Here is a 72,089-nt window from a genome sequence, read left to right as displayed (position 1 = left end):
TCAACATCCCCTTAAGATGAAGGTCTGGAGTCTCTGAGGGGGGAATAAAGTAAGCAGGCATACAGGCTAAAATTGATTAGATTTGTGAGCTGGGAGACCATGCCTTCGCTATGCCCCTGTGTGACTTCACGCCCTGCATGATGCCTTCGCCACGCCCCTGTGTGACCTTACACCCTACCTGATACCCCCACCATACCCCCAAGTGACATCAGGCCCTACCTGACCATACCTGAGTGCCCACCTGGCCACAAGCCACTCCCCTGTGGAAAATGTATAAAAAGGCAGAGAGGGTTGCAAAAAGCCCTCTCGGTCTCTGTGTTGCTGCCGGTGATAAGCAGTGGTGCTTGCTGGACATGGTTTTGGCCTACTCTCTGAGTGGTATGGACGCTACCCTAGTCCCCAGACTTTCCTCTCTCTCCTACCTGAACTAAAGCTTTCACTTTCCTAGATAACTTTCACACTAAATAAAAGCCTAAAACGTACCATGCTGCCTCGTTTATCTGTGCCGGTATTTAGAATTCTTCTCTAAATATTAGGCAAGAAACCTCTCGGGCTTATTAATATTGGGGATTTATTAATAAGCTCATGGTGAAATCGTATGGCACCCCAAATTCTGGTAGCATGTGTGGCACCCCAGATAGCACTTCTGGGGAACTTTAAAGGGCCACAGTTCAGTGTAGATTTTAGGGGTTGTCTCCGATTTCAGTTTGAGTCCTGGTTGCTCCACGCTTCTGATTTATCTTCAGGGTAATGCCTATCCTAGGAGGAAGTAGATGATGGCCCATGTCCTTGAGTTCCTGCAACCCACATGGGAGACGTAGATGAAATTCCAGGCCCCTGACTTCAGCCTGGCCCATCCCTGGCTGTTAGAGGGACTAGGGAATAAACCTGCAAATGAAAGAACACTGTCTCTCTCTCTAATTCCTCAAGTTAATAAATTAAATATTTAAAAATGATGTAGGTTATTAACAAATATTTTCTAGAGCTACTGACAGACGAAAGCATAGTTTTAGCAGTGCATACTAAATTTCTCCTAACGCACAGAAATGAATATTAAAAGAAGATATCAATAAAAGAAAGAACACTTGATCAGATATTGGGTGATGTAGGTCAGGGGATCTACCTCAGCCAGGATACAAGTTTCCTGTTGCAACAAAGCAATCCAGAGACACAAGAGTTTAGCACAAAGAAAATTGTCTTTGTACATAACACACAATTTATCTGTGGTTTATCTTTATTCCTCTCAAGTAGGCTAACATTTGAGGGGGCTGTTTTTCACAAAAACTAACCCTAGAGCCAGTTTTTATGTTTTCTTGTTTTACTTTCTCCCAGTCTTTGTCCCCTTCTGCATAGTTGCAAAGGGTTCATGCAGCAGCTTGCCCCAAGTTCTTAACCCCTACTCAGAGGCAATAATGAAATTTTCATGCAGAAAATTCAAGTAGTCTTTTTGTTCATGTTCCTGTATTTAGTGAATAATTAAATTGATTAAATAGCTATAGGCTTATTCATATAATTTTTTTTCTGATGGATCTTTAAAAAATTGTACTTTTAATCTAATTATTAAATGTATTTGAAAAATGTTCTTTCTGTCTTATTTTCCTTTCAAAATAGTGGCACCCTGTATTTATATACAATAGAGTGACATCCATTATATCACTCCTGAACTTGGTAATCTTGTCTTCTCTCTTCTCAAACATTAGATACATATTGTAGATATTACAGCACATGTAACATGATATATAATATAACTTTTAATATAAAAGACTCAGAGTAGTGCAGATCCAATATTTCTATCGCATTGTTTGGATTACTTTTGTCATAAATTTCACTTTATGAATGGTTTAAACCTACAATTTTGTAGACTTGTGTTATTTATGTCATTTAATTTATAATGCATTAAAATAAACTTTCTGATATATATTTTATTTTTCTTTGCTTTTATATGTTTGTTTTATCTTCTTTCCTATGCAGACTCATGTTTCCTTTCTTATTTTCTCTTCTTGGAAAATAATTAAAAGTTAAGTCTGCTGGTTATAAGTTAAATCCACGTGAATACACATGTGAATTTGTATACTGGGACATCTATCTGTATGTGTGTGTGTTTTAAGGAACTGATATATGTATTTATATTTTAGAAATAGTTCAGGGCCAGCGCCACAGCTCAATAGGCTAATCCTCTGCCTGCGGCGCCGGCACACCGGGTTCTAGTACCAATCAGAGTGCCAGATTCTGTCCCAGTTGCCCCTCTTCCAGTCCAGCTCTGTGCTGTGGCCCCGGAGTGCAGTGGAGGATGACCCAAGACCTGGGCCCTGCACCTGCATGGGAGACCAGGAGAAGCACTTGGCCCCTGGCTTCAGTTCAGCGCAGTGCGCTGGTCGCAGCACGCTGGCCGAAGCAGCCATTGGGGGGTGAACCAACGGTAAAGGAAGACCTTTCTATCTGTCTCTCTCTCACTGTCCACTCTACCTGTCAAAAAAAAAAAAGAAATAGTTAAATTATGCAGTATGTATTGAATTCTGGATTGACAGTTAACTTTTGCTGCTATAAGTATTAATATTAACATGACCCTTCATTTTTCATATGTATACAATATTTTATTGCATCCTTAACAATTTATGTATTTCTCTTTCTTAAAAGAGATATAATCATTTTTAAATATTTATTTATTCAAAAGAGTTACGGGGAGAAAAAGGGAGAGACAGAGAGAGGGCTCCTATTTGATGGTTCACTCCCCAAATGACTACAATGGTCAGGTCTGGGCCTGGCCAAAGTCAGAATCCTGGAGCTTCTTCCAAGTCACCCACATGGACCCATCTAACCAAGGACTTGGGTCATCTTCCACTACTTTTTTCCAGACACATTAGCAGGGAGCTGGATAGGAAGTGGAGCAACCAGGACATGAACTGGCACTACATTAACCCATTACACCACAACATTGGTCCCTAAAAAGGGATATAATTGAGTAGTAATAGACTGAAGAGAGTGGCATTTAAAAAGGCTAGTTTGTTTATATCCCTCCTATCATCTATGTGTAGCTGTCCAACACTGGGTATAGTGCAGGAAACTCATGGGATTAGAGATGACAATATTGTAATCAGGGAGTGTCAGAAAATTTCCTAAAATTTGAGAAAACATATATTTGTCTTTTGGGGACTGGCTTATTTCACTAAGCATAATGGTCTCCAGTTTTATCCATTTTGTTGTTGCGAAAGACCAGATTTCATTCATTTTTACAGCTGAGTAGTATTCCATCGTGTGTATATATCACAATTTCCTTATCCAGTCATCACTTGATATATGAGTGAAATTGACATTTTGATCACATATAGGCACCAACTATTGAATATCACAAAATTTTACATTTTTCTAAATGACTTTTAATGGAACCTATTTGATATTATGTTATTAGACAAATACATTATACATCTAATATTATATACATGCAAACACATGACCACACACATTTAGTTGATTTGTACATGATTTTCAAAATACACAAGCAGATTTATGGTGTTTACATATTTTCCTTTAAATTTATTTATTTATTTTGAAAGAGAGGGAGAGAGAAAGACAGGGAGAGAGAGCTCTTCCATCCACTGATTCAATCCCATATAGCCACAATGGCCAATGCTGGTGCAGGGTTCATCTGGGTTTCCCATATGGGTATCAGAGGCCCAAACACTGTGCATCATCTTCCACTGCTTTCCTCAGGCCATTACCAGGAAGCTGCTGGGACAGGAACTGGTCCATATGGGATACCAGTATATCAGGTGGCAGCTTCACTTGCTACACCAAAATGCCAGCCCCTACAAAATTTCTGATAGGCTCATTTTTTCCCATTGAATAATAAGGTTTTGAGATTTATTTGTGCATATTCTTATGGATCTCATTATGCATTTACTAAGTGAGAACTTTGATTGTTTCTGAATCTTCTCTAATGCAATAACATTCCCCTATTTGTATAAATATTTTCTCTCATATACAATAATAATGCATTTAAACTATATATTTGTAGCATATGAATTTGAATCCCTACCTCACGCCATATAGTAACATTAACTCAGAGTTGATCAATAGCAAATACAGGAGCAGCAGCAATGCCACTTTTATAATAAAACACATGAGTAAATATTAATGTAATTGGATTATCAGTGTATTCATAAATATGACTCAAGAAAGACAAAAATATAGGTACATTGAGCTTAAACAAAATTTCAAAAAACATGCATTTCTATGATTTGAATATGTCCTTCAAGAAAGTATGTATTGGAAACATAATCAGCCATATGCAGGTGCTACTTCGATGTGGTCCTCTGGGAGACAATTACAGTTAGATGGAGTCAAGAGAATCAGGCTACCATGTTGGGATTAAGACTTTACAGGAAAAGGAAGAAAAGACTGAGTTTAACATTGTCTTGCTCTTTCACCACATGATGCTCCTGCTATGTAATTCTGTAACAAGAAGGCTGTCACCAGATGTGGCTGATTGATCTTGGATTTCTCATAGTCAAGAAATGTTCTTTGTGGATTACCAGTTTCAGATATTCTGTTACACAAGAAATACAAAATAAAATAAAATAAAATAAAATAAAACATGCATCAAGGGACATTGTCACGAAAGCGAAAAGGCAACATATAGAATGATAAAAATACATTATTTTCCTATCTTTCTTATTCTAAGAGAGGGAGGAGATGTACAATTTGGAACATGCTCAATCGGACTTGCCCCAAATGGTGGAGTTAGAAACGTGCCAGGGGATTCCAATACAATCCCTTCAAGGTGGCATGTACCAATGCCATCTCACTAGTCCAAGCGATCAACTTCAGTTCACAATTGATGGCTCTGATAGGTCTAAGAGTCAAAGGGATCACACAAACAAGACTAGTGTCAGCTAATACTAACTGATAGAATCAAAAAGGGAGAGAACGATCCAACATGGCAAGTGGGATACACAGCAGACTCATAGAATGGCAGACGTCCTAAACAGCACTCTGGCCTCAGAATCAACCCTTAAGGCATTCGGATCTGGCTGAAGAGCCCATGAGAGTATTTTAGGCATGGAAAGCCAAGACACTCTGGAAAACAAAAACAAAAACAAAACAAAACAAAAAAAACCCTAAATGAAAGATCTCTGCAAGTGAGATCCCAGTGGAAAGAACGAAGAACGGGGCCATCAAAGAAGGAGGTACCTTTCTCTGAAGGGAGGAGAGTACTTCCACTTTGACTATGACCCTGTCAGAATAAGATCAAAATCGGTGAACTCAAAAGGCTTCCATAGCCTTGGCAACTCACGACTAGAGCCTAGGGAGATTACTGACGCCATAAACAAGAGTGTCAAATTGTTAAGTCAACAACAGAAGTCACTGTGTACTTACGTCTCATGTGGGATCTGTCCTTAATGTGTTGTCTAATGTGAAGTGATGCTATAACTAGTACTGAAACAGTATTTTACACTTTGTGTTTCTGTGTGGGTGCAAACTGAGGAAATCTTTACTTAATATATACTAAATTGATCTTCTGTATACAAAGATAATTGAAAATGAATCTTGATGTGAATGGAATGGGAGAGGGAGCAGGAGATGGGAGGGGTGCGAGTGGGGAGGGAAATTATGGGGGGGGGGAGCCATTGTAATCCATAAGCTGTACATTGGAAATTTATATTTACTAAATAAAAAAACATTATTTGTAAATAATACATTCAATAATGGTTTAATATTCAGAATATCTGAAAAACTTGTACAGCTCAGCAACATAAGGTTAAGTAACTCATTAAAAATGGGCAATTTTTTTAAAATTTATTTGAGAGGTAGAGTTACAGACAAAAAGAGAGAAAAAGAGAAAGGTCTTCCATCTACTGGTTCACTCCCCAATGGCCACAATGGCTGGAGTTGAGCCAATCCGAAGCCAGGAGCCAGGAGCCAGGAGCCAGGAGCCAGGAGCCAGGAGTTTCTTCTGGGTCTCCCACATGGGTGCAGTGGCCCAAGGACTTGGGCCATCTTCTACTGCTTTCACAGGCCATAGCAGAGAGCTGGATCAGATGAAGAGCAGCCTGGGCGAGAACCAGCGCTCATATTGGATGCTGGCACCGCATGTGGAGGAGAAACCTCTTCACATTTACTAACATTTAAAAAAATAGACACAGAAAGAGCATACACTGACAAAAATCTGAAGAATTTTATATCCTTTTGCATTACTGGTGGGATTGTAAAATATAAAATGGATTAGTCAATATGGAAACAATTTGATTCTTCAAAAACTTTAACATATGATTAGTATATGACTCTTTTAATTCCATTACTATACTTATAATTAAATGATATTAAAATAGGCACTGTAGCAAGTACATGTACAGCCAAAAGACAGAATAAATTTGAATATCATCAACAGAAGAATGGATTAATAAATTGTGGTAAATGACTCCATTAGATATTTTCATCAATAGAAGTGGTAAAATGGTGGACATTTGACCTGGAAATAAAGATGTCTATTAGGATGCCTGCATCCTATTGGAGTGTCTGGGTTACAGTCCGGCTGCAGCTCCTGATCCCAGCTTCCTGCTAATGTAGACACTGCAGGCAGCAGGTACTGGCTCATGCACTTGAGTCTTTGCCACTCTGTAGTAGCCACATTTTGTCTAAGCAGCATTTCACTTGTTATTGTTGATTTGTGTGTACAATTCCAATAAATATCAACATCAAATCTGTTTATATTTGGAGACCCAGAGTGGATCCAATCAGTGTTGGTGCTTAGAAAATCACAAGAAAACATCTTAATGATGGAAACAAACATCTGGAATTTGCAGTCCAGTAGAGTAAAAGTCTGCTTTGATCTGGGTGTGTGAGTATCTTAAGTAACTAAAGTAACTCTTGCCTTGTGGAGAGATGACAGAATGAGTAACCAGATTCATAATGTGTGCACAGTTATTGTGTACATGATGTGTACATATCAATCCACAGAATCCCCAGAGCATCATTTTCAACAATAGCAATATTATAAGTCTAACAGCAATACATGTATATCAGGGAATATTTACTACAGACAGCTTCAGCTTATCCTAGCCATATTAAACATAAAATATATTCAAATTCTTAAACTGCTAAAGTGGAGGACTGATTCATTCTTCATATGTAAATATTTAGATTTGTTAATTCATTAATTAAGTTCAAGATATTTTTTATCTACTTTATGACCATACATGTATGAACTGATAACCAATTCAGTTTTCAGTTTTACTCAGTTCTATAAATGGAATTTATTTAGGAACCAATTTCTATCAAACACCCTTTTTACTGCCTCCTTTACATCTTTGTTCCTCAAACTATAGATAATGGGATTCAGCATGGGAATCACAATGGTGTAGAATATTGACACTATCATGTCATGCTCCAAGGCATAGTTGGAACTTGGTCTCACATACATGAAAAGGATTGTCCCGTGATAAATGGACACTCCAGCTAGGTGAGAGCCACATGTAGAGAAGATTTTTCGTCTCCCTTCAGCAGAATGCATCCTCAGAATGGCCAACAGAATTAAACCATAGGAGATCAGGACAATCAGTATAGTGACTACCTCAATAGAACCCACAAAATAAAAGAGTAGAAGCTGGTTTATGTGGGTGTCGGAACAGGAAATTGCAAGGAGTGGAGGGATGTCACAGAAGACATGATGAATTTCATTGGGTCCACAAAAGGACAGACTAAATGTGGCCACTGTGTGGACAATAGCATGTAAAACACCACCAAAATAGGATGTGATGATGAGTGGCACATAGACCCTGGGTGACATGCTCACTGAGTACAGAAGTGGGTTGTAGATGGCTACATAGCGATCATAAGCCATAGCAGCCAAGAGAAAGCATTCTGTGGTTCCAAAAGTAACAAAGAGAAGCATCTGTGTTACACATGCAGTGAAAGAAATGGATTTATTTTCTGCTAGAAAATTGACCAGCATTTTAGGAGTGACAACAGTAGAATAGCAGGCATCCAAGAATGATAAAACACTTAGAAAATAGTACATTGGATTGTGAAGCCGAGAATCCCCTGTGACCAACACAACCAGTCCTAAATTTCCTATCAGAGTAAAAAGATAGATTGCTAGAAATATCAAAAATAAGAGGACTTGTAAATCAAAATCATCTGTGAAGCCCATTAATATAAACATGGTGACTTCAGTCGTGTTCTTCAAGTGAACCCTGAAGGAATGCAAGTCTGATGCCATCTCTGAGATTTCAGTCACCATTTGGATATTCTGAAGGCAATTTCCAGTGACAAGAGTCCATCGTATTATATACTCATGTTTGTGTATCCGAAAAGCATGATGTCCGTGCCAGTGAAGGGATTGGAAATGAATTAGTTGGATCCAAGTGGATGCATTATTTCACTGTAATAAATTGAAAAATTATTTTTTTCATTTGTAGGCCAGACTGACCATGCTATAAAAACTCTGCCAACTTAATGAGTTTAATTTCCATTTTGCATTCTTTTGAAATTTCTTCCCTTTCACACTGCATGTTCTTAAAATTCACAAAGACTGTATAATCATCCTAGATTTCTATAAAGCCGAATGGATGACTTTCCTTATTGTCCCAAGTTACCATGGGAGGAAACACACTTGCATCATAAGTTTGGGTCAACTTCAAATGAGAAAAACAAATTGAAATTTATTTAACATTTAAATATTATCAGATAACTAACTAGAAATGAAGTAACTTACACTTAAATTTCAAATTTTTGGTTGGGGCAACATTTAAGACCAAACCATTTCAATGGTAATTATCAAATTCCATCAGCACATGTCAATGAATGGAGAACAGAATAACACATGTTATTGTGGAAGGAGATATATTTTGTTGCAAACCAAATAAGCTCAGTCTTGTCTACCTTTGTTTGTATGTATTTCTCAACTTCTTTTGTGAAATAAATGAAGATCCATTTTTAGCCTCCACTTTCTTATCAGTTTTTCCAATTTTGACTTATACAAGAGTCAGATGTCTTGTTTTAAGTTTTCATTATGCATGCAAAGCTGTTGAGTGTACTTTTGAGATCTATTTATATAAAATAAATCATAACCATTCTTTTAATTTTTATAGTTGTTATGGATTTCTAAAACTAGGATTAAATAAATATTGTCCTTAGTAACTAATAAGGTTCTTCAGAGGAGATGTTGCTAAAATAAGAAAACCACCAGATAATTTCCACAATGTGCAAAAATAGAAAAAAGTTCAAAAGTCACTTGCATTTGGACAGAATGTCACTGTTATTGAAAGACAGATAGGGGGCAAGACTTGATCATGGTCAATTCTATTTTTCCTTCAAGGAGTCATTTACTAAAACATATGTAAGGGAGTCAAGTAACTGTTGTGCATAGGGTTGAGTTGCTTTTAGGGATGTGAAACACTGATAATTTTACATAAAACACAATTTATTTTTGTCATATTGAAGCTTCCATCCATCAAGAATATAAGGTAAAAGGCATCTTAAAACTCCGCTTAGAAGAAAAACACACTATTCCATTTTCCAAGCAAGGTTCTGGATCTGTGTGGATAGATAGGTTTTAGATCTAATACACTGGCTACAGAGCTGCCTACATGTGGGGTTAAAACAGACAAAATGCTTCTCTATTCTTAGGGAAGTATGAAGTAAATAATAACTAAGCTAAACTTCCATTTCTGTTTAAACAGACAACGTTGCATCACTCATGAACACACACAAATGACTTCTAATAATATCTAGTTTAGTGTCCGTTTTTATAGTATTAAATTTTAAATCTTTCAATTAATAGTGCTTCACAAAGTTTGTAGATTATTACACCACATGTTGATTTATTTTGATGTGAAAATGGTGGACATTTTTAATAATACATAAAAATGTGTATTGTGCAGAAGCTTTGAATGGATATCAAATTTTTTATGAATCTAAATAAACTCATATTTAAAATTTTATTTCCCAGGACTGACGTTGTGGTAAGTAAGTGAAGCCACCACTTACAGTGTGCCATGGCATTTGAGTGCCAGGTTCAGTTCTGGCTACTCCTCTTCCAAATCATCTTCCTGGCAATGTTCCTGGAAAGGCAGTGGATGATGGCACACCTCCTTGGCCCCTGCACACAGTGGGAGATCAAGATGTAGTTCCTGGCTGTTGGCTTTGGTCTGGCGTAGACTGGGTCTACAACCATTTGGGGAATGGGCATCTCTCTCTCTGTCTCTCTCTCTCTGTTTCTCTCTCTCTCTCTCTCTCTCTCGCAATGCTTTTTATAGAGGAAATAAATGAATTAAAAATAATATTTTCCACAGACTTTTAAAGTTCTTCCATATATGTGTATCACAAAAATATTTTAGTATGTATTTATTTGAAAGGCGGAGTTTACATAGAGAGAGAGAAAGGAGAGAGAGATTGAGTGTTGGGTGCGAGAGAGAGAGAAAGATGTTCTATCTGCTTGTTCACTGCTCAGATGGCAAAAACAGCCACAGTTGGGACAGTTCTAAGCCGGGAGCCAGGAGTTTCTTCCAAGTCTCCATTGTAGGTGGCAGGGGCCCAAGGGCTTGGGTCCTCTTTCACTGATTTCCCAGGCACATTAGCAGGGAGCTGTATTAGAAATGGAGCATCTGAGACAGAGACGGGCACCCATATGGGATGCCAATGTAGTAGATTGGGGTTTTACCCAGTATACCACAATGCCTGCACCTAAAATATTTTTTTACTTAAAAAGTTTTCCATTCTCCTCCCTGCCCCCTTTTAAAAATTCATAAATTCATACACAAATGTTTATCAAGTAAACACAGTGAAAATGAAAATATGTAACCACTTTTTAAAGTTACCAATATGTGGCACACTAATGGGTTTGTTAAAAAAAAAATGTGCATTTATACACTAACATGCACAGGAGAAATTCCAGCTACCTTATAGTTCTTCTTCTTCTTCTTCTTATTTTTTTTTTTTTGACAGGCAGAGCGGACAGTGAGAGAGAGAGAGAGAGAGAGAGAGAGAGAGAGGTCTGCCTTTGCCATTGGTTCACCCTCCAATGGCCTCTGCAGCCAGCGCATCGCGCTGATCCGATCAAGCCAGGTGCTTCTCCTGGTCTCCCATGTGGGTGCAGAGCCCAAGCACTTGGGCCATCCTCCAGTGCCTTCCCGGGCCATAGCAGAGAGCTGGACTGGAAGAGGGGCAACCGGGATAGAATCTGGTGCCCCGACCCGGACTAGAACCTGGTGTGCCGGCACCGCAGGTGGAGGATTAGCCTATTGAGCTGCAGCACCGGCCAGAGTTCTAATATATTCTTACTCAAGGAGCCTGATAATATAACACTGTACAAAAAATAAAATTATATTTACACACTCAACCCTGTATTAAAATTTCAGATTTATCACCTAGGGACTGTTATTTCTCTTTACCAATGAAATCTAAGATTGACCAGAATATCTATTGTTTTGTTCAGTTTGCAAACAAAATATCACTGCAGACAGCTTAGTGATGAGAGACACTAAAATATGCCTTATTAACCTTGTATTAAATAAAGATGAAAGGCACATGCATGAAACATGACTTCCATATATAACTAAACTCTAATAAAATAAAGAATAACAAAACCATTTTTCATCATAACATTGAGCAATTACTAGGTTCCAACGTAGGATCTAAATATTTCTTTTAGGTATAAATATGTTTGTTATATTATATTTAATATATGATAAAATGATATTCTATGGAAATTATACCTAGTTCATCTCAATAGCATAGGATATAATGTGATATTACATTCTTCCCATGAGCCAGTCAGTTAAATAACTAGTATGTTTCATTAAACTAAAGAACACATTTATTGATGAGAATTTTCTAATAACCTGCGATGCCTCTGATCTTAATGTAGAGTGTGTGTATTGTATTCCTGTCTCATAAGAGCAATTTTCTAATTCACATTAGAGAATTGGAGACATGGAGGCATTCGAGATAACTTGTGTGGGTTTAGGATCTTTAATGACCCTGCTTTTGAAACAGGCATTTCTATCAACTAATACTTATGAATATTAGAATTGGTTGCATTAACATGTGTCTGACTTCATTTTGATAGAGACTGGAAAGACAAAACATAGAAAAAGGGTTTTTAACAAATCATAATCAATCTTAAACATCAAAATAAATCTGAGTTCCTCAGGCTTCTTACAGTGAGAGAACCTAAATTACCAAACACACACAGAAGCAGCTTCCTCAACAGTGGGCTTAGAAGGGAAGCCACGACACCATTAAGTTGCTACAGAGGATAAGAAGTTCTGCACAAATCACATTACATTTTCCACACAAAACTCTGCAAATGAATGCATCATGTTATAGATGAGAAAGCTGAGGCCAGCTAGACACACTGTTGGAAAAAATTCAGCACAGCTGGTAGCAGAATCGGGATTGGAGCCCAGATTTCTCTGACCTCACACACTAAAATATATCTATTTTTGCATATGTTGATCATTGTGATGTGCCATAATTCTGAATTCATTTCCTCTGAAACAATACAAAATCACATCCTCATATATATGAGTTCTTTCAGGAGACCATCAAGCCTAAGTAGACCATGAAATTGATAAATCCCCAAATTGAATCTAACCAATATTTGACTGGAAGTTAATTTTTCTCAATAGAGAAGTTTTTCTAAATTATCAATGTACCCAGAAATATGTGAGGAATTCTCATAATTTTCAATGCTACATACCATGGAAGGCACGTATGATTCCATTTTTTTTTTTTTTTGACAGATAGTGTTAGACAGTGAGAGAGAGAGAGACAGAAAGGTCCTACCATTGGTTCACTCCCCAAATGGCCGCTACAGCCAGAGATATGCCAATCTGAAGCCAGGAGCCAGGTGCTTCCTATTGGTCTCCCATGCAGGTGCAGGGGCCCAAGCACTTAGGCCATCCTCCACTGCCCTACCAGGACACAGCAGAGAGCTGGACTGGAAGAGGAGCAACCGGGACTAGAACACGGCACCCATATGGGATGCTAGAACTGCAGGTGGAGGATTAACCAAGTGAGCCATGGTGCCAGCACGTGATCCCGTTTGTAATACAGGTTCAGTTACATGACTTCCTCTTCTTGAATATAAATATACAGTCATATATAATCCTTTCACAATCAGTGCTATAGCTTCTAAATATTTTGTAAGTGATAAAAACTCTTTGACTTACTTTTGGAAATAAACTGTTTATTCAATTCAGTACTCTTAAACTGCTCATTCAATTCAGCACTCTGAATATCATGCATTTTAATTGTTACATCATGATCTTAAGCTCATGATGAAGACAAGATGGAAGCCCTAAGGGATAGCATACTATCCTCTGAGACAGAAAGACATGAAGATAATTTTGCTTTATTCCCATGGCAAACAAGTGAATGATTTAGAGAAATGAATCACACAATAAAAATTATTGGCTAAATACATATTGGACTCTGGCATAAAATGATCCTTCAGTGCCAAAAGAAGGCATTGATCTGGAAAATAAATCTAATGATACAGAATATAATTTAAGCTTGAAAGCTAATTATTTATGTGCCAGGGGACAGATATCTTCAGTGTTATGAACTCCAGTTTCCTATTCAAAATAGATGTTGTATAATTCTCTCAAAATCATGGAAATATGTACATAATGAGAAAATATGAAACCATTAAATATGACAGCATACATAATAATATTGCATACAAGAAAGTCTAAAATCAGAAATCTGAGTTTTAAAAGTCAACCTTTGGGGGCCGGCACCGTGGCTCACTTGGTTTAATCCTCCACCTGTGGCACCTGCATCCCATATGGGCGGTGGGTTCTAGTGCCGGTTGCTTCTCTTCCAGTCCAGCTCTCTGCTGTGGCCCAGGAGGGCAGTGGAGGGTGGCCCAGGTGCTTGTGCGTGTGCATCGCATGGGAGACCAGGAAGAAGCACCTGGCTCCTGGTTTCAGATCAGCGCAGCACCAGCCATAGTGGCCATTTGGGGAGTGAACCAACGGAAGGAAGACCTTTGTCTCTGTCTCTCTCTCTCTGTCACTGTCTATAACTCTACCTGTCAAATAATAATAATAATAATAATAATAATAAAAAGTCAACCTTTGTAGTTGTATGATGTTTTCTGTTTTTTTTTTTTTCAGGATCCCATATGCTAATCTTTAGGTGTGTTTTTGCTATGTACATAATAAAATCTACAAAGCATTATGAAAAACACATAGCTAGCCAAAAGAATGTAGCAAATCACAACTGAAAGAAAAATTTTGCAAATGACTCTTATAATAGAAGATTGTTATTCCATATGTACCCAGAAACATTAAATTTCAATAATAAGGAAACAAACCACCCAATTAAAAGATATGTCAGAGACCTTATCAGATAACTCACTAAAGAATAAACACAGAGGCCAGTGCTGTGGCATAGCAGGTAAAGGCGCCTCCAGCAGTGCTGGCATCCCATGTGGACACCGGTTCGAGTCCCGGCTGCTCCACTTCTGATCTAGCTCTCTGCTGTGGCATGGGAAAGCAATAGAAGATAGCCCAAGTGCTTGGTTCCCTGCACCTGTGCGGGAGACCTGCAGGAAGCTCCTGGCTCCTGGCTTCAGATCTGCGCAGCTCCAGCCTTTGCAGCCAATTGGGGGAGTGAACCAGTAGATGGAAGACCTCTCTCCCTCTGTCTCCCCCCACCCCTGTGTAACTGTGACTTTCAAATAAATAAATCAATCTTTTAAAAAAGAATAAATACAGATAGCAAATAAGCATATGAAATGATCTCCACATCCCAAGCCTTCAGAAAAATTAGAATCAAAACAATGAGCAGAAACAAAAGAAATTGAAATTAAAAAACAAAAGGAACTGATAGAGTACCTAAAAAGGAATCTATGGGAGTGAAATTGATGCTTTGAGATACAATGAATTTTAGCAGAATTTGTCTGGACTATTGAGGAATTTTTTTTTTTCTTCATAGTATTTGTTGGACACTTTAGTGTAGGGTTAATCTACTGAGTACAAAGTTAACTGAAAATACATCTTTGTAAAAAATAAGAATGGGAACAGGAAAGAGAGGAGGAAGGGTGGGAGCCTTGATGAGAGGGAAGTTGGGGTGGAAAGCATCACTATGTTCCTGAAGATGCATATAGGAAACACATGAAGTGTGTATACCTTAAATAAATTTTTAAAAAGGCAGTTCAAAAGATCCACAAAACAGGAGCTAGCATTGTGGTGAAGCAGTTTAAGCAGCCACCTGCAATGCTGGTAATCACTTATGGATGCCAGTTCATGTCCCAGCTGCTCCACTTCTGATACAGATAATTAAAAATGTGCCTGGGAAAGCAACAGAAGATGGCCCAAAGTACCTGGGCCCCAGCTACCCCTGATGAAGACCTTCATGAAGCTCCACAGATGGAATTATATCAAACCCAGAATCTTCCATAGTACAAAGGAAACAATCAAAGTGAAGAGCCATCAGACAGAATGGGAGAAAATATTTGCAACCTACTTATATGACAAAGGATTAATATACAGAATGCATCAGCATTTAAAAATATTGACAACAAGAAGTAATCAATCTAGTTAGGAAAAAGCTAAAGGACCTGAATACCAGATTTCAAGACCTACTATAGTGCAGTTATAATCAAAACAGCATGGCCGGCGCCGTGGCTCAACAGGCTAATCCTCCGCCTTGCGGCGCCGGCACACCGGGTTCTAGTTCCAGTTGAGGCGCCGGATTCTATCCCAGTTGCCCCTCTTCCAGGCCAGCTCTCTGCTATGGCCCGGGAAGGCAGTGGAGGATGGCCCAAGTCTTAGGGCCCTGCACCTGCATGGGAGACCAGGAAAAGCACCTGGCTCCTGGCTTCGGATCAGCGCAATATGCTGGCCGCTGCAGCCATTGGAGGATGAACCAACGGCAAAAAGGAAGACCTTTCTTTCTGTCTCTCTCTCTCTCTCTCTCTCTCACTATCCACTCTACCTGTCAAAAAAAAAAAAAAAAAACCCAGTATGGTAAGCATGGTATTGGTTCAGAAATAGATGGATAGACCAATGGAACGGAATAGAAACACAAAGTCAATCTAAACATCTACAGCCAACTTATACTTGATCAAGGATCTAAAACCAATTCCTGGAGCAAGGACAACCTATTCCACAAATGGTGCTGGGAAAACTGGATTTCCACATGTAGAAGCATGAAGCAACACCCCTACATTACACCTTACACAAAAATCCACTCAACATGGATTAAAGATCTAAACTTATGAACTAGCACAATCAAATCATTAGAGAACATCAGAGAAACCCTGCAAGATATAGGCACAGACAAGGACTTCTTGGAAAAGACCCCAGTCAGTCTGGCAGTCAAAGCCAGAATTAACAATTGAGATTACATCAAATTGAGAAGTTTCTGAATAGATAATTTTCAAAAGAAGAGATACAAAAGATTGACAAATACATAAAAAAGTGCTCAATATTGCTAGGGATCAGGAAAATGCAAATCAAAACCACAATGAGATATCAACTTATGCGTGTTAGAATGAATATTATCAAAATACAAAAAACAGCATGGCTGGTGAGGATGTGGAGAAAGAGGAACTCTAATATGCTTTTGGTGAGAATGTAAATTGGCACAGCTACAATGAAAACAATAAGAGGTTTTCTTTAAAAACTAGAACTAGAACTTCCATACAATCCCACTAAAGTATATCCTCAATCCCACTAGACTATATATGTCCAAAAGACATGAAAGAATTGTATCCCAAGTGCACTGCTCTACTGTGTTTATTACAGCCCTCTTCTCAATATACAAGATATAGAATCAACGAAAATGTCCATCAACAGATGAATAAACAAAATTAATTAATATTGGCCGGCACAGTGGCTCAATAGGCCAACCCTCTGCCTGCAGCACCAGCACTCCCGTTCTAGTCCTGGTCGAGGTGCCAGATTCTGTCCCAGTTGCTCTTCTTCCAGTCCATCTCTTTGCTGTGGCCCGGGAAGGCAGTGGAAGATGGCCCAAGTGCTTGGGCCCTGCACCCGCATGGGAGACCACGAAAAGCACCTGGCTCCTGGCTTCAGATCAGCGCGGTGCGCCGGCTGCAGCACGCCAGCCACAGCGGCCATTGTGGGGTGAACCAACAGAAAAGGAAGACCTTTCTCTCTGTGTCTCTCTCTCTCTCTCACTGTCCTCTCTGCCTATCCAAAAAAAATTAATTAATATGACACTCTCTCTCTCTTTCCCCCCCCCCACAGAAACAGATGCATACACATTCAATGGAATACTATTCAGCCATAGAAAGAATGAATTTTTGTTATTTGCAACAACAGGGATAGAACTGAAGGTGATCATAGTAAGAGAAATAAGCCAGACACAGAAAGATAAATGCTACATGTCTCCCTTATGTATGAGAGCTACATTTTCAATTTTTTCTGAGTAAGATTATCTAATTTAAAAAAAATCTTACATAGCTATTTTATTATTTTCTTTTCTCTGTGATTATAGTATTTTTATTGTATTCTCCTTTTTAAAAAGATCTATTTATTTATTTATTTGAAAGAGTTACATACAGAAAGGAGAGGCAGAGAGAGGCCTTCCATCCGCTGGTTCACTCTCTAATTGGCCGCAATGGCCAGAGTTGTGCTGACTTGAAACCAGGAGCCAGGAGCTTCCTCTGGGACTTCCCATGTGGGTGCAGGGGCCTAAGGACTTGGGCCATCTTCCACTGCTTTCCCAGGCCATAGCAGAGAGCTGGATCAGAAGTGGAGCAACAGGAACTTGAAACGGCGCCCACATGGAATGCTGGCACTGCAGGCCGAGGCTTTACCCACTAAGACACAACGCCAGGCCTTATTGTATTTTCATACTACCTTAGTTAATATCTTCCAATAACCTGAGTATTTATATTTTGTATATAAAAATATATATATCTTCTAAATTACAGGATTAGGTATAAACAGGGTGTGAAAAGCTTGTTAAGATGAGAAGTCAGAATAATAAACCAAGAACTGGAAATAAACTAGAAATCATAAATTGAGAAATTTTGAAAAACTATAATTTTAAAATGTAATTGTAAAATACATGACTAAGTAATAAACACATAGTTTAAAAACACAAAGAAGAAAATAGATGCATAGAGAATTAAGAATTGAAACAGAATTAAAAGCACAGAAGAATAATTTTCAAAATATTAAAATCATGACCTACAACTGAAAAAAAACACAAACATTTATTATTTTCACTGGAAAATCACTTTGAATCAACTGTTTACCATCTGAACAGAGTAAATGTGCCATGTACATAGATGATTGTAAATTCTTTTGCTAGATTCCACTAGAATCATGATGATTTTGCCTTACTACATTTTACCATGTTTACCAACATATTGCAACATTGAATGGCTTATATTGACAACATGAGGAAATTCAACCTCAGGTTAAAGTGTAACTGAAGAAAGGTCCAACTCTAAGATTATATCTCACATTTTAAGATACTGTACATGGTATCAAAATGTTAAAAGTATTTAAAATTAATAGTTGCAAATAGAGGCAAAATAATTCTATTCACTTTATAAATGTCAGCCTGTAACTTTTCCTGAGCCATTTACTAGATGGTTGAACAAATCATCACCTTGTTAATTTAAATATAAAATAATTGGATAATGTTCCCCTTGGGCAATCTCCTGTGGGTTTCCTCAGCAGTTCAGTAAGTGCATATAAACAATTTAAATGAAGCATATTCATTATGAAATTAAACCTGCACTTGCTGTTCTACAGGTAAGATAAATTTTAAGATCACTAGAAAATATTTTGGAAGACTTAAACTCAAGGTTAAATATGTTAGCTATAAAACACAAAATATGGAGTCATGTGTGAATAGGATGCATGCATGTCATTCAAACAAATCTCTCCTAGGAATTCAAAACCAACACTTCCTAGAAAAGAAAGTAGAAAACACTTTGTAGGTTTACATAGACCAAGAAGAATCCCAACCATACAGTGTAGATTATGCTTGTGTTTCCCAATGGAAGAAGCTAAAAGCACTGGAATTGTGAGGAATCAAGAACTTCCAAACAGAGGCCCAGAACACATTCAGCTTATGAAAATATACATAGTTCATCTGTTTTTTTTTTAACCATGAGAAAAGAATCTCAAAAATTTTAAAGTTTATTTGCTAACTATGTAATCTACAAATCACTCCAGATATTATTACTTCTGCATCTGCAATCTCAGTAGTTTAAAGTCATCCAACTAGATCAAGAAGTATTTTTTTTTTTTTTGCACTTCACAGGAGATTGTGGGGTGTGACGATGTTACAAAATACTGTGAAGGTGTATCTGATAGGGTGCAGAGTAAAAGCTTGATGAGTTCATGAGGTAGGAAGGAAACAGTATTGAATCTTGCCTATTGCACTTATTAACTGTAAGAGCTTCTACAAAGGTGAAAAATAGCCATGTCTTCAGAATTCTATTCCCATTGCAAATGTTCAATAAATGGCTATTATTCTTAATTTCCACCTTTGTGAATTTAGTGTTGTAACAACACACCCAAGGTATTTAGGGTTTTCTGCCATCTATTATAATTTAATATCTATATGTGGCTTTATAAAACTTTTAAATGTTGATTTTATATTCTAAAATTTTTATGTATCATAGTAATTTTCTCTTGATAAGTTTGAATCCTGATCTTGACAGATACAAATCCAGTAAGTTTTATTTTACCATCCAGGAGAAATGCTATTTCTATAGATATTTAGTGGAAGTGCTTAACACTGTGGTTTTTCACTACTTCAGTTGTTCAAAGAAAATTAAATATACTGCACTTAAGCGAATGAAATTGTGGAAATATGTGTGTGTATTTTGCTGTCAGTTACTATACAATTATACAATTTCTGTAATCTTTAAATAATATTGTCAAAAAAATCATAGCCAATACTCCCCTCAAATCTTCCATAAAACCTAATGCAACTAGAAAATATTAGAAATTATTTCATTTACTCTTACAATATAGAAAGTCGATACTCTATAGAAACAAGTGAACTCAGCATAGCTTACATTTATACCTTCACTATTCCCTGCTGAGCTGTAAAAAAAAAAAATGCCCTCTTTCATTTTTTTTTTTAAAGAAGATTTATTTATTTATTTGAAAGTCAGAGTTACACAGAGAGAGAAGGAGAGGCAGAAAGAGAGAGAGGTCTTCCATCTACTGGTTCACTTCCCAATTGGCTGCAACAGTTGGAGCTGGACCCATCTGAAGCCAGGAACCAGGAGTTTCTTCTGGGTCTCCCACATGAGTGCAGGGCCGAAGCACTTGGGCGGTCTACTACTGCTTTGTCAGGCCATAGCAGAGAGCTGTATGGGAATCGGAGAAGTTGGGACTCTAACTGCTGCCAAATGGGATGCCGGCACTGCAGGTGGCGGCTTTACCCACTACACCACAGTGCTGGCACCCAATAATGCCCTCTTTCTTTAGGACACTAGATTACAGAAAATGATTTCTTGCACTTGCTGAAATAACAATTATGAATTTATATTACTCTGTTTTGTTCATTGATACAATATCACATGTGGTAAGAGGACAGAAACAAATGTTTAGCACATAACTTGGTTTCTTAATATGATTTAATATAAAGGAAGCTAAATAGAATACATTGGTGAATTATCTGACAAGATGATTTGGGAAGTGACATGAGCTCACAATGAGAGAACATCCATTGCATCTTTTTGATCCTGCAGGAAGTGGCATCAACCCTTAAAGGGCCATCTTGTCATTGTCTACTGTTCTACTGCTGGGACATTATGCATTGCCAAGAAATATGTATGAAGGCGTAGCTTGAATTCCATTGAATCAGTTTATTGTGTCTTCATTGCATGGTAATGTGTACTGTTGTATATGAGCGTCATCAGAGTTGCTTTATGAGACATCAACATGAATAATGGAACGGAAGTTACCATGTTTGTACTGAAAGGCTTCACAGACAACTGGGAACTGCAGATTATTTTCTTTTTCCTGTTTCTAGCAATATACCTTTTCACTCTCATGGGAAATTTAGGACTGATTGCATTGGTCATTAGAGATTTTCGGCTCCACAATCCCATGTATTATTTCCTGAGTGTGTTGTCATCTGTGGATGCCTGCTTTTCCTCAGTTATCACACCAAACATGTTAATAGATTTTGTGTCAAAAAGTAAAGCTATTTCATTTCTGGGATGTGCAGTGCAGTCATTTTTTAGTATTACTTTTGGGACCACAGAATGCTTTCTCTTGGCTGTCATGGCTTATGATCGCTATGCAGCCATCTACAATCCACTTCTGTACTCAGTGAGGATGTCACCCAGTGTCTATGTGCCTCTCATCATTGCCTCGTACATTGGAGGCATTTTACATGCTGTTGTACACACAGGGTCCACATTTACCCTGACCTTCTGTTCATCCAATGAAATTAGCCATTTCTTTTGTGATATCCCACCCCTCCTTGCTATTTCCTGTTCTGACACCCACACAAACCAGTTACTACTCTTCTATTTTGTGGGCTCTGTTGAAATAGCTACTATCTTGATTGTCCTGATCTCCTATGGTTTCATTCTGTTGGCTATTCTGAGGATGCATTCTGTTGAAGGCAGGAAAAAAGTCTTTTCTACATGTGGGTCTCACCTCACTGGAGTGTCTGTTTTTCATGGGACACTCCTATTCATGTATGTGAGACCAAGTTCAAACTATGTTCTGGAACATGACATGATAGTGTCAATATTTTACACCATTATAATTCCAATGTTGAATCCCATTATCTACAGTTTGAGAAATAAAGATGTGAAACAGGCATTAAGAAGAGTATTTGGGAAAAATCAGAATATTATAAAGTGCATTTTTAACATTAAACATTAAATTGAAAAAAGATAAGCCTGTTATTTAGTTTTTCAGTATCTATAGCTATGATGAAAATGTTTTCCTTTTGTCAGTTGTTGTTTCTCTCTTCTTAATAGAAAATTTAAAATAAAGATCATAGTTAATATTCTACCTATACAGTTTTAAAATGTGTAAGAAAACTGTATCTTTCTTTTGCTCCCTACTGTATTTTCACACACACACACACACACACACAAGCACACATTCACACACACACATACACACACACAAGGTGTGTATATACAGGACTGACATTGTAGCACTGAAGATTAAGCTTCCACTTGTAATACCAGTATCTCATAGCAGAGTCCTTTTTCTGAATCTCAGTTCCTCTGCTTACAGTCAGTATTCCTTCGAATGTGCCTAGGAAGGCAGCAGTAGAAGGTCCAAGTACTAAGACCACTGACACTCACGTGGGAGACCAAGATGAAGTTCCTTGCTGTTGTCTTCAAACAGGCTAAGTCTTGCCTATAGCTTAGCCCAGCTTAAGCTATTGTAGCCATTTAGGAGTAAACCAGAATATGGAACATATCTCCCTACATCGCAACAAGCTCTCTGCCTTTCAAATAGATTATATAAATCAAATAGATTTAAACGACATGCACATACTTGTATACAAATACGCCATTATTCATTGTATTACTTTGATAGTGTGGCCATTAAAAAATAACACACTTTATGTCTTAGCCACCAAAAACTCATTTTCTCCTAGTTTCTGGAGGCTAGTTGTCCACAATAAAAACGTAGCTGATTTGAATTCTCCCATAGTTCATAGATTCCTCCATAATTCATAGATCCCCATGGATCCCTCTACTCTTCTCTTCTAACAGTGACACAATGCATGTTGAATTAAGGCCAATCCAAAAGTCCTTACTGCAAGCAGTTACCTTTCTGAACATAGTCCTACTTGGAGGTACTGGAGTTAAGGATCAACTTCAACACAAACACATGCTATATGCTATCAGGATGTATTCACTACCTAAAATATTTTTATCTTTTATCTCTATAAATCTAAAATTGCTTAAGTTCCATTAATCCAAATATAGACATATGTATGAATATATATGTATATATATATACACTATGCTTCCAATCTGATTGACTTGATCAAATACCATTTGAAAAGTTACAAAACTATGTATTAAACAAGTCCACATCACTCTACATGAAGTTCCTGGTGACTCATTCCAATTCAAAACAATGGCTCCAGTCCTAGGTCTGTGCATTTGGAGAAGTCTAATGATAAGTTGTGGCTCAGATATCTTAAGGGATGTGTTTATGTTCCCAAGAATCATTACTGTATTGATTTTTAGGTAGGGTAAATTTCTTCCCCCTTCATTTTACCTTACAACACTTTGGTCTAAAAACTGGTGTTGAATTTCTTGTGAAACATAGATAAGGCACTAGCACTTATCAAAATATACCTAAAGTCAAGAACAACAAAGAAATGCACAACGCAGAGAGTAAAGAAAAACATGCTGACAGATTTAGCTCTTCTCAGAATCACTGATCTTTATACAATGCTCTAAAAGCCTTGATCTTATTCATCTTTGGGAACTACATTTTTTGATGAGAAACTATTACATATGCCCACATTGTTCATTTTACAGATTTCAGAGTGAAGGTTCAGAATAAGGTCTCTAACATGTTTCTATTCACACTTCTGAAAAATAACTTTCATTGCCAAGGTGCATCTCTTTAAACAGGAAATCACTGTGTCTTCCAGGTATTCCTGTTTCTCTCTGCCTCCCTATCTGTCCTTTTTCCAGTCTTTGCCTTCCTGCTTTCCTTCCTTTCTCTCTTTATTATTTAGCTTTAATTTGTCCTGCTATTAATTATTTTAAAAAAATAATTCTCTTCTAATGATTGCAGTTATCTCTTAATTCCAACAGGATTTGTGTTTTCTTAGAAAATAAAGTACAATGTTAGGATACTTACCTGAAGGGAATTATGAAGCTTGTGAAAGCATCTCTAGAGCACACATGCAGAGCATCGTATTCACAACATACCACTCTGTGTGTTTGTGCATTTGCTTCCTCTGCAGGGAAAGCTCTCCCTCATTTTTCATGTAGTTCCTCCCATAACAATACCTTCTCAGTGAGGACATCACTGATTTCACTGTGTACTTACAATTTATTTCTTTTGGATAAATTGATGATTCTCCTTTCTAAATGATAAAAATTACACTTATCACAATTTTATAGAACACACTATTTATATTTCATATATTAGGTAAATGATTTCCTGAGTCTAGAACAATGTCTCATACATTTATTTCTCAGCAAATTTTCATTTAATGAATGAATATCTTAGCGTAGTAATTTTCAAAAATAGTATTTCTTTTAATTAAAGGATGCACAAAGAACAGATATTACTTACATATTAGTTATTTTTAGGATTTATTTTCTCTTTACATTTCCCACTTCCCTCCATTATCTTATTCTGCTATTATTTTTAGCTTTCTGAATTGTAAATTTCCTAAAACAGTGTAATAGTTCCATGTAAAATTTAGTTTAGTTTATATATACTTAATCAATATATTTTATTATTTTTGTCTTCAATTTAGGAATATCTCCATAACTTATTTCTAATCGCTTAAATGAAATAGTTTGAAAACATTGTTTTTAATTTTGTTACTAATTCCCAAACATAATGTAGTTCATATTATTTGCTTTATCACATTTTTTTTTAGGATAATAAATAAAATTCTTCATAGATGCTTCACATACTGTTGAAAGAGAATTATGTCTTAATTTGGGTAACAATTTAACATAAACCAATAAAAGCAATAGTTTGAACAGTTTGTCTTCTCTTCCTATTACAATGGTTTGTTGACTGAAAATATATATTAGAAATGCATTAGGTTTCTTCCCTAAATTTAAAATATTTCCACCTATTCTCTTTTTACATCTCCTATATGAGAAATTTCCTGATTTAGAATATTGATTACAGAAATTCTGTGAATAAATAAGCCTCTCTTTAAAATTTTCAAACAATTTAATTTAATTACATTGTTGTCAAAGGTATAAAGCTCCATGTGATAATGAGGTCAGCAAATAAAATTTAAAAAGATGAAAGGGAAAAAAGATGGCAGAACAGGGGAAGTGTGTAGTGCTCCAGGTTAGGGTAAATATTAAAAAGAAAATTATAGTTTTCCAAAATTGCTCAATTTATGAGTTCTAGTTTATTTCCAGTTCTTGTAATTAACACACAATTATTCTTAGGTGTTTAAATTTGACTGAAAAGTGATCTCTGTTAAATATAAGAATGGGAATAAGAGAGGGAGGAGATGTACAATTTGGGACGTGCTCAAACTGACTTGCCCCAAATGGTAGAGTTAGAAACGTGCCAGGGGATTCTAATTCAATCCCATCAAGATGGCAAATACCAAAGCCATCTCACCAGTCCAAGTGATCAATTTCAGTTCACAATTGATCATACTGCTAGGTCTAAGAGTCAAAGAGATCACATAAACAAGACTAGTGTCTGCTAATACTAACTGATAGAATAAAAAAAAAGGAGAGAACGATCCAACATGGGAAGTGGGATACACAGCAGACTCATAGAATGGCAGATGTCCTAAACAGCACTTTGGCCTCAGAATCAGCCCTTAAGGCATTCAGATCTGGCTGAAGAGCCCATGAGAGTATTTTAGGCATGGAAAGCCAAGACACTCTGGAAAAAATAAAAAAAATAAAATAAAAAATAGGAGGACCTAAATGAAAGATCTCTGTGAGTGAGATCCCAGTAGAAAGAATGGGCCATCAAAGAAGTAGGTACCTTTCTCTGAAGGGAGGAGTGAACCTCTACTTTGACTATGACCTTGTATAAATAAGGTAGAAGCTGACAAACTCAAAAGGCTTCCATAGCCTTGGCAACTCAGGACAAGAGCCTAGGGTGATTACTGACGCCATAAACAAGTGTATCAATTTGTTAAGTCAACAACAGGAGTCACTGTGCACTTACTCCTCATGTAGGATCTCTGTCTCTAATGTGTTGTTCAATGTGAATTAATGTTATAACTAGTACTCAAACAGTATTTTTCACTTTGTGTTTCTGTGTGGGTGCAAACTGTTGAAATCTTTACTTAATATATACTAAATTGATCTTCTGTATATAAAGATAATTGAAAATGAATCTTGATGTGAATGGAATGAGAGAGGGAGCAGGAGTTGGGAGGGTTGCAGGCAGGAGGGAAATTATAGGGGGGAAAAAGCCATTGTAATCCATAAGCTGTACTTTGGAAATTTATATTTGCTAAATAAAAGTTAAAAAAAAAGAAGAAAAAAGTAGAGGAAGTGCATTCTCCTGAGGAGAGTAAGAGAAAAAACCACAGTGGTTACTCTGCAGGAGGAAGAGAGACACCTTGGATCTGTGTGGAGGGTGCAGACTCACAGCGCAAGCATGGACACAACACACAACACCAGCAGCCAAGAGCTGGAAAAGTGCCAGCTTTGGAGAGTGAGGTGGGATCAGACTTCAGCAGCTCTTGCCACTGATGATATAACAGAGGGAGAGCATGGCACGATTGCAGCCTGGAGCACGAAGTGGGATATGGTAGCATCTGACAATAAAAAAGTAAAAAAGGAACATGTTTCTCTCACTCTATCCTCTTCCCATTAAGGTGCCTGGCAACCAGATGAGATAGGGTAGGTGCCATTTTGGGCAAAAGCAGCAGCTCTGGGAACAAGACACTATTTTGTTAGCAATAGTGTTGGCAGCAGCCAGAGTGCATGCCCCTGGTAACCAGCAGGAGGAAGGCAACATTGTGACATCAGTAGTGGCTGTGGACACTGGCTCTTATGTATGCTTGTGATTCAGGGGTTCTACCAGAGGGAAAAATCCACATTCCCTACTGACTCTGAGTCTGGTTAGGAAAATTGAGAAGAAAATCACAAGCTGCAGGTCTCAAACCATCTAGGCAGAGCACCCAAAGGCAGCTGAATCTGGGAACATCTCTGCCTCTCTGGATGAGATGGGCTAATGGAGTGGACTGATCCTCTACACCTTTTGATTGTGGGAGCCCAGTGTGCTGAGACTGTGGGAAAATTGATTGCACGAGAGGGCTCAGGTGTGGCTGGGTCTCAGGTCAGTCGATGTGAGTGGCTCCATAAGCTTAGAACTCCCTGATTGCCAGGAGTGGGTCACTGCAATGGGATCTGTGCTCACACTGAGGACTACACAGATCCTTTGTGTGGTCCATAGCGATGTGGATGAGTATTGTACCCACTGTGGACTAACACCAGGGCATTGATCATCTTGGAAGACAACAGGTGAGAGTGTGAATATGCCAACAGAGGTGATCACATCCTACTTCTTGCTATAAAAAGGGTATCTAACATGCCCAACTTGGGTGTCACTCTGGATACTCACCCCCTCATGAAGCATTGTCCAGAGCTCTCTGGCCGCACCAAGCACACACCTTTGTGTATTCACTGAAAGGCCAGACACTCCATTAAGCCAGAAAATCATAGTTCAAATATAAAAGATATCAGAGGAAATAAACCAAGTATTTCCAAAAATGCCTATAAACAAACACACAAGTTCAAGAAACAAGAATAAGGAAGACAGCATGACCCACCAAAGGAAAACAACCACACATGAATATTAGAATGTGAAGACAAAGAGATTGATGAAATGTCTGAAAAGGAATAAAAAAGATTACTCACAGGATTATTCAGAAACAATGAGGCAAATTCACAAATTAGAGAAATCCATACATGACATGAGTAAAAAATAGAATTTTCCCATGAGTTAGAGATTTTGAGGAGAAATCAAAATGAAATATTAAAAATGAAGAATACAGTATATCAAATAAAAATACAGTGGAAAGTCTTAAGAACAGACTTTGAAAGGCAGAAGAAAGAATATTTGAGTTAGAAGACAAATCTGCAAATTTTTCAGTAAGACCAAAAAAAAGAGCAAGAAATTATAAAAATTAAACAATGTTGGAGATTTATAGGATACTACCAAATGACCCAACATACAAGACTTAGGAGTTCCTGAAGGTGTGGAAAGAGAGAATGCATTAGAAGGGATATTCATTGAAATAGTCACATAAAATTTGCCTAATTTGGAGAAATAAATTGATGTCCAAATACACTAGACACATAGTGCTCCTTACAGACACAAATGTGTCTTCTTTACCATGACACATTATAGTTAAATTATCAACAATAAAGCATAAAAAAAGATTCCAAACTGTGCATTAGAGAAACACCAGATTACTTTAAAAGGATCTTTAACTTGACACAAAGCTGTCTGCTCATCATAAAACCTACAGATTAGGAGGAAATGGAGAGACATAGTCCAAACCTTAAGAGAAACCAAAGGGCTGGCCCCATGGCTCACTTGATTAATCCTCTGCCTTCGGCACCAGCATCCCTGAAGGGTGCTGGGTTCTACTCCCCGTTGCTCCTCTTCCAGCCCAGCTCTCTGCTGTGGCCTGGGAGGGCAGTGGAGGATGGCCCAGGCATGCCCAGGAAGCACCTGGCTCCTGGCTTCAGATTGGTGCAGCACCAGCTGTAGTGGCCATTGGGGGAGTGAACCTATGGAAGAAAGAGCTTTCTCTCTGTCTCTCTCTCTCTCTCTCACTGTCTAACTCTACCTGTCAAATAAAAAAGAAAAAGAAAAAGAAAAGTCTCATCTATTTGCAGCCTGTATGAAACACACTTCATGAACAAAGGTATGGGCAGAATGAAAGTGAAAGGATGAAAACAGGTACTCCATGATAAGAGAAAGAAGAAACAAGCAGGTATAGCTATCCTAATATCTGCAATAACTTTTATTTTTTTTAACTTTTATTTAATGAATATAAATTTCCAAAGTACAGCTTATGGGTTACAATGGCTCCCCCCTCATAACGTCCCTCCCACCCGCAACCCTCCCCTTTCCTGCTCCCTCTCCCCTTCCATTCACATCAAGATCCATTTTCAATTCTTTTTATATACAGAAGATCAGTTTAGTATATATTAAGTAAAGATTTCAACAGTTGGCCCTCACATAGCAACACCAAGTGAAACATACTGTTTGAGTACTAGTTATAGCATTAAATAACAATGTACAGCACATTAAGGACAGAGATCCTACATGATACTTTTTTAAGAATTGATTAATTTTCTATGCAATTTCCAATTTAACACCAAGTTTTTTTTTTCATTTTCAATTATCTTTATATACAGAAGATCGATTCAGTATACACTAAGTAAAGATTTCCTCAGTTTGCACCCACACAGAAACACAAGGTGTAAAAATACTGTTTCAGTACTAGTTATAGCATTACTTCACATTGGACAACACATAAAGGACAGATCCCACATGAGACGTAAGTACACAGTGACTCCTGTTGTTGATGTAACAATTTGACACTCTTGTTTATGGTGTCAGTAATCTCCCTAGGCTCTAGTCTTGAATTGCTGAGGCTATGGAAGCCTTTAGGGTTCGCCGACTTCGATCTTATTCCGCTAGGGTCATAGTCAAAGTGGAAGTTCTCTCCTCCCTTCTTTGATGGCCCCGTTCTTTCCACTGGGATCTCACTTGCAGAGATCTTTCATTTAGGTCTTCTTTTTTGTTTGTTTGTTTTTCCCAGAGTTTCTTGGCTTTCCATGCCTAAAATACTCTTCAGCCAGATCTGAATGCCTTAAGGGCTGATTCTGAGGCCAGAGTGCTACTTAGGACATCTGCCATTCTCTGAGTCTGCTGTGTATCCCACTTCCCATGTTGGATCATTCTCTCCCTTTTTTGTTCTATCAGTTAGTATTAGCTGACACTAGTCTTGTTTGTGTGATCCCTTTGACTCTTAGACCTATCCGAGCCATCAATTGTGAACTGAAGTTGATCACTTAGACTAGTGAGATGGCATTGGTACATGCCACTTTGATGGGATTGTATTGGAATCCCCTGGCACGTTTCTAACTCCACCATTTGGGGGAAGTCTGATTGAGCATGTCCCGAATTGTACATCTCCTCCTTCTCTTTTTCCCACTCTTATATTGAGCAGGGATCACTTTTCAGTTAAAATTTAAATGCCTAAGAATAATTGTGTGTTAATTACAGAGTTCAACCACTAGTACTAGAACAAAAAAATTTCTAAAATGGATAAAGATTTACATTGTACATCAACAGTCAGGACAAGAGCTGATCAAGGCACTGTTTCTCATAATGCCCATTTCACTTCAACAGGTTTCCCCTTTGGTGCTCAGTTAGTTGTCGCCAATCAGGGAAAACAAGCAATAACTTTTAAAACTAGGATAAGCAACTAGTTTTCTTGCCTTCTGTATTCAGATCAACAGTGATATCATTTAATAATTGTATCTGTTTTGGAACTTTTTATTCATTTTTTATTAGTAAGCTGATATTAAACTGGTATTAATTAAAAAAAGAAAACTTTAAGCAAATTGGGTGTAGAAAGAGCATTCCTCAACACAATCAAGGAAATTTATGACAAACCCACAGCCAACATCTTTTTGAATGGAGAGAAGTTGGAAGCATCCCCACTAAGATCTGGAGGCATGTAAAGATGCCCACTCACAGTTGCTATTCAATATAATCCTGAAAGTTTTAGCCAGAGCTGTAATCAAGAAAAATAATCAGAAGGATACATATTGAAAATGAGGAAGTCAAACTACTCCTATTTGCATATGACATGATTTTATATATATGAACATCAATAGCCTTTGTATACACAGTCAATGTCATGGCTGAGAAAGAACTTCTTAGAATAATCCCATTCACAATAGTCATAAAAATTAAATACTTTGGAATACATTTAACCAAGGAGGTCAAGGATCCCCAAGATGAATATTATAAAACATTTAAGAAATAAATGAAGACACAAACCTTGAGGAACTCTCCCATTTTCATGGATTGAAATAATTGATATCACTAAACTGTGTATGCTATTGAAAGCAATTTATGGATTCAATGTGATAACAATCAAAATATATTCTTCTCACATCTAGAAAAAATGCTGCTAAAATTTATATGAAAACATGAGAGGCTCTGAATAGCAAAGGAACAAACTTTTACAACAGAAACAAAGCTGGAGGCTTCATAATATCAAATTTCAAGACATACTATATGGAAGTTATAATCAAAAGAGCCTTGTACTGCCAAAATAAATACACATGTATGCCAATGGAACATAATAGAATCTCCAGAAATCAATCCACATATATCAATCAAATTATTTTTTGACAAAGGAGCTAAATTCAATCCCTGGAGCAAGGACAGTCTCTTCAACAAATGGTGCAGGGAAAATGGGATCTCCATAAGCAGAAGTATGTAGCAAGATCCCTACATTACCCCTTTCACAAAGATCCATGCAAAATGGATTAAAGATCTAAATCTAGGACCAGATATATTCAAATTACTGGAGAACATCTGGGAAACTCTCCAAGACATTGGCATAGGCAAAGATGTCTTGGAAGAGTTCCCAAAAGCATTGGCAATCAATGCCAAAATTGATAAATGGGATTGCACCAAGTTGAGAAGCTTCTTCAATACAAAAGAAACACTCAGCCCAGTGAAGAGGCAACTTAGAGATGGGAGAATATATCTGCAAACTATGAAACCTGTAAAAGATTAATATTCATAATCTAAAAAGAGATCAATAAATTCAACAACAACAAGACAAACAATCCAATTAAATAATGGGCAAAAGATTTGTACAGGTGTTTTTCAAGAAAGGACAATGAAACGGCCATCAGATACTTGAAAAATGCTCAGGATCACGAGCCATCAGGAAAATGCAAATCAAGACATCCATGAGGTTTCACATCACTCCAGTTAGAATGCCTGTCATACAGAAATCAACAAAGAAAAATGCTTGTGTAGATGTGGGGGAAAATGTACCATAATCTGCTGTTGGCGGAAATGTAAACTGTTGTAGCCATAAGAAAGTAATTCCTTTGTAATCATAACCTCTACTCTACCACCAATGGCTCTACTCCCAACCTGTGTGTACTGATGGTCCTCTTCCCCACTTAATGCTGTATAATTGTTCAGACCTGGTTAAGGCCACTCTTAGGATCATTGGTTACTATCCTCACTCTCTCTTTTATGACCTTTTCTAAATATGATCAGAGTCGGCAAACTTGGAAGGCTTCCATAGCCTTGGCAACTCTTGACAGGAGCCTAGGGTGGTTACTGGCGCCATAAACTAGAGTGTCAATTTGTTGGGTCAACAACAGGAGCCACTGTGCACTTGCTCCTCATGTGGGATCTCTATCCTTAATGTGCTGTACATTTTGATTTAATGCTATAACTAGTACTCAAACAGTATGTTTCACTTTGTGTTTCTATGTGGGTGCAAACTGTTGAAATCTTTATACTAAATTGATCTTCTGTATATAAAGATAATTGAAAATGAATCTTGATGTGAATGGAAGGGGAGAGGGAGAGGGAGAGGGGAGGGTTGTGGGTGGGAGGGAAGTTATGGGAGGGGGAAGCCATTGTAATCCATAAGCTGTACACTGGAAATTTATATTCATTAAATAAAAGTTAAAAAAATTAAAAAAAAAGAAAGATAATATGGAAAAACTCAGAAATCTGAAAATAGATCTACCATATGACCCAGAAATCTCATTCCTAGGAATTTACCTAAACAAAATGAAATCAGCATATGAAAGAGTAATCTGTAACCCCCCCTCATGTTCACTGCAGCTCAATTCATAATAGCTAAGATATGGAATCAACAAATATTTCCATCAACTGATGACTGGGTAAAGAAATTATGGTATGTATACACTATAGAATACTACTCAAAATTAAAAAAGTGAAATCTTGTTTTTTTTGTTTGTTTGTTTGTTTGTTTTTGGCAACAAAACGGATGCAACTAGAAACCATTATATTGAGTGAAATAAGCCATTACCGTGGCAGGCACCATGGCGCACTGGGTTGATCCTCCACCTACGGTGCCCACATTCCCTGGTTCTAGTCCCAGTTGCTCCTCTTCCAGTCCAGCTCTCTGCTGTGGCCCGGGAAGGCAGTGGAGGATGGCCCGGGTGCTTGGGTCCTTGTCCCTGCATTGGAGATCGGGAGGAGGCGCCTGGCTCCTGGCTTCGGATAGGCCCAGCTCCAGCCGTTGCAGACCACTTGAGGAGTGAGCCAGAGGAAGGGAGGCCTTTCTCTCTGTCTCTCTCTCTCTCTCTCTCACTGTCTGTAGCTCTTCCTGTCAAATAAATAAATAAAATCTTAAAAAAAAAAAGAAAGAAAGAAAGAAATAAGCCATTCCCAAAAATTCAGATGCCATATGTTTTCTCCAATCTTTGGTAACTAATAAAGGACATAAAACATAATGTTTTGGAGTGAGATTGCCATTTTTGGATTCAATGATAATTTGCAGCCCTTATCTCTTGGTGAGGAACAGTGTTTATTCTTCCTACTATTTGTTGAACACTTTACTTAGTCTCGGGTTAAGCTTATGAGTATAAATTAAAGTGAAAATAAATCCTAGTGAAAAGTAAGAGTGGGAATAGGAAAGGGAGGAGGAAGAAGGGCGGGACTCTGGGCAGGAGGGAGTGTTGGTGGGAAATATCACTATATTCCTAAATCTATATCTATGAAATAAGTGAAGTTACAACACCTTAAATAAAACTTTTTAAAAGGAAATAAAAAAGTAAAAAGACCATAGTGAAACACAAATATAGGCAATGAATATAAAAAATGAATTAAAATATGCAAATTTCACACAAAAACAGTAATTTTTTTAAAAAATCACAGGTCATTATTCTAGTATATTATTCTCAACAATTTTTAGCAAATATGTAAAACAAAGTTGGAAAATCTAAGCAGAAATACTGACATACAGACATTCTTCTCTTTTGTTTTTTGTTTGTTTGTTTGAATTTTAGCTTCCACATAAAAAGGAAGGCATGATTTATTTTTTTCTATTTCTAACTTATTTAACTCAACATGATGCCCTCCAGTTCAACCATTTTGAAAAAAATTATAAAATATTGATGAAAAACCTCATCAATGTCATGCAAAAAAATATGGTAAATGAACTATTAATTCTTAAGAATATAGCAGTGAAAATCTTCAACAAAACATTGTGAAAATTCAGGATTACAGAAAAAAAGAGAGAAGAAGGAGTTCCATTAACTCTCTGTGGCTTATATTTTAGTCTTCATCTCTAAATAAATTTACTCTTCACCAGTTTCTCTCCTGTCTGTTCCAATTCCTATCCAGCTCCCTAATAAAGGTTTGGGAAAAGCATCAGAAGATGGGTCAAGTACTTAGGCCCTTGCCACCCAAGTTGGAGACCCAGACGAAGCTCTTGGACCTGGTTTATGCCTGGCCCAGGCCAGGCGTTGCAGCCATCTGGGGATGAAGATCTCACTGTCTCCCTGTGTGTCTCTCTATATATCCCTGTAACTATTTCAAATAAATACACAAATTCTTAAAAATAAATAAATTTACCATTTTTATTTCTTTGAACTTTCAACTTTGTTGAATCAACTTTTGCTTTGAAATCTGTGATTTCACCCAGGATATTGCTGAATTTTAGTACACTTAATGTATATTGTTCTGAGTATAGTGGATCCTCAAAATATTCATGGAGAAATCATGAATGAATTTAAAAATTAAATCAAAATAAACTTCTCATTTAAATTCCATTTTCCAAGAATTTTATTTTCCACTTTTTAATTTAGAGGGGAGAGGGAGGGAGTCATACAGACACACTGACAGAAAAATTCTCTGTTTCATATTGCATCCCTCCAATGCCCACAATGGTCAAGGTTGGGCTGGGCCTGACTGAAGCCAGGAGCCAGGACCTCAGTGAAGGTCTCATGTGGGTGCATGTAACCCAACTAGTTAAGCCATCACTGCTTCCTCCTGTTTTCTTTATTAGTAGAAAACTCTAATCAGCAGTTGAGGTCATAAATCAACTCTAATGTTGGACATGTAAAACTTAACAGCTAGGCTGAAAGCCTGCCCATCCATAACCTTCTGAAATTCCCTTGCATAATATTTGTATCTTAGAGTATCCCAGTGTACTGAAGGTTGGTATTTACAAGGCTCAAACTTACGTGATTCATAAGATCCTTAGATTTTAAATTTTATGTTTTATTTGTGTTTGATTCACTTATGGCTATTATACATACATTTGACACATAAAAGGGTTTGCTTCATGTATTCAATGGGTAATGAGCAATTCTGTAATTCATTTTTTGACTCTTCCACATCCAGGACATTTTTGAAATATTCTTGTTAAGTTGACTAATAACGCTCCAATAGGTTAAAATTTATGTTACAGGGGCTGTTTTGTGGCACAACAGGTTAAATGAATGACTGCCGAGCCGGAATCCCATATGGTTTGAGTCCCAGCTGCTCCTCTTCTTATCCAGCTCCCTGCTAGTGCATCTGGGAAAGCAGCAGAAGGTGGCCCAAGTGCTTGGGCCCCTGCACACATGTAGGAGACTCAGATGAGGATCTTGGCTCCTGGCATTGGCCTCACCCAGCCCCTTGGCTGTTGTGGCTATTTGGGGAGTGAACCAGTAGATGGAAGATTCTCTCTCTCTCTTTCTCTCTCTCTCTCTTCCTCATCTCTTTTTCTCCTTGCCTCTCCCTCTCTCATGTAACTCTGCCGTTAGTAAATAAACCTTTTTTTTAAAAAAAACTTATGTTGCTTATTTAAAACATAGCAGTTTATAAAACAGAATAAAAGTGTGATACCCTGAATGACTGTAAATCCATCTGCTAGATTCTACAAGAAACATATGGTGACTTTATAATAATGTAGTTTACTGTACTTATGGAATTGTTACAATATAAAATGGCTTATGTTGCCAATATTAGGAAATTGGTGCTCAGGGAACTTAGGTTATAAAACAATGTCAACAATATGTCATAAGATTCTTTTTATTTGAAGCCATTATCTACTATTACAAGAAAGTTAAACTATTTTTTTCTAACTCATCACTTTAAACCAGAAGGCAAAAGAACTGGCTTCAGGAAGTATCAACATGTGGTATAATTTGGTATAATTTCAGTGAGGCAATCATCACTTTACTATTTTGAACCAGAACATAATTGGAGCATATTCCCCTAGGAGTGTCTCCTTTGGGTTTATCAATAATCAAGTAAGCAGATATAAATAATTGAATTGAGTCATATCCACAATGTCATTAGACCTGTATTTGGTTTTCCACAGGTAAGATCAATTCTGATACTATGTAGAATATTTCAGGAAACCTAAAAATTAAGACAAAATATGATTTTCCCCAATATTTTATTAAACACACAGTAAAACACATTAATTCTTGTCTAATTAATAGTAAATAAAATAATTATCAAAATGTAATTTTTACAAAATTCAACTTTTGAATTTTAAGCATACAATTTCTCAACATCAAGGAAAATAAAAATTATGAATTTCTTTGTGTATATAACTACAAATGCCATTAATAGAGAATATTTTCAAAAGAAAATTTCTTTCTTCTCCAAAAAAGACGAAAGATTGATACAAATTTTGAAGAATCAGGTATTTACCAATTGACAGTAACACCACTTTGGACTTATTCAACTACCATTGGTCTTAAATATTGATATAATGGGAAAAAAATTTTTGTTTTACTATGTAATATGAAAGCCACTTTTGATTAGTATTTATTTCTAATATTTATCATGTCTCAGCATTTTAGAAACTCAAATGCATGAAGAGTCATGTTTGATGTTACTTCACTGGGAATAGTCGATGTAAGGGTTTACTTGTAGAATTAAACTAGGGTCTATCCAATAGAGGCGTGGTAAACACCTATACATAGCACTGGAGGAGAAGGAATGCAGAGACATGGAACTGAATCTTTCTTTTGGCACTTAATGCTTGTCAAATATGCGAGAAAGGAGAAATAAAGTAATGTGCACTAAAAGCCATTCATGTAGCATGTGCTCAATAGATGGATGCTATTATTTCCTTCCTCCTTTGCAAACTTAGTGTTTCATGGTAAGACATAAGATATTGGCAGTTTTCTACCTTGTATTAAAACTGTAATTGAAGTTGTGACTTTACATTGATGTTAGAAGTTGATCCTATAATTTAACTCCTTCAAGAATCAAGGCCATCCTCTCTTTTACCAGCATGTTTTAATATTGATTGAATCAGTCAAATCCAACAAAACAATTCTCTTGGCTTCAAGTTGAAACTCTCATTTCAAATGAAACCTAGCCATAGAGATAACAATATTCTCTAACTATTTAATTTACTAAAAGCAAAACCAAATCTAAAATATTTTAGCAAATGCAATTGTGACAATATAAGTTTGTGTTTATTTATTTATTTATTTATTTTGAGAGAGAGAGTTAGACAGTGAGAGAAAGAGATAGAAAGGTCTTCCTTCCGTTGGTTCACTCCTCAAATGGCCACCATGGCCAGAGCTATGCAAATCCGAAGCCAGGAGCCAGGTGCTTCTTCCTGGTCTCCTATGTAGGTGCAGGGGCCCAAGCACCTGGGCCATCCTCCACTGCCCTACCGGGCCACAGCAGAGAGCTGAAGTGGAAGAGGAACAACCGGGACTAGAACACGGCACCCATATGGGATGCTGGCACTGCAGGTGGAGGATTAACCAAGTGAGCCACTGTACCAGCCCCAAAATTGTTTATTTTTAGTAACAACAGATCCAAAAATTTACAAAATTGCTTTATTATTCATCTAGAGTTGTAAAGAATGTACAGAGACAAATTAACAATCAAATTCAAATGATTTGGCTGGCGCCACGGCTCACTAGGCTAATCCTCCGCCTTGTGGCGCCAGCACTCTGGGTTCTAGTCCCGGTCGGGGCACCGATCCTGTCCCGGTTGCCCTTCTTCCAGGCCAGCTCTCTGCTGGGGTCAGAGAGTGCAGTGGAGGATGGCCCAAGTGCTTGGGCCCTGCACACCATGGGAGACCAGGATAAGCACCTGGCTCCTGCCATCAGATTGGCGCGGTGCGCCAGCCGCAGTGCGCCAGCCACGGTGGCCATTGGAGGGTGAACCAACGGTAAAGGAAGACCTTTCTCTCTGTCTCTCTCACTGTCCACTCTGCCTGTCAAAAAAATAAAAAATAATAATAATAAAATAAAATAAATTAATTAATTTAAAAATTCAAATGATTTAATAGTTGAATGTGTATAAATAATCACAAATGAAATACATTACAAGTTTCTAAGAGTGGAATGTATGAGGTTTGGGAGACTTTTTTTTTTTTACTGATTTAGTTACAAACTCAGTTTTGACCCAATATTTGCTAATGGAATATATATATAAAAATGTATGAGAAAAAATTTCAATATATTATCATCTTAAATGTATAATCAAAAGTGGCACACTAAAGGAAATTTAATTTTATATTTATTCTTTACACACTTAATTAGACTACTTGACTCTACTATTTGGTCATGCAAATGCGTTGTTATTTTTAAAAGGAATATACATTGAAGAAAATGTCTAACCTCACATCTGGCTTTAATCAGGAAACTACATGATGAACCTACACTTTAAAATTCTAAACTTTGTGTTACCTATTTGAACCAGATACATCATTTAACCACTGGCAAGAATTTTATTGATCCTGCTCTTTTACTCATGACTCCGAATTACCTTAGAACATAAGAATTAATATTCACCAAAATATCCTTTTCTTTCTTTAGGTCTTCCTGTAACTCTTCTACAAAAAAATTAAGTTGGGCATGCAGTCAAAAGTACAGGAATAGGGCCAACATTGAATTAGAAAACACACACTCTCATCCACAAATACAGCTATATTCAGAAAAATAACATTAAAGACATCATTCACATAAAGCAATAATTTTTATCCTATGCATTTTAATAATTTGAGTAATGTATTATTACATATCAACAAAAACATCATTGCTCCAACTTTTATTCTCATTACTTCTACTCCATCTAGTGGCAACCACTTTTTATAATAACCACATTTTATGTTTACTCAAATATTTCGATTCTTTGCATGGTACCGTGAACTGTGTGTATATGAGCATCATCAAAAATGTTCTATGAGACATCAAACTTTATGTTTACTCAAATATTTTAATCAAATGCATAAATACATCTATAGTACTACTTATTTTTAAATTGGCTCATTTTCCCCATTAAGCCTTAAGATTATCAGGTTTAATTTTATTCATTGCTCCCAATTTTGTCATTCACTTGCTGCATGAGAATTTTTGTTGTTTCTGAATCTTATCTGTTACAAACTATAAATGAGTTCAAATATTTTATTCTTCATTAGATCATATAAAATAATATGAAGTTTATAGTTTTGGATTATCCAAGGAAAACATCAGGACATATAGTATTAAAATGTCCAATTCTCCCAAATGGAAGACTTCCATATTGTATTCCCAGGTAGAACTTAAGGGAATTTACTTAATAATTTAATTACTTATAATATTGCCCAGCAATTTTAACCTTGGTAAAGCAAAGGAAGTGTTGAGATATCATTGCAGTTACTTTGAACAATGATTAGAAATTAATTAGATTGCAGGGAAAAATGCATATCCAGAAGACACATATAAAAATTAAATCTGATTTAATCAATACAGTCAATGCAATAGCTAAAAGGATAAAATTTTTGAACATGAAGTGCATCTTCATATCTTCAGATTTGCCAATATATTCTAACATATGAAGTGAGAGAAAATATTTTTATTTAAATTTTTTTTATTTATTTATTTGACAGAGTTAGACAGTGAGAGAGAGAGAGACAGAGAGAAAGGTCTTCCTTCCATTGATTCACCCCTCCCAATGGCCGCCACGGCTGGCACTGCGCTGATCCAATGCCAGGAGCCAGGTGCCTCCTTCTCCTGGTCTCCCATGCAGGTGCAGGGGCCCAAGCACTTGGGCCATCCTCCACTGCTTTCCCGGGCCTCAGCAGAGAGCTCAACTGGAAAAGGAGCAACCGGGACTAGAACCCAGAGCCCATATGGGATGCCAGCGCCACAGGCAGAGGATTAACCAAGTGAGCAATGGCTCCAGCCCTGTGAGCAAAAAATAATTTTAATTAATTAATTAAACTTTATCAAATTAATAAATTTGATTAATTAACTTTTGTATATTGTTATGTTTTGAATAATTCATCAAAATTTTATTTGATAAAATCATAATCTGCAAATTCATGTGTTGATGTATTTGAAGGTGTAGACTTTGGTAGGTAATTAGGATTACGAAGTCATAAAAGTGAGGCTCTCATGATGGAACTTATGGCTTGATAAAAAAATTGAAGAAACACCTGAGCAACATATAATAACTATAACCATCAGATGCCTTCCACTATGTTACTACACATCCAGGAATTCATCAGCAGATGGAATTCCTTAATTGTAAACTTCTCCCCCTCCAGAACAAGGACCAAATGTATGTCCATTCTTTATAAATCACCCAGTCTCAGGTATTCTGTTATAGCATCCAAAGTGCACCAAGACATTTATCAAAGAACATAATCAAAAAGTGAAAAGATAACTTCTGGGGTGATAAAAATACATACTTGGAAATTATATTTGTGAAGAGCAGAATATCTGGAACATATAGATAGTTTATATATCTCAAAATTATGTGATAGAATACCCCGTTACAATAAAGTGGACTAAAAACCTTTAAAATAATTTTGATCAATGTGTAATATTTTTACATTTTTATAGCACACTGAAAAGCATTCCAACATTTGTGCATTATGAAAATTGAAAAAGTCCAGAAGAATATCTGTTTCTTTACATTTTCATTCAGTTTGTAACTGAGGAAAGGATTTCTAAATATACTTCTCAAAAGGATATACTGGCCAATATGATTATGGAAATGTATCCAACCTTATTATTTATTGTGGAATTGTGATTCATTGCTGCACGAAATACCACTTTAGACTTACAGAGGTCATTAAAAAAACAAGTAGCAAGTGTTGACAAGGAAATGGAATAATTTATACCCATTAATTTATATATTGCTGGTGGAAATGTAAAATATAACATGAATTAGCAACAGTGGGAATCGGCATGCTGATTCTTTGAAAGGTAAACATAGAAGTCCTATGTTATTTCACAATTCTGCTCCTACACATTTAAAGATTTTAAGATAGGTGCAATAATGAGCATATGTACCTATGCAATACTATGCACACAAGCCAAAAGTTAGAATGAACTTAAATATTTAACAACAGAATAAATAAATTTTATACATATATACAACAAGATATTTTTCATCCATCGGAAGTAGTTAAGTGTTATGAGTTTTTCCTAGCAGCTAATGAGTCACTTGAGATGCCCACATGCCACATTGGTTCGAGTCTTGGCTCTGTTCCTGATTCTAGCTTCTCAGTTATGTACACCTTAGAAGATAGTATGTGATGTATCAAGAAACTTGTTACCAGCCATCCATTTGAGACACCAGGATTGGGTTATCTGTGTGTAGCTTTTTTTTTGTTAATTATTCATTACCATTTGAAGAGAAGAATTGTATTTATTTTCAATAACAATGCTTTGCACTTAAGGATCTATTGTCCTGGGTCTGGCATTGTGGTAAAGCACTACAGCTTCCACCTGCAATGCCAGCATCCCATATGGAAGTCAGTTCACGTCCCAGCTTCTCCATTTCCAATGCAGCTGTCTGCAAATGGCCTTGGAAAAGCAGCAGCAGAAGGCCAAAGTGTTAGGGCACCTGCCACCCCCATGGGAGACCTGGTGAAGCTCCTCGCTCATGGCCTTGGCCTGGCTAGCACTGACTGTTGCAGCCATCTGGAGAGTGAACCAGTGGATGGGAGATCTCTCTGTCTCTCCCCATTTATTTTGTTTAAGTTTGTATTTAATGAATGAAAGTTTTCATAGATACAACTTTAGGAATATAGTAGTTTATTCCCCTGTACCCCCCCCCCCCCCAACTCCCATTCCACCTACCTCTCCCACTCCCATCACCTTTTTCATTATGGTTCAATTTTAGTTTGATTTTATATACCGAGGACCAAGACCATGTTTAGCATAGATTTCAACAGTTTGCACTCACGCACACACACAACATAGAGAGCACAATTTGGGAAAACAATTTGCTGTAGATTTTCATAGTACAATCTGTGTGTAGCTTTGACCTAGCTAAAATCCGTCTGATATGGACATTTGGGGAGTGAACTAGTACATGGAAATATTTTCTCTCCCTGTGTCAGCTTGGAAAGAAAGGAATGGCAGAAGTTTTCTTAATGTATAGATGGCAGTGACATAAGTATATTGGAACTAGACAGAAACAGTGGTTGTAAATCACTGTGAATGTAAGCATTGCCACTATAATTTTCTGTTTAAATGGTTTTATGGCATACATATTTTGCTTCAATAAATTATTTAAATTTTTAAACTATTATTTCATTACTTTTTTTTAACTTTTATTTAATGAATATAAATTTCCAGTGTACAGCTTATGGATTACAATGGCTTCCCCCTCCCACCCACAACCCTCCCCTCTCCTCCTCCCTCTCCCCCTCCATTCGCATCAAGATTCATTTTCAATTCTCTTTATATACAGAAGATCAATTTAGTATAAAGATTTCAACAGTTTGCACCCACATAGAAACACAAAGTGAAACATACTGTTTGAGTACTCGTTATAGCATTAAATCACAACGTACAGCACATTAAGGACAGAGATCCCACATGAGGAGCAAGTGCACAGTGACACCTGTTGTTGACCTAACAAATTGACACTCTAGTTTATGGTGCCTGTAACCACCCTAGGCTCTCGTCATGAGTTGCCAAGGCTATGGAAGCCTTCCAAGTTTGCCGACTCTGATCATATTTAGACAAGGTCATAAAAGACAGAGTGAGGATAGTAACCAATGATCCTAAGAGTGGCATTTACCAGGTTTGAACAATTATACAGCATTAAGTGGGGAAGAGGACCATCAGTACACACAGGTTGGGAGTAGAGCCATTGGTGGTAGAGTAGAGGTTATGATTACAAAGGAATGAGGCCCAAGTGCGCTAGACAGGGTCTAGAACAAAGGACAGAGTCATTATTAGAGGACGTAAGAAAGATGCTGTCTAAGCTACAATTAAGTTTTCTGATTGAGAGGCAAATAGAACCTGACAGAAGGGGCTTGATAATAATCTGTTGGGCTTTAGGCCTTGTAAGTTAAGAGGCCCAGACCTATCTATCTCTTCACGTGGGGTACATCCTAAGGGAGGTGTGAACCTCCTAGGGGAAGGCACTCTGTTGACTTTCATTACTTGGCTGGCCTGGGAGGAGAGCTGGCCAGGTAAAGGCAGGTGGCATCTCTAACAAGAAATTTACAGTTCTGCCTGCAATGTTGCTGACCCTACTTGACCATCCCCTCAGCTGCAGTGGTCACTTTGGAAGTTGGGCTGAGTGAAGGGCTTTTCAGCTTAGAGCCAATAAGATCTGTGGCTCTGACCTGGGCATCCTTCGACTCCAGGGCAGGTCCATTTCCAGTGATCCAACTCTTGGCAGAGTTGCCAGGGCTCTTCACAAGCTGACTTCTGCTGAAGCCCAGGCTTACCACATTGAAAGTCACTGCAGTGGACTGGCCTGTTGGGTCTGCTTGAGGGCAGATCACTGTACAGATCAGCCATTAATAGGCCTGCCACCCATTGCTTCTGATGCCGAGCTTTCTTTTCCTCCTGGTTTGTGTTAAAGCAGACCAGAGGATGCAAGTCAAGGGAGTGCCCAAGTCCCATCTCTAATCTTCGGTGGCCTGAACTACAAGTCTATAGTCACAGGCATGTTCTGTAGTAGTTTTTCTAAGGTAGACAATGCCCATGAGGAAAATTATATTCTCACTTTAAAACTGTCTTTCCCTTTGGTCTGAAAGGGAGGTTTTTTCTACTTACTGTATACTTGGCTGATGGTGAAGTGAATTTAGCTATGAGATTATTATTTAAGTTCTTATTTTGGCTATGCTATTACAGAAAAATGTTAGCCATCTCTTTTATAAGGTCTAAAGATTAAATTGTGCATCCTACAGATTCCTTCATAATAGAATTAGTTTCCTACCTTGAAGAGAATAGAGAAATGAAAGAACAAGTTGGGCTTAGAATAGAGAAATGAGGGAGCAAGTCCTAGATCGCTTGCTGACATTAGCAATATCACATGAATACTTAGCAAATAGTTTTGACCATTAGATAACAACTTAAGAAAACATTTACCAGAAGGTCCAACGCCTCCTATAAATTTTAAGAATCATGTATTTGAAAACACCTCTTAAATATCTAACATGGTGTACTTTGTTTAACCAGTAAACTTAAGCACAACCATCTAAAATGTTTTTAGTTTCTTTCTACCAACACGTTTAAAACATATGATACACAGATTCAGGTCACACAAATTAAAATGTATCTTTGATTGATTTTAGCAGCTTAAATTTATGGGCAATCTTATCTATAAGCCATTTAAAATAAAACTCTTAATAAAATTTCCCCATGTGGACATACAATATGTACACACATATAACATAGCATAGTAGACCAATATAGCAATTTTAATAATAGCTTTTAAAATCTTTAACTCTTTTTGTAGATTGCCAATTGATTTGAATTGCTTTTTGTTTTTAGTCACCTCAGTTAACCATACTTTCTCTCAGTTGGTACTGTTAATACATTATTGGCTTCATCTGTTTACAGAGCCATCCCAAAGTACTAAATACAATAGAAGTGGCTAGAAAAAGTCCATAGGAACCTATAGGAGGACAGCTAAACACAGAACCAACAACGCTTTAGTTTTATGAGCAGCACATCATATATAACTGTGGATGACAAAATACTTTAAGTCGCCGTGTTTAAAATTATAAACTCATCAACCAACAAGAGGCACTTGCTTACTTCACAGTATTTTTGAAAGCACCTGTAGGATTTTACAAGAATTTAACCCTTTAGGCCTCTGGGACTTTCTCATTAAGATAACTATCATGTCTAGTAACACAAGATCATTAGACTTTTTAATTCTCAAACATTTGTATTAATAGCATTTTCCATTATAGAAACTTAAAGTTTGGTACCACATCACATCTTGACAGTACTTCTAATATAATCCAAATAGCCTGATTAGTTGGTGTCTCTATAAGATGAGAGACATAGGTCTTTTGATTTTTTCAGTTGGGCCCAAACTGGAAAAACCAAAGTCCAAGATTTACTGGAAATTTTAGAGACCAGATTGTTTGAAACTTTGATTTTTTGAATGCCTGTCAAGAATTCCAAGAAGGCTCAAAATCCAAAATAGCTGGTTGAAATAAGATTCCTTAAAATCATGACATAACATAGACCAAATTTGATCATTGTTACAGGTGATTATTCAAATCCTTGAAAATAAGCACATATTTAAATAACCCATAGCTCTTAATAAAAATTCAGCTGTTTTTGAACAATTGGAATTTAACAGACATCAAGAGAACATAATAGATTACTTTAACACATTGCTTTAACAGAGCATCAGAGTTTAATTCTATGTCAAAGAGAAATTGAGCTTCCTGTGATCTTTTGCTGTGAGGTTTCCTTCCTTTACCTTCTTTCATATTGGTGACCATGTTTCTGTGTTTCTGTGTGTAACACATCTTTAAGCATCTTTTGCAGGGCAGGATGAGTGGCAACAAATTCTTTCAGTTTCTGTTTGCTATGAAAAGTCTTAATTTCACCTTCATTCACAAATGAGAGCTTTGCAGGATATAGTATTCTGGGCTGGCAGTTTTTCTCTCTTAGCACCTGGGCTATGTCTCGCCATTCCCTTCTAGCTTGTAGGGTTTCTGATGAGAAGTCTGCTGTGAGTCTAATTGGAGATCCTCTAAGAGTGATCCGACGTTTCTCTCTTGCACCTTTTAGGATCTTTTCTTTATGTTTCACTGTGGTGAGTTTGATTACAACATGTCGTGGTGAGGATCTCTTTTGGTCATGTTTATTAGGGGTTCTATAAGCTTCCTGTACTAAGATGCCTCTGTCCTTCTCCAAACCTGGGAAATTTTCTGCTAGTATCTCACTGAAAATGCCTTCTAATCCTTTCTCCCTCTCCATGCCTTCAGGAACTCCTAGAACCCGAATGTTGGGTTTTTTAATAGTATCCTGTAGATTCCCAACAATATTTTTTAGATTTCTAATTTCTTCTTCTTTTCTTTGGTTTGCCTGTTTCCTTTCCTGTTCTCTGTCTTCTAAGTCTCATATTCTCTCTTCTGCTTCACCCATTCTGTTTTTAAGGCTCTCTAATGTGTTTGTCATTTGATCTATTGAATTCTTCATTTCATTATGATTTCTCGTCACTATCACAGTTTCTTGTTCCACTAGTTGTTTCATTTCATTTTGATTCCTCCTTAATATTTCCTTTTCACGAGAGAGATTTTCTATCTTGTCCATGAAGGATTTCTGTAGTTCAAGAATTTGTTTTTGAGAACTTCTTAATGTTCTTATCAATTTTTTGAGATCTGCTTCTTGCATTTCTTCTATCTCATCATCTTCATAATCTTGAATTGGGGTGTCTTTTTCATTTGGGGGCGTCATAGTGTCTTCCTTGTTCTTGTTACCTCGGTTTTTGCGTTTGTTGTTTGGCATGTTGAAGATATTTGGTTTCTTCACTGTGGTGTTTTTTCTTGTTACACTATGGCTCTATATTAAGTGGACTGTCTGCTTTCGGTGGAGCCTTAGAGGCTTGAGATGAGTGTGGACTGAGAGCTGTGTTTGGTTCCTCAGGGTTGAGGGTGTGTCAAAGATGACACTCCCAGGTTAGGTATGGTAAATCTCTATTTCTTTCTTTCTTTTTTTGATTCAAAAGGGTAGTAATTCCGCACAGCTGAACGTAATTGGAGGTAGTTAGGCAAATGATATACCCAGAGGAGCCAGAGATTGGAAGCTCTTTCCCAAGGACCACACAGGGAATCTGTGCTGCCTTCAGTGTGGGCTCCAATTCTCCTGCAGTCTCCCACTGGGTTGTCAAGTTAGATGCTAATCTCCTGTTATTTCACCCCTCCCCCCAGAGTCAGGTTTTTCTGCTAGGCTCAGGGCCGGTGCAGACCTGAGGTCGCCTTGCTTATGACGTATGACCAAAATGGCGCCTGCTGTTTGTCTTGCTCGCCTTTGAGGGGTGAGCGGAGAGAGAGAAACTCGTGTCCGTATCGGTCACTTTTTTTTTTCCTCTCTCTCTTTAGTTAGCCTGGTGAACTTTTCCCCATGGAGTTTCAAGCCTCATTCCCTCTAGTCTCCTCTTTCCACTTGCCTGCTGGTGTCTCGGGCTATTGAGGTTTGGCTCACCTCGCATTCCAGCGCTGGTGTGTTGAGTCTGCCACTGGTGTCCCGAACTTGGGCTCCCACGCTCTCCACGCAGGTCCACAGTGAATCACTAGTTCCAGAAGAGTTTCCTCTGCTGTTTTTTCCCCTACTCTTCCTTGACCCTGCAGTATCTCCACTTTTATTAAACTGTCTCTGCCCCCGGACTAATAGTGTGCTCCCTTCCTATTCCGCCATCTTGCCGCTCTCTATTTCATTACTTAATCGTCATTTATGTTTCTTTTAATGAAGTGTCTGAATTTATATTTTACTCATCAATTTTATGGATATTCTCTATAGCAGAGTGTATGTACTGTACATAGTAAAATAGTTGCTGTTTTAACTTGGTTAGGACTTTTTAGTTATATAAAAATTTCAAGTCTAGGGCAGCCATGTCAAATTGTATTAACAAGTTACCCACATTTAAAAAATATAGTTAGTTAATAAGATTCAACTAACCACAAAAGCTCTGAAGGGGTTAATGGTGCAAGTAGGCATTTTTTTTGTGTTCAAACATACCTGTTTGTCATAATAAATAATTTAAATGTAAAGGAGTATAGTTGCATTTTCATAGTCACACTATTTCATTTTTGATTTATTTGCGCCAGACATTAGTATCATAAAATTAAAGTTCATTTGTATACTCCCTTCTCTTCCTATTAAATCTGACTCTGTCAATTTATCTCCTTTATCCAAGGTGAGCCCTATCTCCAGTTTCTCATCCATAGGCAAACTGTATTCCTTTATTAATGCGTTTGTATACTCATACACAAAATGTAATATTGCAGATATTTTAAACCTATTTATATAATAATGAATATATCACTCATAAATTTCCTTTTTTCTTTTCATTCAAACATATTTTGCAGTTGTTTTCATTAATTCACTCAGTTATATGTTGTTATTGATTTTTGTTAGATATATAAATTAGACATTTCAGTTTCCAAATGGTTGTAACTTTAATCTTCCGATTAGCAGTTAGTAATGTTTGCTATACTTCATATCTTCAACCATGACTTTTTAACTACAGACACAAATATTTGGGTTTTTTTTGAGTGTGTAGGAGAGTTTAGTATTATTTTATATTTTCCAGGTTATATTATATTAATATATATACCTTGATCATAAGAGCTTCTTTATGTGACTCTCTGCATATAGAATTTATCCATTATCCAATGGCAGTAAAACATATCTATTTATTTATTTTTTTTTCTTTTTTTAATGAATATAAATTTCCAAAGTACAGCTTATGGATTACAATGGCTTCCCCCCCATAACTTCCCTCCCACCCGCAACCGTCCCCTTTCCTGTTCCCTCATACATCACTGTATATATTTTCTCTACTTTACATCTTCTTCTAATTTACTTGTGATTATTTAATCATGCAGGTATTTAAGGTTCCAAATGACAAAGGCTATAAATTTTTGTAATTTTGATTGTGTCTAGGAATCTCTTTCATGATAAATCTCATACAATGTTCATTTGAATGGTAGATTAGAAAGATAGATAGATAAATAGATAGATAACAGATAGATTTAAAATTTAAAAAATCAGAGATTAAGAAGTAGTGTTCTCTTTGCAGTAAATATCCATGTGGCTAACAGTGAATAACAGCTTCCAGACAGGAAAAAGCACAGAAGATTGTAAAGAGTAGATTTTTACAAGAGATGCTCTGTGTTTGTATTGTTGAGGTTTTATTTAAATTGTTAGCCTTGATTCTGAAAAATATCTTTTCACCATGCTTTTGTGTTCAAAGAATATTTTGCATTGCAATTAAGGTATAAAAACATTCCTTGGCGAGTGAGAATGAGATTAAAAAAAAAAAAAAAAAACTACAGGGCTGGCGCCTCGGCTCAATAGGCTAATCCTCCACCTGCGGCGCCAGCACTCTGGGTTCTAGTCCAGGTCGGGGCGCAGGATTCTGTCCCGGTTGCCCCTCTTCCTGGCCAGCTCTCTGCTGCGGCCCGGGAGTGCAGTGGAGGATGGCCCAAGTCCTTGGGCCCTGCACCCGTATAAGAGACCAGGAGAAGCACCTGGCTCTTGGCTTTGGATCAGCGCTGTGCGCCGGCTGCAGTGTGCCATCCACAGCAGCCATTGAGGGGTGAACCAATGGCAAAAAAGGAAGACTTTTCTCTCTGTCTCTCTCACTGTCCACTCTGCCTGCCAAAAAAAAAAAAAAACTACAATTAAATGTTAATCAACAGAAGTAACCATATGGAAGGAAACAGAAGGCAAAGGGAAAAAAAAAAAAAAGGAAGAGAGTCAGGAGGGCAGGATGACAGAGAGGGAGGGGGAACTTGGGAAGCAGTGACAAAGGATTCATTTTAGAGTAGTTTCAGGATTGTTCCTTAAAGATTTATTTATTTAGTTAGTTATTTAGTTATTTATTTAAGAGTTATGCAGAGAGAGGAGAGGCAGAGAGAGAGAGAGAAATCTTCCATTCGATGGTTCACGCCCCAGTTGGCCACAACAGCAGGAGTTCAGTCACTGAGTGCACAATTATTTCTTCTGCTTGATTCTGCAGGGTTGGCACCATTCCTGATCTCCATCTTGTATTGACTCCTATTTCACAATTGGACACTATGAAGATATATTTAAAGTTTTCTTGAGTTCTCATACTACTTAATTTCCAAAGTAACGTGAACTTCATTGTATGAATATCTACTATTTTGTTCAAGGAAGTTTGAACATGAAGAATACCACAAAAATTACTGTCTTTGTGCTGAAGGGCTTCACTGAGGATCCTGAACTGAAGATCATTCTCTTCTTCCTATTTCTAGCAATCTATCTCTTTACCCTCATGGGGAACTTAGGACTGATTGTGTTGGTCATGGGAAACTCTAGGCTTCACAACCCCATGTATTATTTCTTATGTGTATTGTCCTCCGTTGATGCCTGTTATTCTTCAGTTATAACTCCAAATATGTTAGTAAATTTTATGTCAATAAATAGATCCATCTCATTTCTTGGATGTGCAACACAATTATTTCTTGCTGTTACTTTTGGAACCACGGAATGCTTTATCTTAGCTGCCATGGCCTATGATCGCTATGCAGCCATCTACAACCCACTTCTGTATTCAGTGAGCATGTCACCCAAGGTCTATGTGCCTCTCATCATTGCCTCCTATCTTGGGGGAATTTTGCATGCCATTGTGCACACAGTGCCCACATTCAGCCTTTCCTTCTGTGCATCCAATGAAATTAGGCATATTTTTTGTGATATTCCTCCTCTCCTTGCTATTTCCTGTTCTGACACCCACTTAAACCAGCTTCTCCTCTTCTTCTTTGTAAGCTCCATTGAGGTTGTCACCATCCTGATTGTCTTGGTCTCTTATGGTTTCATTCTTCTGGCCATTCTGAGGATGGATTCTGCTGAAGGGAGGCGAAAAGTTTTCTCTACATGTGGCTCTCACCTCACTGGAGTGTCTATTTATTATGGAACCATCCTCTTCATGTATGTGCGACCAAGCTCCAGCTATGCTCTGGAGTATGACATGATAGCATCAGTGTTTTACACCATCGTGATTCCCATGCTGAATCCCATCATCTACAGTTTGAGGAACAAAGATGTGAAAGAGGCCATGAAAAGAGTATTTCGGAAAAATTGCACTTTACATACTAAACATTAAATTAAAAAACTTGAGACCAATTTTCCAATTCTCTTTTTCAAAAGTTCTGACAAAAATGCTTTATGTAATTAATATTTTTCTCTCCTTAAAACAGTTTAAAATAAAGATCATAACCAATTCCCTATCTATGTGGTTTTACACTATAGAAAGTATGGCATCTATTTATTTTTTACTATATTCATACATAAGTGACTTCCTTAACACGCACAGACACAACTTTATATATGAGGAGTCTTTTTTTAGAAAGGATTTATTTCATTTATTTGAAAGACAGAGGTACAGAGAGAGGTAGAGACAGAGATAAGACTTCCATTTGCTGTCTTACTCCCCACATGGTTATAATGGGCCTAAGCTGAGCCAATCCAAAGCCAGCAACCACAAGTTTCTTCTGTGTCTCCCACGTGAATAGAGGGGCCCAAGAACTTAAGCCATCCTCTGTTGCTTTCCAGATTACATTAGCAGGGAGCTGGACTGGAAGTGGAGAAGATGGGACTCAAACCAGTGCCCATATGGGATGCCAATGCTGCTCCACTACAGTGCCAACTAATATATGAGGAGACTTTAAATATCTCATAGGAAGTGGAATAAAACCTAAGTGTTCTTTGGTACAGAACTTTTGTAATCCATGATTACCTATGTCCTTAAAGTGTTTATGAAAAATGCTTAGACTTCATTACAAAATACCACAGGCTGGAATGCTTGAACAACAGAAAATATTTACTTACTGCTCCAGAGACAGAAATTTAGTCAAAGTGCTGGCTGGGGTAGCTTCTTATGAGGATTTTCTGCAAGGTTTGCTGTGCCATCTACCACCTCTGTCTTCAGATAATCTCTCTTCTGTTTATGTCAGGCCCTGAATCCTTCTTCTAATAAGAATACCAGTCATTCAGGATTGAGGTCTACCTAGACGATTTCACTTTCCTTAATTATCTCTCTAAAGATCCTAACTTTGAATAGTTTCATTTTGAATTACTGAGGATTTATATTTCAACATACAAATTTTATACACACATATAAACATACATATGCAAATATATATATGCATTTGTGTGTTTATATATATGTCATTAAAACATACAGTGTTGTCTTACATCCCCACAGATCTAAAATTGTATAGACTCCAATAGCTATAATTATATAGAACTCTATATTATACTAGCATGGGCAAATAACATCGAATCAACCACAATACTGCCCATCACTTAATATTACATAAGTCTAGAAGATTTTGCATGAAGTCACTGGTAACTGATTCCCATTAAAATCAATCTGCTCCACTTTCAGATCTATTCATCTGTAAACTCATCATAGCACATCATACATGTACCATGGATAATGTATTCAAATCCTTGGGTTTCATACTGACAGTATTTTTCTTCTTTTTTACTATATCCTCCAGAGAATGGGTACAATGCCCATTTTTTTAATTACTCACAAAACAAGATACACTTGATATTGGCATTTATCAGGATTTTATGTTGTCTTTTTCCCTTTTTTCCCTTTTTGCTTTTTTTTGCACCGTTGTGGACCCTTGCTGACCTGCGCCTTCAGGGTGTGTGTCTTTTGGGCCCCATGCTTTCTGGCCTGCATGCTCCTCCATGAGGCTGGCTCCAGGTGCTCAGTATGAATCCAAATTTCCCTCTCTCTTTTACATAGAGCCCTCACTCTCCTATGCATCTCTCTCACTAAATAAAAAACTTAAAAACTTATCATGCTGCCTCATTTATTTATGCCAGTATTCAGAATTCTTCCTTGAATATGAGGCAAGCACCCACATATAATAATTTCAAATTATTATTAAGCACCTGGTAACATAATGGCACCCCAGTGATATCAGAGATGACCCTCTAAAATCAATACGAACATGTGGCCCCTAAAAGTTCCCCGGAAGTGTCATCTGAGATGCCACATATGCTACCGGAATTTGGGGTGCCATACATTATCACCATATGCTTATCAATAAATCCCCAATATTAATAAGCCTTAGAGGGTTCTTGCCTAATATTTAGAGAAGACTTCCAAATACTGGCATCCATAAACAAGGAAGCATGGTACATTTTAGGCTTTTTTAGTGTGAAAGATGCATAGGAGAGTGAGAGCTTTATCTAAGAGAGAGAGAGAGAGAGAGATAAATCTGGGTTCATACAGAGAACTAGGAACCAGCCACATGGAGAAGCATCTAAGCCATGTAGCACTTACTAAACCTTAAATAAATAACTAAAAACACAGGCAATGGAGTTTGACACTTAGATATAACTAGAACTTATGATGCATAATATCACACAATAGAACAAAGTAAAACGTTGGGATCAAGTTTTACCATTTATGTTAATGCTGTAGTTTTTTTGAGAAAAGAAACACCACATGGGAAGTTAGTACACAGTGACTTCTGTTTTACTTTAACAATTTATACTCTTATGTGTGATGTCAGTGATAACCCGAGGCCCTTAATGTGAGCTGCCTAGGCCATGGAAGCCTTTTGTGTTCCACAAACTCCATCAATATTCAGACTCGGCCATATGCGAAGTTCTCTCCTCCCTATGGAGAAAAGTGTATCCTTCTTTGATGGCCACTCTTTACCACTGGGGTCACACCCAGGGAGGTTCTCCACGTAGGGACACTTTTCACACAAGGGTCCTGGCTTTCCATGACTGAAATGCTCTTATGTGCTTTCTAGCCAGATCAGAATGCCTTTACGGCTGATTTCGAGGTCACTGAGTGCTACTTAAAGCAATTGCCACTCTATGAGTCTGCTGTACAGAATTCTTCCCATGTTAGAGCATTCACTCCTCTTTAATTGTATTATTATTCATAGTAAATGCTTAATCCTATTGACACTTTAACATTTAATTCCACTTATATGATCATTTTAAACTTAAGATGTTACCATTACCATCCAGCCCAAGGGGATTTGCGATCTCATAGCAAGTTTTTTGGTTTTTTGTTTTTTTTTTGTTTTTTTTTTTTTGACAGGCAGAGTGGACAGTGAGAGAGAGAGACAGAGAGAAAGGTCTTCCTTTGCCATTGGTTCACCACCCAATGGCCGCCGTTGCCGGCGGCCAGTGCACCACGCTGATCTGAAGCCAGGAGCCAGGTGCTTCTCCTGGTCTCCCATGGGGTGCAAGGCCCAAGCACTTGGGCCATCCTCCACTGCACTCGTTGGCCATAGTAGAGAGCTGCCCTGGAAGAGGGGCGACCGGGACAGAATCCGGCACCCAGACCAGGACTAAAACCCAGTGTGCCAGTGCCACTAGGCAAAGGATTAACCTGTTGAGCCACGGCACCGGCCCCTATAGCAAGTTTTAAACTGTACCATTAGAAGTAAGTCCAGAAGAATGCATGCAGAGCTATACAGCTTTACAGTCTCTGTATGACCTGAGAAAATAAAAAGACCCAGCTCTTTATGAGCTTAGTTATTTATTCTTTTTTTTTTTTTTTTTTTTTTTTTTTGACAGGCAGAGTGGACAGTGAGAGAGAGAGACAGACAGAAAGCTCTTCCTTTTCCGTTGGTTCACTACCCAATGGCCGCTGCAGCTGGTACGCTGCGCCAATCCAAAGCCAGGAGCCAGGTGCTTCTCCTGGTCTCCCATGCGGGTGCAGGGCCCAAGCACTTGGGCCATCCTCCACTGCACTCCTGGGCCACAGCAGAGAGCTGGACTGGAAACTGGGACAGAATCCAGCGCCCCGACCGGGACTAAAACCTGCGGTGCCAGCGCCGCAGGTGGAGGATCAGCCTATTGAGACACGGCGCCGTCCAAGCTTAGTTATTTTTAAGCATTTCAGATGGATACAATGCATTAGTTATAATTCCTTAATCCCATCTAGTTTAAGGGTCTCTCAATTATTAAGTGTAGATCTTTCAGAGAGTCTCCAAAGAAGCAGATGTAGAACTACCCATAGTTAAATCACTTTGTAACCTGGGGAGACAGGTGGTAAAAAGGGCTAAGCTTTGGCCAGTTATATCTCTGATCATCTACCTTAACCAATAATCTGACATCTCAGTGCTACTATACCTATTAAAGAACTTAATTCATATATATCATACCAGGGAAATATAAATCACCCAGTCTGAGAAATGCCATTCCAGACTGTTAGAACGCTGCTCCAGAGGTGAAAACAACAAACTGGAATAAAGGGTTCTACTCTGAAGACAAAAATAAAAAACAAAAACATGATTTAATGCCACTCCAGAGGCGAAAATAACAAATGAATAAGTGGGATACGCTCCAAAGTCAAAAATAATAAATTTAAAAAAACATGATTTAATATACATTGCTCTATTAATCACACACATAGCATGTGGTGGGCCATGGGAGCAGCCATCTTCGGGTGGAAGTACCACCCTCCAAGACAGAAAGTAGAGCGTCTTCCATGTTTGATGCTCCTCATCCCTGATGCTAACATGTTTCTAAGCAACCAGACAAGTTCTCCAATTTGAAATTAGCAATTGAAAGCTTGTATGATAAGGCCCAGGGACAAGGAGAAATGTTTTAGAACTTTTTTTAGCTGCTGATACTAGTGAAAAACTTAACCTTAGAAAAGCACATAAATTGTCTTTGAAACACAGAACAACCAATCTAGAATCCTTAGGAGTTTTTCCTCTGTGTAAATCTGTTTTATCTTCTTATTACATTGCACTAGCAACAACACCAAAGTCCTTAAAGCCAGAAACCACTGAAAAAAACAATCCATGACTTCCTTTTTGGATAGCTACCAGCAAAACAAAGAAAAAAGAAAGAAAAAAATCTCATTTGTCTTTTGCATGAGTGAGCTGCTCTTCTCCCCCAGGGCAGGGTGGCTCTAGCCTCACTCCAAGTGGTCCACTACCACACTAGGCTTCTCTCCCTGTGAAATCGGACATGACCCCCTAAAATTTACACTGAAACGTGGCCCCTTAAAGGGGCCCTAGAAATGCTATCTGGGGTGCCACATGTGCTACCGGAATTTGGGGTGCCATACGATTTCACCATGGACTTATTAATATTGGGGATTATTAATATTAATAGTTATTAATATTATTAATATTGGGGATTGATTGATAAACCCAAGAGGGCTCTTGCCTAATATTTAGAGAAGAATTCTAAATACCGGCACAGATAAACGAGACAGCATGGTACATTTTAAGCTTTTATTTAGTTAGATGCATAAGAGAGTGAGAGCTTTATTTAAGAGAGGGCGGTAAATCGGGGTTCATACCAAGCACCAGGAACCAGCCACATGGATGAGCATCTAGGCCAGGAACCTGGAGCACATGGTCCAAAGGCCATGTGTCCTAGAGGCGCAGGGCTACAGCAAGCCCCCTCCTGGCAAGAGTCCAAGCAAGAAGAAAGGGGCCCGGGGCCACATTGTGTTCCGGCTTTTAACCCACTTCCAAGGGGGAGTGGTTAATTAACCTGTTTGGCTGGTGGGCACCCAGGTCTGGCCAGGTAGGCAGGTAGGGAGATGAGGCCATACAGGGGCATGGCGAAGGTATCAGGTAAGGACATGAGGCCACACAGGGGCATGGCAAAGGTATCAGGTAGGGACATGAGGTCACACAGGAGCGTGGCGAAGGCATGGTCTTCCAGCTCACAAACCTAATCAATTTTAACCTGTATGCCTGCCTGCTTCACCTGTACTCATTTCAGCTTCCTTTGAGCGTGTTATGGCTGCTGCCTTTACACACTCCAGCAGGGGCGTGGCTAGCTCGAGACACGAGTGGAAGTACAGCTCCCTGTGGGTTGCCCTCCGGCAGACCCAAACCTAGGAGGCCAGATCCAGGGCACCTGTGGTGCCCAAATCTGGGGCCACTTCATACCACAAGTCTGGCCATCCTATCTCTGCCTTGCAGCCAGCACCAGGACTGAAGAAAAAGACACGCCTTTCCCCAGCCTGCCCACTTCACCAGAAGGGGCCTTTAAGGGAATTTTGATAACAGAGGCATTCCCCAAAATTTATTTAAAGGAAAAAAGTGGCAGCATGATACAAATTGGCTTCCTTGTGGCTTCCAACTCTATTTTTATTCCTGTACTCCATCCTTCCTCCATCTGGGTTAGTGCTTTCCCTACATGCCCACCTGCAGGTGGGTAAGGAGAACACAGGGCTTGAATGCGCTCACCCACAGAGAGTGCAAGCATTGAAACACTGGGACCTGCATTGACTTTCCAAGGAGGGGAGGGAAGCCCTTAGGCCTGGGCAGACAGACCAAGCTGTGTGGAGAGGGGCCCATGGTGCACATCGGCCCTGAGCTCTGGGTTCCGACAGTGGGGGCAGTGGTGGCCACAGCGCATGCTCCGGTGACTCCTTATCCAGGTGAATTTTGCGAGGGCGGGGGAGTCCCACCTGGGCAGCGACTCCTGGCTTGAGGCTGGAGCCATCAACACCCTGCTGGAGAGAGAGCTGCACTCAGCCACTTCCAAGGCTTGTAGGCTTCATTTGAAACAGACAACCGGCAGGACTTGGACTTTTTTTTTCTCACTGGTATCTTTTGGAAAAAACATGGATTGGTTTCCTTTCCCAGTCACACCAACTTTAAAGACGTGGTGTTACCGCTAATAAACTTCGAACAGAGATGAAGAGATTTTCTCAGAGGGCTAGCTTCTAAGCGTTCTAATCTGGTTGTAGTGTGCTTTAAAGACAATATGCGTGTTTCCTAAGGTTAAAGCCCTGGAAAAAAACTTTTTTCTCTTACAGATGATTAAAAAAGTTCTGAGAATTTTGGCTTTGTTTCTGGGTCTTTGATTTTAAATCAAGCATGCTTTCAATTGCTAATTTTGGGCTGGAAAACTGGTTTGGTTTCTTAGAAACAGGTTAGTATCAGGGAGGAACAATAAAGCTGGTGGATACTCCACTCCCCACCACAAAGGTTGGGACCTGCATTCCAAGATGGGGATACCCTCTCTGGGAACCTCCACCCTCACCTGAAGATGGGCAACAGACTCCACCCCAAGTTGACAGCCCCCACGGCCAGCCACAAGATGCATACCTGGTTGCTTGGTTAGGTGAGCTACTTTACTCTCTTTTTTTTTTTTTAAAAAAGATGATTCTACCCTTATTTGTTACTTTAAGCAGCCTAGCTCTCCTTTCTCACCCTTCTCAAGTGGATTTTTTAATTTTCTGGCTGTGCCCAAGTAAATGTATTTTTTTTTAATTTTCTTGGCTCTGCCTAGTTGTTTCTCTCCTTTGTTGTTTCAAATAGCCTTGTGCTTGTTCCACCCCTTCTTTTATATATATATATATATATATATATATATGCGTGTGTGTGTGTATAATACATATATACACAGTGTGTATATATATGTATGTAACACATATGCATTACATGTAATATATATGTGATACACATTTGTAATATGTATATATATGTGCTTATATAGTACATAAATACTATATGTATGATATATATTAAATAATATATATACATATACCTAAATTTCATAGTAAGTATAGTAACTCTGGGATATCAGATTACTTATTAATGCACATGTTCAGAGATACACTAGGCCCAAGCTTAGCCCTATTTAGCTTTGGTCTCCCAGGTTCCAAGATGATTTAACTGTGGGCAGCTCTACATCTGCTCCCGTGGAGACTCCCTTAGGATCTATACTTAATAGCTGAGAAGCTCTTAGACTAGATGAGATTACTAATGTCCACAAAGAAAGGATGATTATTCTCTGTAATCTTAATTCATATTACAGAACAGAAATTGCTTAGGCACATGCTTAAAGAATTATAACTAATGCAATGTATCCATGTCCAATTCTTAAGGATAATTAAGCTCGCAAAAAGCCGAGTCTGTTTTTATCTTCTCAGGTCCTACAGAGAAACTGTAAAGGTGTATAGCCCTGCATGTATTCATGTGGACTTACTCCTAGGGGTATAGTTTAAAAACTTGCCATGGGATCCCAATTCTACTTGGGCTGGATGGTGAAAGCAATGTCTTAAGATTTAAAGTGAACATAGGATTAAATTTTAAAGTGATCCTTTAAGTGGGATTGATTGTTAAAGTGATCATGTCAATAGGATTAAGGAACAGGTCCTTTTAAAACTTTGCCAGAGGGTGGGCAGGGAAGCAGGAGCAGCAAATCCCATTAGGATGGGGGTGGAGTTTGACACTGGTGATTGGGCCATGTGGCTACCTGGCTTTCAGCAATGGCAGTGGGAGCCAGGGCATAGGATGTAAATCAGGGTGTAGATCGCGTCATAGATAAGACTGCGTCATTTTCCCTAACAACACTCATGCAAAAAGTGTCCCTACATGGATAATCCCCCTGGATGAGATCCCAGTGAAAAGTAGTCATAAAAGAAGGATGTGTTGGGTAGGAAGTCAGAAATGAGCTTATGTGTGTGACAAAGGCCTAAGGAGTTGACATCTAGGTCCAGCATCCCCATCTCAAAGTCATCCAGATAATCTTCCAGGTGCAGACCAGTATCTCTACTTCAAATGCCCTGCCCCTTCTACCTGATAACCACCCTTCCTCTAAGGTGGGGTGATGCCAGCCAGGCTTCCCCCTGTCTGATAACATCAGGGTGAAAACTCAGAAAGGAATTTTTCGTATTTACATCCAAAAGGTCCTTTGTTAGGGAGGAGGAGAAGGAGAGGGGAGGGAAAACAAGACTGATCCCCTTAAAAACCCTGGCCTATGTGTAAACTGTGTGCTCAGCCCTCTGCCTCCCTGCTGAGCCACCCACCTGGTCTGCCCAGGTGTATTCTCTCCACTCAACCATGTAACCTTGCTCTCCCTCAGTGTGAGCAACTGGGCACTCTCTCTCAGGTTCTGTCTGGAGAGGTACCCATCCGTTGTTAAGGATGTCCCTACCCTAATAAACCTTGCTATTTGGCTTTCCACTTACTCTGTCTCACGCCTGAATCCTTTCTTGTGCAAAGACAAGAACCCTTGCTTTCTCTGGTAACAGATGTACCTTTCTCTAAAGGAAGGAGAGAATTTCCACTTTGCTTATGGCCTTGTATGAATACTGATGGGAGTTTGTGGATTCAAATTGTTTCCATAGGCTAGCCTGGGCAGCTCATGTCAAGAGCCTTGGGTGATCACTGACTTCATACATAAGAGTGTTAATTATTAAATTAACAACAGGAGTCACTATACACTAACTTCCTAAGTAGGACCTCTGTTCTCAAAGAGCACCAGTATTAGCATTAATGGTAAAGCTTGTTCCCAAAGAATTACTCTGGTCTTGTGAGCTGGAAGACCCACGCCGTCATCATGCCCCCTGTGTGACGTCATGCCCCTATCTGGCCTCACCTGTGTGCCCAACTGCCAATCAGACTAATAAACCACTCCTTTTTGGAAGTGGATTAAAGGCATCAGACACAGTGGACCTGGCCCTTTTTGCCTTTTCTTTTTTTTTTCTTTTTTTTTTTAACTTTTATTTAATGAATATAAATTTCCAGTGTACAGCTTATGGATTACAATGGCTTCCCCCCCCCCAATAACTTCCCTCCCACCCGCAACCCTCCCCCCTCCCGCTCCCTCTCCCCTTCCATTTGCATCAAGATTCATTTTCAATTCTCTTTATATACAGAAGATCAATTTAGTATAAAGATTTCAACAGTTTGCACCCACATAGAAACACAAAGTGAAACATACTGTTTGAGTACTAGTTATAGCATTAAATCACAATGGACAGCACATTAAGGACAGAGATCCCACATGAGGAGCAAGTGCACAGTGGCTCCTGTTGTTGACCCAACAAATTGACACTCTAGTTTATGGCGCCAGTAACCATCCTAGGCTGTCGTCATGAGTTGCCAAGGCTATGGAAGCCTTCCAAGTTTGCCGACTCTGATCATATTTAGACAAGGTCATAAAAGACAGAGTGAGGATAGTAACCAATGATCCTAAGAGTGGCATTTACCAGGTTTGAACAATTATACAGCATTAAGTGGGGAAGAGGACCATCAGTACACACAGGTTGGGAGTAGAGCCATTGGTGGTAGAGTAGAGGTTATGATTACAAAGGAATGAGGCCCAATTGCACTAGACAGGGCCTAGAACAAAGGACAGAGTCATTATTAGAGGAGCTAAGAAAGGTGCTGTCTAAGCTACAATTAAGTTTTCTGATTGAGAGGCAAATAGAACCTGATAGAAGGGGCTTGATAATAATCTGGTGGGCTAAAGGCCTTGTAAATTCAGAGGCCCAGACCTATCTATCTCTTCACATGGGGTATATCCTAAGGGAGGTGTGAACCTCCTAGGGGAAGGCACTCTGTTGACTTTCATTACTTGGCTGGCCTGGGAGGAGAGCTGGCCAGGTAAAGGCAGGTGGCATCTCTAACAAGAAATTTACAGTTCTGCCTGCAATGTTGCTGACCCTACTTGACCATCCCCTCAGCTGCAGTGGTCACTTTGGAAGTTGGGCTGAGTGAAGGGCTTTTCAGCTTAGAGCCAATAAGATCTGTGGCTCTGACCTGGGCATCCTTCGACTCCAGGGCAGGTCCATTTCCAGTGATCCAACTCTTGGCAGAGCTGCCAGGGCTCTTCACAAGCTGACTTCTGCTGAAGCCCAGGCTTACCACATTGAAAGCCACTGCAGTGGACTGGTCTGTTGGGTCTCCTTGAGGGCAGATCACTGTACAGATCAGCCATTAATAGGCCTGCCACCCATTGCTTCTGATGCCGAGCTTTCTTTTCCTCCTGGTTTGTGTTAAAGCAGACCAGAGGATTTTGCCCTTTTTCACCACTGTGGATTCTTGCTGCCCTACATCTTCAGGGCACGTGGCCTTCAGGCCACCTGCCCCATGCTTTCTGGCCTGCATGCTCCAGGTGCTCGGTATGAATCCAGATTTCCCTCGCTCTTTTAGATAGAGCCCCCACTCTCCTATGCATCTCTCTCACTGAATAAAAATCTTAAAAACTTAAAAATAAATATTATATGTTAACTCTAAAGTAAGAGAAAAGTGTGATTCAGGGAGGTAAGTTACCACTGTCTAACAAGATTTCTTATCTGTATGACTAACCGTCTGCCCACATCTTAGGGTTTTTAGGATTTCCTACTGGCTTGACGTGTCTTTTTTTTTTTTTTTTTTTTTTGGGGTATGCTTTTGTTTTTTATTTAAAGTTTTTTTAGCTTTAAAAGTTTTTTAGTTTAAAAGTTTAGCTTTAAAAGTTTTTTTAGCTTTAACAAGATTTTAACATATTGCCACATTCATTTCAAATGTTGACATTATGTACCAAGATATATTTACTATATATATGTACAGAGATATTGGTATCACCAATTCAGGTATTCATGACAATGATAATAATATGAGGAAAGAAGTATATTGTTCATGTACATGGTACAGTTCAGTGAAGCAATATTTATAAGTATATTCCAAATGATATGAAATCCACACAATTTTTACACTCTTTTTATATAGTACTTTCCTCAAATAAGAGGAAGCATATGATATTTGTCTTTTTGGGTTTGGCTTATTTTGTTTAGCAAAATGATCTCCAGTTTCATCCATTTTCATGCAAATGTCAGGATTTCATTCTTTTTATGGCTGAGTAATATCCCATTATGTACACATTACATTTAAAAAAATTATTTATTTGAAAATCAGAGATACACAGAGAGAGGAGAGGCAGAGAGCCTTCCATCCACTGGTTCACTCCTAGTTGGTCACAATGACCAGAGCTTCATCATTCTGAAGCCAAGAATCAGGAGCTTCCTCCAGGTCTCCCACATGGGTGCAGGGGGCCAAGGACCTGGGCCATCTTCTACTGCTTTCCTGGGCCATAGCAGAGAGCTAGATTGGAAGTGGAGCTGCTGGGACTTGAACCTGCACCTATTGGAATTGCAGATGGTGGCTTCATGTGCTACTCCACAGCACCGGCCCCTAGATATTACATTTTATTTATCCAATTATCAGTTGATAGACATCATCTAAGTTGATTCCATATCTTTGATATTTTGAATTAAGCTACTATAAACATGGACCTGCACACAACTGTTTCAACTATTGATTACATTTTCAACTATTGATTACATTTTCTGGGGATTACATAATTCCCAGAAGTGGGACAACTGGGTTATATGGAAAATTTATTACTCATATTCTGAGGAATCTCCATATTGTTTTCCATAATGACTTTACCAATTTGCATTCCCAGCAACAGTGTTGCTGTAGGTACTTCTATACAACCATGTCAATATTTGTCATTTTTTGGTGTTTGGACAGTAGCATTCTAACTGGAATGAGGTGATATCTTGTATATGTGATACTTCTATATGGACTGTCAATCGAACTTTGATTGAGGTAACATTGTATCTATAAATTGTTTTAGGTAGTATATACATTTTTATTTAATTAATTCTTCCACTCCATAAAGGTGGAAGAATTTTTCCATTTTTTTGTATCTTCTATTTATTTCATTAATGCTTTGTAACTTTCATTGTATAAATCTTTTAGAAAGTTGGTTATATTTATGCCAAGTTATTTAAAATTTTCCTAGGTACTTTGAATGTGACTGATCTTATAATTTCTTTTCCAACCAAAACATTGTTGATGTATAAGAATGCTATTGATATTTGTGTATTGATTTTATGACCTGAAGCTATTGAATTCTCTATTCTGTTCTAATAGTCTCTTTGAAGAGTCCTTTGTTCCTCCTATAAAAGATCACATTGGGGCCAGCATTGTGGTCTAGTAGGTTAAGCCTCCACCTGCAGCACTGGCATCCCATATTTGCTCCAGCTTATGTCCTGGCTGTTCCTCTTCTGATCCAGCTCTCTGCTATGGCATGGGAAAGCTGCAGAAGATGGCCCAAGTGCATGGGCCTCTGCATCCATAAAGGAGGCCCGGAAGAAACTCCTGGCTTCTGGCTTTGGATCAGGTCAACTCCAGCAGTTGCAGACATTTGGGGGAGTGAACCAGCAGCTGGAAGATCTTTCCCTCTGTCTCTCCCTCTCTCTGTAACTCTGACTCTCAAATTAAATAAATAAATTTAAAAATCATGGCATCTACAAACTGGAATAAGGACTTCCTCCTTTCTAGTCTGTAACCCTTTGATTTATTTTTTTGCTGAATTGATCAGACTAAAACATGCAGATCTGTATTGAATAATAGTGGTGAGTATGGCATCCTATTCTGGTACTGGATCTTGACTGAAATACTTCCAGATTTTCACCATTCAACATGAAGCCGATTGTATGCTATATATTGCCTTTATTTTGCTAATGGATATTTCTTCTACCCCAAGTTTTTAAAGTTTTTATAATGAAAGAGTGACATATTTCATGAAATGATTTTTATCCTTAATTTTGTTAACATGTTTCAAGTTAATTGATTTGTATCTGTTTAAATAGTCCTATATCTCTGGCATTTGATAAATCCCATTTGCTCAGGGTAGATCATCTTTCAGATATGCTACTGGAATTGATTTATTAGTATTTTGGTGAGAATTTTTGCATTTAAGTTAGGGATGTTTTGTAGTTCTCTTTTCTTGTATATTTGTCTGATTTTGGAATTAAGATAATTATGGAGTCATATGATGTGAATTTGGGATAAAAAATATTGGTATTTGTTCTTCCTTAAATTGTTGGTAGAATTCACCAATGAAGGCTTCTGTCCTGAGCTGTTCTTTGTTGGGAGGCTGTTTATTACTAAATCAGTCTCAGTCTTGGTCATTGATCTATTCAGGTTTTCTTTCTTTTCTTTTTTTTTTTTTTAAACTTTTATTTTATGAATATAAATTTCCAAAGTACAGCTTATGGGTTACAATGGCTTCCCCCTCTCAAGACTTCCCTCCCACCCACAACCCTCCCCTCTCCCGCTCCCTCTCCCCTTCCAATCACAACATGACTAATTTTCAATTCTCTTTATATACAGAAGATCAGTTTAGTATATATTAGGTAACGATTTCAACAGTTTGCCCCCATATAGCAACACAAAGTGAAAAAAAATACTGTTGGATTACTAGTTATAGCATTAAATAACAGTGTACAGCACATTAAAGACAGAGATCCTACATAATATTTTTTTTAAAAAATTAATTAATATAAACTATTCAGGTTTCCTACATCTTCAGGCTTCCATTCTGATAAATTGTATGTATCCAGAATCTATCTCTTCTACAGTGCAGGGATTGATACCAGGCCTCAGCAGCACTTAAGATAAAGGGTTATAAACCCAAAGCAAGTCAGTTACTGAGCTGGCTTTCCAAACTCTGCACCACATATCATCTGTGCAAATTTCAGCAATTCCACGATCTGTGCGCAGTGCTCTCATGCCTCAGTTTTTGGAGTCTTGATGATTTCACAATGTAACTGCCCTTTTCCTGTCCTAGGGCAGTCAGCAACACCCACTCCTGTTACCCCTCCTTCATCCTGCCTTAGGTGCCATGTGGAGTTTAGATCATACCTCCCAGGTTTCTCAAACAATGAGAAAGCCGGGGAAAAGACTTCTGCATAGTAGGATGGAGGGATTTAGATAGGCCAGCTAGGAACAAGCCCATATTGCTGTGAAGGGAGGAGCATTTAAGAAGAGTAAGGAAATTCTGCAGTTTCTTTGAGATTACTGAAATAGTCATTATCAGAATGCTGACAGAAGTGTGGAGCAGGAGAGGGCATTCTAATGGGGTCTTAGCTGGATTTAGAAACAAGGTTTTAGGGCCAGCATTGTGGCATAGCAGGTAAAACCACCACCTGTGACATTGGCATTGCAAGTGGCAAGTGGTCTGAGTCCTGGCTGCACCTCCAATCCAGCTCCCTGCTAATGGCCTGGGAAAGGGAACAGAAGATGGCACACGTGCTTGGGCCCCTGCCACCCATGTGGGATACCCAGAAGAAGCTCTTGGCTCTGCACTTCATCCTGGCACTACCAAGGCCGTTGTAGCCATCTGAGAAGTGACCCAGCCGATGGAAAATTTCTTGCTCTCTCTCTCTCTCACTCTGAATTTCAAAATCTGACTTTCAAAATAAATTAATAAATCTTTTTTTTTTAAAAAAGAAATAAGGTTCTGAAGACTGTGCTAAGTCCTTTCTTGCAATACAGAGGCAAAGAACATCACATTACTGTATTCTTTTCTGAGTGCCTTATTAAATGCAGAATTTAAGAGCGTTTAGTATCATATAGAAGAAGTATCTAAGCAAAAAAGACAACTTGGCTGTTCCATGGCTGCATTTCAGTGCATACACTAAGATGGCAATTGAGGCTGGCGCTGCGGCTCACTAGGCTAATCCTCCGCCGGCTATGCCAGCACTCTGTGTTCTAGTCCCGGCTGGGGCGCCGGTTCTGTCCTGGTTGCTATTCTTCCAGTCCAGCTCTCTGCTGTGGCCCAGGAAGCAGTGGAGGATGGCCCAAGTGCTTGGGCCCTGCACTCACATGGGAGACCAGGAGGAAGCACCTGGCTCCTGGCTTCGGATTGGCACAGAGCGCCGGCCGTAGCGACCACTTGGGTAGTAAACCAACAGAAGGAAGACCTTTCTCTCTGTCTCTTTCTCTCACTGTCTAACTCTGCCTGTCAAAAAATAAAGATGGCACTTGGAAGAAATGACTTCAAGACATACTGTATAATCAAAATGAAAGCAAAGCAGAAACATGTTTTAAATAGCCTGGCCACATGAAGAATTACAAAAATGTTGGAGAAAATCTTGTCTCAGTTACCCTTTGCTAGTGAGAGTGAACTGATAAAAGGGATTATCAAGGCATTTGGGTATTGAAACACTGAATGGTAGTGGGAACTCCCTCCACCACCACCATTTTGTGTGTGTGCTTGTAAGTCTGTGTATGCCTACTCCAAAATACATTAATTAATAAATTTTAAAATAGAGAAGAAGAAATCCCTAAAGGCATTTCAGACATCGTCAGTGTTCCATTCTATCATAGAAGCAGAGGGCTAGAAATTCAGAATAATTTGGGCAATAAGACTGGGGCACTTCCTATGGACTCACTGTCTATGGACCCCTTACATTTCAACCCTGTCTGGAACAGCAAGCACTCCTTGGAAACCAGATATGGCTCAACAGGACCAGGTGCCACTCAACCTCAGAGAGTCCCCACGAGAGCGATGCCATAAAAGCCATTGTAGTGAAACTGTCACTGGGACCCTAGACTGAAGATCTGCACTAGATCTTATTCAAAAGGCCATGAAGCAATGGACTGAAGACCTAACAACATGCAATGGATGCTATTCCACCAGATTCCACAGTGAGATCTTCTGGGTGGACTCAGCCCAAATGGGGATGCCTATGTCCTTGGTTACCCAAACTCTTTACTCTGAGTCCAGGAGATAGCTCATGGTTTGCATGAATATTCTTGAGTCTTAAGACGTCACGTAGTTTTTTGTTTTGTTTTGTTTTTAAAGAATTATTTTTATTTACTTGAAAGACAGAGTTACAGAGAGAGGTAGAGCCAGAGACAGAGAAGTCTTTCATTAAGCTGGTTCACTTCCCAAATGACCGCAATGGCTGGAGCTGACCTGATCTGAAGTCAGGAGCTAGGGACTTCTTCCGGGTCTCCCACGTGGGTGCAGGGGCCCAGGGACTTGGGTCATCCTCTGCTGCCTTCCCAGGCCATAGCAGAGAGCTGGATTGGAAGTGGAGCAGCCCTCATACGGGATGCCAGCACTGCAGGTGGTGGCTTAACGTGCTACGCCACAGAGCTGGCCCCTGACGTAGTTTTTACTGTTGGATTTCGGACTTGGGGCAAGTTATCCATTTCTTCTTTGGTGTTATTCTTTCTGGAATGGGAATGTCTGTCTGTCTTATAACTCTCCCACCGCTGCATTGCAGTGAGATAACTTGTTGGATTTCTTGGAATCACAGCTGGAGGGAATTCCCACCAGAATTAGTCATGAAACATAGCTTGAGCCTTACCCAAGACTAACAAATGGAATTTGAAATTTCGAATATTTGAGTTAATTTTTAACTTAATGAAGAATTTCAGGTTTCAGGAATGGAATTATTGAAGTTGGTAATTAAGAAAAATGTGAATCTTTGGAGGCCGGAGCAAAATCATGTGGTCTTGGTATTTGTTCCCTTTAAAACTAGTGTGGACAATTCTCAAAATTATATGTTTATGGTATTTGGAGGTAGGGTTTTTGGGTTGTGAAATGCCCTCCTGCCCTCAGAACAGCTTATTCCATTGATGGGTTAATCGATAGTGAACCCCCAGCAGACTGCCTAAGACTTCATCTGTAACAAAAACTCTTCCATGCTCTTGAGAACATTGGATTAGTGTGCAAGCTACACCAGCAGTTCTCCAGGATCTTCAGCATGCTAAACCACCCCAAATCCTTAGAGGTAGCACACCCATGATAGTACCTAATTCCTTGTAAGGAATGTACTACATTTGTTGGTTCTGTATTCACAGAAGAATTACTGATATGCTATCCTACCTGAGGTTGCTCATCTTTTGCAACTGTGGTTTGACGTTTTATTATTTTAGAAGCTTTGTGACCATACTATCAAATAATATTTCTTCCACCTCATTTCTTCTATTACTTTCCTATTTATTAAACTTTGATATGTCACACAGTTCTCGCATGCTTTTATTCTCATTTTTGTCTTTTCTTTCCATTTGATAAATTCCTATTAGTTCAACTACACAGATTTTTATCTGTTTTTACTCTAATAGTCAACTCAATTGAGAGTCATTTGGTTTCTGATAACGTATGTGTGTTTATTTTCAGTATTTCACCAGGCATTTGATTTCATTTCAATCTGATGAACCTCCTGGTCCATTCAAATGTGTTGCTTACTCTCTCCTGTAGAACTTACATCCAATTAACTATCAACTGTCTTTAGTCAAAGGCCACCAGCAACACCTATATTTGAACAAAATGAATCTAGATTAATTTTCAGAAGTATGTGTTTGGGATCTATAGAAAATACCATAAAACTAAATGCAAATGCTTTCATTGGAAGGCTCTCTCAATACCCTACATTTGGCCTTACCTCTTTAAATTTAAGCTTGGTCATCATTATCAGATCTCATAGAACCTATCTATTCCTGATAGAACTAGGAAAGTTATGATTTCAGGTATTTTCTGGATTTTTGAATTGTTATAATGTGTTTTGCAGTTCTTCAGTGGCTATGTGGAAGTAGACACTCTAAATACCCTTTAATTTTTGTTTATTTATTTTTAATCTACTTGAAAAGGGGAGGGGAAGACATTGAGAGACAGAGAGAGAGACAGAGAGAGAGAGAGAGAATCTCGTACCCACTGGTTCACTTCCTAAATGTCTGCAACAGCCAGGTCTATGGCAGGCCAGTCTGGAATCTGGAACTTTAGCTAGGTCCTCAAAATGGATGACAAGGACCCAAACACTTGAGCCATGATTTGCTTCCTCTGGAGATGTATTAGCAGGAAGATGGATCAGAAGTAGAGCAACTGGGACTCAAATCGACACTCTATATAGGATGCATATGTCCCGAGCAGTGGCCCAACATCCTGTACAACAATACCCACAACAACAAAGTAAGGTAAATTGTTATAGGTAATAAATAAATACAGGGCTGGGATCTGAGCAAGGATCTGGATTTAGAAAAACCCTCTCAAATAAGTCAGTTTTACAGACCTTGGAACAGTCATAAACATAAACATATACATATACATACATATATCTATATATCTCATATATTTATAGACATATAAATAAGAGATAGTGACAGAAATATGAGATAGTGACAGAACATTCTTTCCTAGAGTATGATTTATTTTTAGAGACTTCAGAAAATTTCCAATAAATATTACCATCTAGTATCAGCATATGTTGATAAGTTATGTAATAAATATCTGATGGAAAAATGGCAAAGAAAGAATGTAATATTAAAACAGAGTAGACATAAACACAGCCAAAGACACATTGAGAAGGCTGGATGGCTCTCAGCAGGTCAGGACACTTTTCAAGCATATAAAGCAGCGTTTGGAAAATTCCTTCATAGAGAGTCTATTACGAGGAAGGCATATCGTTAAGAATATTGACGATGGCGGAGCAACCCACCAGGGGAGCTGAGCGTCCGGTGGGGAGGCTTCTGTTCTTCCCTGCAGTATATTGGCGTCCTTGAGAAGACTCCCTCTCTGTTCCGGGCTGAGCCCGAGAAGGAGTCTGGCAGTGATTCCGGGGCCTGGACAGGGAGGCAGTCAGTGAGGCAGACTCCCACGCACCGGGATTCCTTTGCTCTCCAGCTGCCATCAGTTTAGAAATGGGGCCTGGATGTGGACCGCAGGTGGTCGGTGTGGCTCAGTCACTGATTCTCTTAAGCTGTCCAGATCCTCCTGAGTGCACTGTGCTGGGTTCCTGAGATACAACTGAGTGAGACACGCGAGAACTTGCAGCTCAGTGGGAGAGTCAGCATTCATAAAATCCGATTTTACCCTGTGCCCCACTCCCGCCTGGAATATCGCCTCTGTGTTGAGCAGAAGACCAACAATCATTCGGTGCACAAGCCAGGAGTGGCCTGGTAGCCTGTGCCTTCATGTTACGGCCAGAAAAACCTTCCAACTGATACCCAAGTGAGTGCCTGAACAACAGGTAGTTCCAAACCTTCTATATACCTATGGTTTAATTTACACACTTATAAATGAAGCACAGTAAGATTAACAACTATTAATAAAATACAATATAACATTAGAATAAAAGTTATTTAAAATTTTTAAAAAGATTATTGAAGATTTACTACAAACAATGTGAGAAGATTATCAATCCATAACATCCTGAGGACATGACCTCTTCATGGAAAAAGTGAAAACTAATTACACAACTACTAACAACAATGTAATTACATAAAAAAGTAATATGACTATTTTTTAAAAAAACTAATAAGCACACAGGTAAGAAATATGTCTAAAATTTTAAAATGCTGCATTAGAGGCTCATTAATGCTTTATTTGGAAATATTCTGGGCTACACAAGCACATTTTTTTTTTTTTTTGACAGGCAGAGTGGACAGTAAGAGAGAGAGAGAGACAGAGAGAAAGGTCTTCCTTTGCCGTTGGTTCACCCTCCAATGGCTGCTGCGGCCGGCTCATCGCGCTGATCCAAAGGCAGGAGCCAGGTGCTTCTCCTGGTCTCCCATGCGGGCAAGCACAATTTTTTAAGCAAGATATTTTCTTCTCTAGCTTTTGACCATAACCATGTGAACTGAAAAACAACTTTCTTCCAGATTTCCTGATTCTACAAGTATGACTTAATTATGATCTAATTTCTCTCAATAATTTTTTCATGGCCTCTTTCACATCTTTGTTCCTCAGACTGTAGATAATAGGATTCAGCATGGGAATTACAATGGTGTAAAATACTGAAACAATCATATCATGGTTAGATGCATAGCTGGAGCTTGGTCTCATATAAGTGAACAGGATTGTCCCATGATAAATAGTCACTCCAGTTAAGTGAGAGCCACAGGTAGAAAATACTTTTTGTCTTCCTCCTGCAGAATGCATTCTCAGAATGGCCAACAGAATGAAACCATAGGAGATCAAGACAATCAGAATGGTGACTATTTCAACAGAGCCCACTAAGTAGAAGAGGAGAAGCTCATTTATGTGGGTGTCAGAGCAGGATAGTGCAAGGAGTGGAGGGATATCACAGAAGACATGCCTAATTTCATTGGATGCACAGAAGGACAGACTAAATGTGGCCACTGTGTGTACAGTAGCATGCAAAATGCCACTAATATAGGAGGCAATGATGAGTGGCACATAAACTCTGGGAGGCATGCTCACTGAGTACAGAAGCGGGTTGTAGATGGCTACATAGCGATCATAAGCCATGGCAGCCAACAGGAAGCATTCCGTGGTCCCTAAAGTCACAAACAGAAGCATCTGAGTTGCACACCCATAATATGAAATAGATTTATCTTCTGACAGGAAATTGACCAGCATTTTAGGGGTTACCACTGTAGAATAGCAGGCATCCAAAACTGATAAAACACTCAGAAAATAGTACATGGGGTTGTGAAGCCGGGGATCTCCAATGACTAATACAACCAGTCCTAAATTTCCTACAAGAGTAAAGAGATAGATTCCAAGAAAGAGTAAAAATAGGAAGACTTGCAGGTCAAAATCATCTGTGAATCCGATCAAAATAAATACAGTGACTTCACTGACATTCTTCTGTTGAATTCTGTATGTTTCTAAATCTGATGAAAATCCTTCCATTTCAGTGATACAGGTTATAAAGGAAAAAGCCAGTGCAAATGGATTCCATCTAATTATATTCTTTGTCTATATTTAAGCCACAATGATTTCCTTAGTAATCACGAGATAGGCAATGGTGAAGAAGCTGCGTCCAAGTATATGGTTTTCACTACATGAAGAAAACACAAATAATTTAATTCAATTGTTATCTAACTGTATCATGCTAAAAACAATCCTACAATTCAAGTGGTTTATATTCCAAGTAATTCGCTACCTCCTGTTCTTATAT

The 72,089-nt window shown here is 38.4% G+C and overlaps 4 protein-coding genes across 4 annotated transcripts; 2 read left to right on the top strand and 2 right to left on the bottom strand.

Annotated features, from left to right (window-relative positions):
- Positions 1-7,240: 7,240 nt before the first annotated feature.
- On the bottom strand, positions 7,241-10,002 carry LOC133763643 (olfactory receptor 5T9-like). The gene is made up of 2 exons (XM_062197440.1): positions 9,988-10,002; positions 7,241-8,248 (listed from the first exon to the last, which is right to left on the bottom strand). The coding sequence occupies exons 1-2, from the start codon at positions 10,000-10,002 to the stop codon at positions 7,241-7,243; spliced, it is 1,023 nt and encodes a 340-aa protein (XP_062053424.1).
- A 10,889-nt stretch (positions 10,003-20,891) lies between these two features.
- Positions 20,892-21,848, top strand: LOC133763642 (olfactory receptor 5T2-like). Its single transcript, XM_062197439.1, has one exon. The coding sequence runs from the start codon at positions 20,892-20,894 to the stop codon at positions 21,846-21,848; it is 957 nt and encodes a 318-aa protein (XP_062053423.1).
- Positions 21,849-49,790: 27,942 nt separating this feature from the next.
- On the top strand, positions 49,791-58,738 carry LOC133764267 (olfactory receptor 141-like; the record flags this gene model as incomplete). The annotated part of the gene is made up of 2 exons (XM_062197939.1): positions 49,791-50,709; positions 58,719-58,738. Coding segments are annotated over exons 1-2 (939 nt in total), but the record flags the coding sequence as incomplete, so codon positions are not given.
- A 12,114-nt stretch (positions 58,739-70,852) lies between these two features.
- LOC133764266 (olfactory receptor 5T3-like) lies at positions 70,853-71,870 on the bottom strand. The gene has a single exon (XM_062197938.1). The coding sequence runs from the start codon at positions 71,819-71,821 to the stop codon at positions 70,853-70,855; it is 969 nt and encodes a 322-aa protein (XP_062053922.1). The 5' UTR covers positions 71,822-71,870.
- Positions 71,871-72,089: the final 219 nt, after the last annotated feature.

This window comes from Lepus europaeus, chromosome 7, assembly GCF_033115175.1.
Source record: "Lepus europaeus isolate LE1 chromosome 7, mLepTim1.pri, whole genome shotgun sequence".
In the NCBI taxonomy this organism is placed as follows: Eukaryota; Metazoa; Chordata; class Mammalia; order Lagomorpha; family Leporidae; genus Lepus; species Lepus europaeus.
This window is presented reverse-complemented; position numbering and strand designations above follow the sequence as displayed.

Bases quoted from the DNA above. Each gene is read 5' to 3' on its own strand.
- LOC133764266 (XM_062197938.1), bottom strand. From the start codon at position 71,821: ATGGAAGGATTTTCATCAGATTTAGAAACATACAGAATTCAACAGAAG.
- LOC133763642 (XM_062197439.1), top strand. From the start codon at position 20,892: ATGAATAATGGAACGGAAGTTACCATGTTTGTACTGAAAGGCTTCACA.